This window comes from Semicossyphus pulcher, unplaced genomic scaffold, assembly GCF_022749685.1.
Source record: "Semicossyphus pulcher isolate SPU_LCO1_2020_fin unplaced genomic scaffold, fSemPul1.0.p SCAF_1, whole genome shotgun sequence".
NCBI classification, from domain to species: domain Eukaryota; kingdom Metazoa; phylum Chordata; class Actinopteri; order Labriformes; family Labridae; genus Semicossyphus; species Semicossyphus pulcher.
Genome location: NW_027211603.1, coordinates 29,436,769 through 29,497,716, shown reverse-complemented (window position 1 = coordinate 29,497,716; position 60,948 = coordinate 29,436,769). Strand labels below are relative to the sequence as shown.

At 42.4% G+C, this 60,948-nt stretch overlaps 6 protein-coding genes across 6 annotated transcripts; 4 read left to right on the top strand and 2 right to left on the bottom strand.

Annotated features, from left to right (window-relative positions):
* Positions 1 to 1,087: 1,087 nt before the first annotated feature.
* Positions 1,088 to 31,212, bottom strand: LOC138606287 (solute carrier organic anion transporter family member 3A1-like). Its single transcript, XM_069678787.1, has 10 exons — positions 31,051 to 31,212; positions 26,574 to 27,033; positions 8,592 to 8,690; positions 7,991 to 8,260; positions 7,734 to 7,898; positions 7,343 to 7,541; positions 5,931 to 6,066; positions 5,001 to 5,173; positions 2,955 to 3,019; positions 1,088 to 2,632 (listed from the first exon to the last, which is right to left on the bottom strand). The coding sequence occupies exons 1-10, from the start codon at positions 31,210 to 31,212 to the stop codon at positions 2,256 to 2,258; spliced, it is 2,106 nt and encodes a 701-aa protein (XP_069534888.1). The 3' UTR covers positions 1,088 to 2,255.
* Positions 31,213 to 32,927: 1,715 nt separating this feature from the next.
* On the bottom strand, positions 32,928 to 33,719 carry LOC138605780 (high choriolytic enzyme 1-like). Its single transcript, XM_069678256.1, has one exon. It carries the CDS (start codon positions 33,717 to 33,719, stop codon positions 32,928 to 32,930), a length of 792 nt encoding a protein of 263 aa, XP_069534357.1.
* Positions 33,720 to 39,241: 5,522 nt separating this feature from the next.
* On the top strand, positions 39,242 to 40,033 carry LOC138606389 (high choriolytic enzyme 1-like). The gene has a single exon (XM_069678890.1). It carries the CDS (start codon positions 39,242 to 39,244, stop codon positions 40,031 to 40,033), a length of 792 nt encoding a protein of 263 aa, XP_069534991.1.
* Positions 40,034 to 45,337: 5,304 nt separating this feature from the next.
* LOC138605356 (high choriolytic enzyme 1-like) lies at positions 45,338 to 46,129 on the top strand. The gene has a single exon (XM_069677591.1). It carries the CDS (start codon positions 45,338 to 45,340, stop codon positions 46,127 to 46,129), a length of 792 nt encoding a protein of 263 aa, XP_069533692.1.
* Positions 46,130 to 51,983: 5,854 nt separating this feature from the next.
* On the top strand, positions 51,984 to 52,775 carry LOC138605287 (high choriolytic enzyme 1-like). Its single transcript, XM_069677468.1, has one exon. It carries the CDS (start codon positions 51,984 to 51,986, stop codon positions 52,773 to 52,775), a length of 792 nt encoding a protein of 263 aa, XP_069533569.1.
* A 4,287-nt stretch (positions 52,776 to 57,062) lies between these two features.
* Positions 57,063 to 57,854, top strand: LOC138604939 (high choriolytic enzyme 1-like). The gene has a single exon (XM_069677013.1). The coding sequence runs from the start codon at positions 57,063 to 57,065 to the stop codon at positions 57,852 to 57,854; it is 792 nt and encodes a 263-aa protein (XP_069533114.1).
* Positions 57,855 to 60,948: the final 3,094 nt, after the last annotated feature.

Here is a 60,948-nt window from a genome sequence, read left to right as displayed (position 1 = left end):
TGTGTGGTATCAATCTTCTCGTCTCACTCTCAGCGTGAACGTGAATGATTTTTGAACTAGTCATTTAACCCCCACCTCCAAATATCAAAGAGATAACACGTTTTGGACATGAAATCTGTTTCAATGGTGAGTGGCCGGAGGTCCATATTTTTGATGCAAAACATATTAAACACTTACAAAGTAAGCCAGGAAAAACAATATATTCTCTCTATAAACTGGATATGTCAGAAATCTGAATCCCATAGAAAATAAATATTAGAAAAGAAAAATCTGTGTTTTGACAACCACTGCAGTGTGAGTGATTATGAGTCAGCTGAGGATTGCTAAAAAATTGTCAACATCACAATGCAGTATGCATTATAAAGCTTCTCCATGGTCGTAAATAGAATTTGTTGGCCATTCAGGTTAAATGTTTCTTTAACCATTAGCTCGGCCTCCAAACCACAGAGTCTGTGACATACTGAATATTTCTCTGTTATTATCGCATGCATTACCAGCATGCTTTTAAAGGAACTCTTTGTGGCTGGACACAGTGCCTCATGCTATGCTGTGTCTGCTGACAGCTAGCCCACCGCCATCATCGTGTCTCGCTGCCTCGACTTGGCGTTCCACTCACATGCCTTCACACCCTCAGTCTGCTGTAACTGATTCTATTGGTGTAGGCCCCCTCCCCCACTGCCTCCACCTGCTTTGACCCGACTACATACATACATGTACCCTGGAGAGTCTTGTTTGCAATGTTCCCTGCTTTGTTATTTATCATGTTGCTACTTGTTCCATGCATTGCTGCTGCAGGGAGCGTCCCCAAGAGTAGATTAAGATCACCTAGTCAGACTGTATTTCTGTCCCGATTTGCCGCAGACATTAATGTTCCTGGCAGAGTTGGGATGGTGGTTCGGTCGGATCAGTGGTTAGAGTGATAGTCGTATAACTGACAGGTCACAGGTTCAGTCAATCAATCTGTCCATGTGTGTTTGTCCAACTAGTTAAAGGTGGGCTACCTAACTCCTACTTCCTCCCTCATAGTCTGCTCTCTAATAAGTTTGCTAAGAGGAGAAAAGGCTGAATACACACATAAATGGCATAAAAGAAAAGATTTGTGGCTTTGAAACTATAAATCAGTCTCAGAACATCGTCCAGCATTCATAGCAAAACTCCACACTATGACACAGTAAAGGGATCATTAAAACACACTGACTCAACTCTACTCTACCTTCAATGCATGTCCTAAAAAGCTATAGAGGAATTCTTTCTATTCTTCAATATCTGAACTATACGAGCAACATGAACTCAAGCTGAAGAGCTCTGTTCCAAAATGAGACGCCCACCCTCTGAGGCACGGAGACCTCGACTCTATGTAGCGCAAAGGAAAAATAAAATCTGTCTCTGTTACAAAATGTTGTAAATTTCATCTGTGGCTATGTTTCAAAGATACTGAACAATAAACTTACCTATATGATTTATTTTCATCTTCCTGCTTACTGTATCTGGGTCGGGGTCGTTGGGGTTGAGAATAAAGAATAAAGTGTTTCTGGGAGATCGCTCCTATTTCTTGCTGCTGATCTTTTTGGTTGCTCTTTGCTCTGTGTGTGCCTACATTGGCCAATAAAGTCAATGCAAAGCTCTGTTTTTACTATACAAGTTTGGTTAAACTTGAAATTCTGAGTGAGTGAGAGGTTGTCTCTGCAAGTTGTGAATGTCTGGAAAAGTGCTGCTAAAATATGCATCATCTCAGAGTGATCATCTCGTTAACGGTCGTCCTCTCTATCTGACATCTGGACCTGAGCAGTTCTTCCTTCTAAGGGAAAATAAACTGTCAAATAAAGCTCATGAATGAACACAAATTTAAAAAGAGCTAAACCTTGTTTGACTGCAATATCAACAAAACCTGATGATGTTGAACTAAAGCAGATCTTCCCAGGCTGGTCCTGGTGGGTTATTGTTGTGGCTCAGATTTGGCTCGGGATGTTTGTTGCATGTCTTTCCTCATTTCTGCTGTCAAATTAGGAAAATAACTCAAAGAGATGTTTTCAGGTTAGCGTATGATTTTGTCTGACAAAAAGACTAGAGCATGTGTATTCTAGTAAACAAAAAGTGCAGTGTGGATTGAGAAGCATTTTGGCAAACGTCTCTTAATTTGTTTCCTTTATGTGTTTGGGTGAGAAAAAGATAAACCCCCACGGAGAACATTCTTCTAACCTGATACCAAAGAAACACATCAGATCAGTCGCACAGCTCCAGTCTGCAGACCACCACTATAAAACAGACTCCATGTTGTCGCACATCTCGTGGTCCTCCAGGTTGTAAATGAACTTTGTCCTGTTGGCTGGGTTCTGGGTGATCTCTTTGCCCAAATTGTCCAGAGTCACGTTGGAGGCGAAGAGTTCGGTGGGCGTGAGGTAACCCTCGCTGTTCTTGATGTACTTCCTGTAGTTCTTCCTCAGACACTGCCACGTGGTGGCGTACAGGAGGAAGGCGGACGACTTGAGGACGATGGCGATGCTGACGTACAGGTGCCTGTAGGCCACATTGTCGTACAGCATGCAGGCGCCCTTCTCTCCGCACACCGTGCTCCAGAACAGACAGGTGGAGTCGATGCCCATGCCGAAGATCAGGGGGGGAGGGATGAAGCCTGGGGCAGGAGGGGAGGGTGGACAGACAGCAGGTCAAAGGTCAAAAAGCACACCAGTTTGTTTTCAGGAATCCTTTTTATCTGCACAGACGGACCGATGAAGTTCATTTCACCCAGGGGAAAACGTGCTCTGACATTTACATCACAGAGCGACAAACTACAGAGCGGCAGTGGACATGCCATGAACAAGATGGAGCAGACAAACACGGCAGAGTGAGGCATACTAAAGACAGTGAAATACAAGGCAAGAACAAAGAGCTGGTTTTCTCTGGATGTAAATGTGTGAAATAAATAGTTCAAAGTAATTATGTCAAAGTCTTACCTATCAGTCTCAGGAGCAGGAACAGGACTCCCAGGGCGTAAGATTTCAGCTCTGGACTCACAGTTCTGAAAACAAAGATTGTGCATTAATTGAGTGTACTGGTCATCTGAACAGTTGGATGGGCAGAGCATGCAAGGCCCTAAACAGAGCACAAGATACAATATTTATATAACATAGGATATTTTTCCCAGCGAGTTGCAAATCCAAAGGTTAAAGGTCAATTCTGGATCAGATCTCTGTAACTTGTCTTCCAGTTATAAAAACAATACTCACTCCAAAGTGGTGCTGTGATCAGAAATACTGTAAACAAGCTAACAGTCTGTTGTATTTTTGTAGATTATATTTGACATTTCTGCCTTTATTTGATTGGGACAGCTGAAGTGAGAGAGGAAATGCAGGCAAGAGAGAGGGGGGATGACATGACAGTGTTGGAATTGAACCTGGGCACCTCTCTACCAGGTGAGCTACAAAGCTCATAGTTTAGTCAGAATATCTGGCACTTTGTTTGGAGGTAGAACAGAAGGAAGCACATCCAAAATGTTGATAACTTTTCCTCATGGCTCAGAGACACTGTGCACAGAACTGTGGAAACTACAGCAGGTGTGGAAATACATCCATACAATGTGATGGAGTCAGACTGTACAGTGGGCATGTGTGTGTATAGAATAATTTTTGGTTAATATGCTTTTTTGCTTTTCTTTTAAGACATAATATTGATACCACTTTCAAATCTGAACTGTGAATTTGAAGCTATAGTCAGCACCCTGTTAGCTTAGCATAGCATAAAAACTAAAACAATGAAGAAAGCTAGCCTCAGTGCTGATGATGACAGCGCTGCATGGCTACGGGAAATCTACTCTGACTGGGCAAAGCTGGGAAAGGTTGCCAGCACAATTCCCCTTTCGAGTGTGGCTGCAGAGCGTGGATATTTGCTCCAGAACCGGATGGAAACAGCCCTGAGGAGCCGCCTGTCTCAGGAAAAAGGGTAATAACTTTCAAGTGGTCCCAATGGGTTGGATAGCTTCAACTTTACAAAAGCAGCAGAGCCGTTCTGTTCAATGAAGCCCCGCCGCAAACTGACAGCTATATGACAAACGCAAATTTTGACCAACGGGGCTTTTTTCCCCTTTTTTTTTAGACCTATACTGGCTTCTTGTAGCTTATTGTGAAGTTATTTTAATCAACATAAATGAAGTGCAAAGGGTGATGTCCAATCGAATTAATTATCTAATTATCATTTTTCTATATGGCTGGAATACTGGAATATTAACGGCCAAATTGGCTAGTGTAAACTTTGATCAAGAACAAAACACAACATATTAAAATATAAGCTTCATAGATGCTAGTAAACAGATTATCTTTAGCCAGGTTAACTATTTCCCCGTTTCCAGGCTAGCCTTAGCTAAGCCTAAGTCTTCATATTTACCGTACACTTACTGGTTTCAAACCTTTAACCAAATAACCGTATTTCAAAAAAATGATAAACTATTCTTAAAAATCTTCTTGTCAGGGCGTTGGTTTAGCTCAGCACTTAAATCTTGCGCCCCATGTACAGAGGCTACAGTCCTCGATGTGGCGGCCCTGGGTTCGACTCCCACCCTCAGCCCCCTGCTGCGTGTCATCCCCACTCTCTCCCCGTTTCCTACACTACCCACTGTCCTCTCTCTCCCTCTCTAAATAAAGGCATAAAAGGCAAAAAAAAATTCTGATTTTATACTATACTTAAAATATTTCAACCTTTACTGTTTAAACTTTTAAGCAATGTGTCAGGACACAAAAGTGAGGTTAGATAGTACAATTTACTTAGACCAATAAAAATGTTATTGAAACATATAGAAAAAAGTATGAAAATAAGCCCAAAGTTGAACAAAATATTCTTCAATATAGACAGACATGAATCTGTTAACATCTGCCTGTTCTGTATCCCATCTCTGTAAATATCATGATGTTGCCGTGTGTGTCGGTGTTTCTGCATTTCTGTATCAGATCTAAATGCCAACAGCGCTCTCTTGTGGTCAGTCTGTGAATAGCAGCAGCTCTCTCTACCTGATGAGGATGATGACAGAGGGAGTCTGGGCCATAGCTCCGATCATGCTGCACACACAGATCACACAGAGGAAGGTGAGGAAGGCCTGCTGACAGCCTGGACTCGGACACTTCCCTGGTAGAGCCACAGCGTCTTCACTGGAGCTGGATATACACGTACAGCTGGTCAGGTTCTGAGACAGAGACAGGACACAAGATTGAGATGTTGTTACCCCATCATTAATACAGAGACACACTTCTGCACTGTATGCATATATTTATATCTGTTTCCTCAATCTCGGCTCTCATCGGCTATAGTCTGGCGCCAATATAGCCTCTTGGTACAAAGGTGAACATGTCGGGAGTGAGGCCAGCGGTTAGCATAAACGACTTCCAGTCAAGATGTCCTTTTCCACGTGCTGCATTGTTTACAGAAAAAGAAACAGATCTTCTTGTGATTTACTAACGGGTCTAACCTTTGCAGAATTTTTTCCCCAGTTGAATTTCAGATCTAGAACAGATTGTTAGCTGTTAGCATGCAGATGTCTGTTTATAGAGATCAATAAGAAGCTAAATCATCGTCAGGTAACCGCTAATTTCATTACGGCGCATTACGTGATTATTATTCATTTTTGTATTATTATACGTATCATTATACGTATCATTATACGTGATTGGTCAATATTAGTCAGACTACAAGCACACTACAAAAGGAAACCAGAACATGTGGCATCAACTCAAGTGTGGAAAAAGTACATGCATTCTTTACTAAAGTAAAAGTACAGATACTTGTGTAAAAAAGAGTAAAAAGTGTTGGGGTGAAAAGCAAAAATTGCCAGAAAAATGAACACTGAAGTTAAATTGATACCTAAAAACTCTACTTTTGTACAGTAACAGCGTCTTTGTACTTTGCAAGTCTACCTGTGTGTCAGTGTTTGGTTCTTGACTCACTGGTTTGGTGCAGCCAGCGAAGCAGGCTGAGAGGTAGGTGACTCCGTTGGAACCACAGACGGGGCTCACTGACGCTGTGTAGCAGTTACAGTTATTGATGCACGCTGACTCAGGCCGCTGCCAGGACCGCAACGTCCTGTAGAGGAGGTCAAAGGTCATGTTAGGGAATATATGTGTAACATTATTTAAATTTATTTAACCAGAAAAAGCCTCATTGAGATTAAAAATCTCTTGTCCTGGCCAAGAAAGCAGCAGCACAATCATGTTCACATCAAATTGATACAACTACAGAAACAATTTGACAGTCAAAGTTAACTGGTAGACTTGTTTTTCCTCACTACATGTCATTTTGACGGTCAATTAATTTTGAGAGAGTAAATCAGCACCTGCAATAAATCATGTCTGACAGCTGTCAAAAACATCACACTAGGACTGTTTCAACCCGCAGAGTGCAGAGCACACACAGTTTGCCCTGTGTGATCAGTGTGATTAACACAACAAGGGGGAGAATATCATTTTAAAGATGATATTTCACAGAAGACGCAAGCATGAAGTCTCTTCCACGGGACCTGAATGCTGGATTATACACAAGTTAAAATGTGTTATCACAAATGGCAGAAATGCTAATAGATATCAGGTTAAAAGTTGTTTGTGACTTTTCTTATTGGACCACATTAAAGTATCAGCATAAGTTAGCCTTTAGCATGTTTGAAGTACAAGTCAAGCAAAGCTGGAATAAGTTTATTTAAAAAAAGTCTCCTCATTAAAGACCCCCTCCAGTGAGAATCCAGTGTTTAACCTTGTAAACATCTCCATGTGGTGTTCTTCATGTGCTACAAGACATATCAGGGACAACATCAGCAGTCACCTCCATGGCTGGGCCTGTCTGCTTTTAAACTGCAGTGTACCAAGGACAGGCTGAACAGCACGTTTTCAGATTGGCAGGTTTGAGACGTCACAAACCTAAGGAGCCAATCCCGTTAATGGACGGGGTGACGCTATGCATATCATTATGTGTAACCTATGGCAACCACTTCGGCGATGAGCGAGCCAGCTGTTACCGTCATCATAATTTTAGCAAACTCACTAACATTAACGTTACTACTACTAATTACTACATTTCAAGCTAGCTAAGTTTCAACAAGTTGCCACTAAACAATGGCAGAGTCGTTTTTTGTTTTTGGCTGTAATTTTACGAAAAGGACAAAATGTAGTACAGAGTGGGCGGGGCCTACTATCCCCCAGATTGGGGAATTTTTATTGAGGGACAAGGAGGAGATGCCTTGGGAGGATTTTTACAAGTTAATTAACCGTATTTTGCAGAAAAAACACAATTTATTATTACAAGCAGAGCATTTTATATGTCTTAAAACATGACGAGCAGATCTTTAACATCAGGTTTCACTGCTTACTCATTGCTGTAGGCGACAGTAACCCCGGCGACAGGCCCAGTGTCACAGCCCAGAAAGAGGAAGGAGACGTAGCAGGCGGTGGACACCAGGTTGACCAGCATGGCCATGCGGACAGCTCCCAGAGCCGACAGGTTCAGCTTCTTCACCAGTAGACCCCCGAGGAAGATCCCCAGACAGGCACAGGGGATGGCCGTCATGCCTGCAGAGGGAAAGAAGAGGACATATCAAATATGTTTACTGTTTTCTTTCATTAGTAGAGGTTTCTGTTTTCATCTGTTGTCATTATGAGTCCTTTTTTGCTTGTTTTTAACAACCTTAACATGCCTCTCCTTCCCTGATGGTTTATGGTTAAATGGTATATTATATTAGATCCAAGATTGTGCCCGCCTACCTAGCAGCTGATTGGCTGAGGAGGTGGTGAGGTTGAACTGCTGCTCCAGGTATTTTCCCAGGAAGGCAGCAAAGCCGGCGACCACAGCGATCTCCATGCAGGCTGCCAGCGTGATGCAGCTGAACACCGGGTTGGAGAGAAGGTGCCGGGTTACCCGCGGGATCACTGGGAAGAAAATGGACACGAAGATACGATAAGTGGTAGAACAGGCGGAAAATAAAAGAACAATGAAATCTAAGTTATATTTTTCTGCGTACCTCTCAGATGCTCACAGACTGAGAGCCCGCTGTTTATGTCAAAGCCGTGAATGGCCCCATTGGGTTTCGAGCCCTGGTACTCCATGGATAGGGAGGGAGGCAGCATGGCCTGCTCACTCTCCCCTCCCCCGTCCATGTCCTGCTCGTCCAGCGCCTGGGGGAAGCCGAACATGAAGAGGGCCGACAGGAAGAGTAAGGCACCGCAGAGGAGGAAGCCGCCCCACCACGCCCCGATCCACCGAGGGTCATCCGGGGTGATGTCCAGCTTACCTGGACAAGAGGAGAGGGATGAACCACAATGGATTACTTTTTTTCCCAGTACTAAATTCTGATTGTAAATTTGTTTTAATGTTTCTATTGTAGATATACATTGTGTTATTCTGAAAGTAATAATCTCGAAGATTTTCATTTAATTAAATGTCTGTTAGGTCAAGAGTTACAATGCCATACGATGCCGCCAAATACAACAGAACTGAGAACTTCGAGATTAGAACTTGAATTTCAATGTAGGGTCAGTACATAATATTTCTATTGCCACAAAAATAGACAATCACTAGGTTGTTTCTTAAGAAATGCAAAGATAGAAACACTGCCAACTCACTGGTGTCGATGAAGACGGCATCAACATAGACTTTGGTACAGACAGAACCTAAGATGAAGCCACAGGCTGGGCCGAACACTAGTGTTGAAAACAAAATACCTGCAAGACAGAGAGAGGGGGAAAAAAGTCAGACAGTTAGATGGAGGCAGCGACAGTAAAAACCCTGCAATGTTTTAATAATGGTGTCATAAAATTAACACATTTCTCGTCTCCATTTTCATTTAGTTTGCTTTAGCTTTGTTTAGTTTAACAGCCAGGAAAATACTACATGATTAAATTGATTTGTGGTTGAATTGAATTCCTTTTGAAGTCTTTTCATCAGTGTAAAACTGAGCAAAGCTAAAGCAAACAAACAATACAAGAAGAACCTAATGCAGGAGGTGCATTTCACCTCATCTTCCAGCAGAGGGCAGCATTGTAAAAGACTGTAAAGAGTCTATTTGTAAAGCCATCTTATTAAATATTTTGTAACGAGGGTCTTCCTGCCACAGAGACTGTTTGTGTTGTTAAATCCTCTGCAGGCCTGAGAACAAAATGTGTTCTTTTCATGGACAGATTAAGTATTGAATTCATGCCGAGAGACTTTAAATTTCATCAGATGTCCCCCCGCTGACAGATTTATCCACTGTCACTGTAATATGCGGCTCACAGGTTGCACCGCGTCATTGATCTAAGACTAGATTATCCTGCAGGATCATAAATAATCAGGCAGGAAATGGGCTCTTATTGTAAGAGCTGCGAGGAACCACTGAGGCAGCAGCTTCGCTTGATTTTCTCTCGCTGCCCTGCTTCAGTCCAGAGGCTAAGTGCAGTAATGTGTGTGTGTGTGCGTGTGTGTGTGTGGCAGCGAAGCTCCATGCTGGTGGTAAGTGGAACAATGGGAGTGACCTCCAGTAGCCTGACCGCTAATAACAGAGCTCAGAGCAGGGGGGCTGTATGAAGAGGGCCGGTCAATGTTTCTGTCAATGATCAGAGCTGAGGTTTCACCAGCAATAAATCTGACTGTAGAACACTGGCCTCATTTTTTAGAGTGTTTATAGTGTTTTTCGTCTATTCATTGATAAATTGTGTGGTCTATAAATGATACAAAATATTTCACAATTAATCGGTTAATTAATTTATCATTGCAGCTCTCGTTGAACTTTTTCAGCACCATTACACGTTTTATCTTTGATCCTTTTTAAAGCATTTTCAGGTATTTCTATTCCCCTATAACAGACACACAGCAGAGTGATGACAAGACACGAGAAGAGAGATGAGGAATGCCAGAAAGCAGCCAGGGACACCGCAATTCATGATCAGCTCCTTGAATACCCAGGAGACACATCCATAATGCTTCTGACAGAGTGTGGGCCCGTCAGGGTCACAGACACCAACATTATTTATGACTATAGTAACTCTTATTATTGAAGTCAGAGGCCCCAAATCTGACCACAAAACAAAGAATTCGTATGCATATGGTGGTTATAAAGAGAGGAATATTACAAACCCAAACAGCTCTATGTGCACTGTCCATGTTGATGATTTTCAGTAACACAAATCCCTGCTAGCATCTGCTGTGAGCTAAAGGCTAATGTTATCATGCCACTATGTATAAGGCTGTTGCCTCACAGCTAGAAGGTCACCAGTTCAAACCCCGGTTTGGGCAAGGTGGGCCTTTCTGTGCAGAGTTTACAGGTTCTCCTCTTGCATGCGTGGGTTCTCTCTGGGGTCTCCGGCTTCCTCCCACAGACCAAAGACATGTTTGTAAGGTTAATTGGTGACTCTAAATTGCCCATAGGTGTGGGTGTGAGTGCGAAAGGTTGTCTGTCTCTATGTGTCAGCCCTGTGATTGACTGGCGATCAATCAAGGGTGTACCCTGCCCTTCGCCCAATGACAGCTGGGATAGGCTCCAGCCCCCGCGACCCTGAACAGAATAAATGGTATAGATAATGGATGGATGGATAATAATGTTAATCAGATGTAAAGTTGCCTGTGTTTATCATCTTAGTTCAGCATGTTAGCATGCTAACATAGGCTAAGTAATGCTAAACAGAAGGTACAGCTGGATAGATGCTGACACAAACACTATGGAGCAGAGTGAAAAGACAATTCTTACAATGAGCAAACTGATTCAGACACAAATAAGTGATCGACCTTCATGTCCTTCCCTTGATACAGAAGACCTAAACTGACATGCATTTTATTTACTGTTTTCCTGTGATAACGAGCAATTTATGGTTGTTTTCTTGAGATCTCGTTATCTCGAGATAACAAAGCTTGTTTTATCGTGAAAACGATGACTTTCTGGCGATCAAGAAAACAACCGGCTGGTCACTGTGATATTACAGACCAGGACATGCCATGCTGCCTTTGCCCACACTAATGAAGCAAGTTAAGCCTGTTTCTGTTTGTTTGGTGCTTTTACAACTCTGGGAGTCATGATCATCTGACGTTACGGTGGTGCAGTTATTTTCTCGAGATAACAAGATAAACAAGTCAACCAGAAATGACTCATGGGAAAACAGAGTAAATAAAATGTATGGATGCATGTCCGCTCAGGGCTTCCGTACATTGAAGCTAGATTGAACTAAACTTTAATTGTGACGTCAGACTCGGACACTCTAACAGACCCTCTCTCTCTCTGTCTGTCTAATTCTGTCAGCTGGATGTTTTTTGTTCATTTCAGCAGAGTCACTGATGCCGGCGGGCTGAATTCAGGTGACAGAGCAGATCTGGGGTTACAGTCGGGCCACACCAACAGCAAACCAATGAACAACTTCACATCTCCCACTCTGCCTTCCACAAGGATCAAATCACAGACAAACACAGGACAACACAACTAATCCATAATGTATGTGGTGCAGGGAGGCTGGCACACACACACGCACACACACACACAGAGGAAAGCAGGAGCAGGAAATGTTAGGTCCAAACCAGTCTTGTCTACAACACAAAACTCCATATTGTCCTGTGTCAGCTCTGCACTGGAACAAGGTGAGAGCTCAGATTGGCCTTCAAAGTGACACCCATGATGACAACAGCAGCAGTGAGCGCGATGACGGAGAATTACCGGTCAGCTTTGTTATGTCGTGAGAAAAGACGGAGAGCTCATAATCCTTCAGCAGCAGCTGCTGTTCAACCATCAGGAGAAACATTCAGCACTGATGCCAGCCTGTGTGTACGTCTGAGGCCATTTCCTCTGATACAACGCTGAGGGCCCACAGCAGAAGAAGAATGTATGTATCATAACGTACAGGAGCTTTAAGCCTGCATGGTACAAGTTTTATTATACAGTTAACTCCGACCAAGCAATCTGATTGGACAAGAGGCATTCCATGAGTGCTGATATAGAGAACAAAATCACTGGGACTTTTCACTCTGTGTATCACTCCGCCTCAGCCAGGTGTTCTGAACACTGTTAATTAACATTACAGCAGACCTTGTGTGTCTACATTGATCAAGCTGGTACCTCTGAATCACACAGCAGACTCTTATTTCACTGGTTGATGATAAATTAAAAGTTATTGGGTTGCTTGGCAACAAAAGTCCAGTTGTGGAACTAGTTGAGTTGAAGGAGCAAAAAATAATCTGTTATTGATTATTAGTGTTTACTATAAAAGCAATATCATACTCGAGGTTGTGATGATGTACTGAATATCATCACGGCTGTGATTATCTTCAATCTACTACGACCGAATCACAGCCATGGTGATATTCAGCACAACATCACTCCCTCTTGTGTGATAGGCCTATTGCTTAACTAGTGCATAGTCAAGTTAGTTTTATTTCTATAGCGTGGACGTTATATTAGGGAGCTTTTCACATAGGGCAGGACTACAAGAGATTTCCAAGTGCTGAAAAAAAAAAAAACACTGATCAGAAAACACACTACATTTATTAAAAGGGCAATTGAAATCAATAAATACAGGTCATAAATATCACCTTGAGCTGTTTAAAAGGGTAATGGTGGTCGGGACAAAGGAGATTTTCAGTCTGTTTGTCCTGCATGCCGGTAGCTCGTATCTGCGGCCAGACGGGAGCAACTAGAAGTCGGATGGTTTGGATCATCGACTGGGCCTACACTGGGATAATTTATGTTGTAGCTGTGACTGAAATTCTACTGACTAATCCTTTAAAATGATACAAACATTTTTCGAACTCCTTGATGTATTAATAAATAAAAATTGCTAAATCATAATTTGTCATATGTGACTCTAACAATGTTGGACTTATGATGTGCACACAATTTAAAAAACATTAATTGTAAAAATGAATAGCTGTGAGGTAAATTTTCAAAGGACTGGTTTACGTTTTTATTGCTCATTAGAGACTGACTGTAAATCTCTCTGGATTCATTGACTTTGCAGTGACCGTGGTTCAGCCTCAGTGGATCAAAGCTGCACAAGCTTCAGTGTCTGCAGCTGAGCTACAGTGAAGCAGCACTTATATATGGATCAGTGGCTTTGGAGCATGTGAGCAGCATAATAACACACAGAGAAATGGTCACAACTAAACTAGCCTTTGCAAAATTATCCTGAGAGGGTTGATAGTAGTGATGGACATTAGCACATTAAGTGTATCATTTTAAAAACTCCCTCTATAAGTGAAATATTTTGCTTATTTGTGACTGCGGTCAGGATGAACTAAACCCCTCAGATGTCTGAGCTGCTGCAAAATTAAATACATTTGAAGTTTCATGAAACTGAAACTCTTTGTCCAGAATGATTGCTAGCTCAGGGAAGATCTATCACAAAAGTTAAGTGCAAACTTTTAAAGGGCAGAGGAGACAGTTGGCTGATGTGGAGGAATTCAATCTGACACCCGTCTCACACACGCACAGCGGACTGTTTGAGCACTTCATGCTTCGTCCTGGAGACGCTGTGCACCAAAAAAGAACCCTAATGGAGTTTCATTGTTTCTATGCAAAAAACATACCGCTCTTTTTTATACCTGCTGTGTCTGAGAGCTTTGACGCTGAATGCAGGCTCAAGACCTCCAAAAGATAAAGGTTAAGAAGCAGCACGGTGGTACACTCCTGCTGGACAGAGAACACATGAAGATGACTTTAATTTATCTGATACACTTTGGCACAAAGTAACTTGGTGTCACCTGGACCTGACTGAAGCTAACTGTAAGAGGGATGTATAATTCATGTTCTGACACTGTGCTGAGGCTCCGAGCTTTACAGAGATCCATGTTAGACCCTGGCAGCCTGTCTGACCCAGCCAGATGGAAATGGCAGGTAGAGACAGTCCATTTAAGCTGAGAGCCTGTCGAGGATGTGACGGCTCCTCCTCGCTGTGAGAGAAGAGCTAAGTCACTTTAATTCTATAGGTCTGATCCCAACATGTTTTTACCCTTAATATAAGGTAACTGTTTAAAATTAAGTGCACCTGTTGAAGGTTCATAGCATGGACGGTGTTAATAATGTCGACTTTTAACATTTGATGAGTTTAATAGAATATATTGTATTTTTTCCTGTTACTTTACATCAATGGGGGAACAGAAATATTTCAGAAATCTACAGTATAATATATTCACAGCACACAGCCTCAAAGACATCAGTTAAAAGCAGAATGAGCAGGTTGATATAGATCCCTCTATCATCATTTAGAGCTCTGCTCTGCGTCTGTATCTGCATACACCCTGCCCTCTGCCTGTTTATTTAAATTTAGCTTTATTCTGTATTTTTCCGGGTATAAATCTTTTGGCAGTGCGTGTTCAGCCCCCGGCCTGGTGGCCAGCCCCGGTGCAATGACAGGCCCTTGTAAAAACAAAAGGACCAGGTGCGACATCCTAAGCATCCACGATGGAGCATCCTGAGCCGGGTGGAGAGGCAAACTCCTGATGTTGTGTTTACAAACCGCAGCCCACAAATCCTCCTCACTGTGCCTTTAAATCAACACCTCTGTGACACAGTGCCAAAACATTTAAAGGTTTCACAGCTGTACTGTGTATCAGAGGACTGTTGTGTTGGATTGAAAAACATCTTGCCTATGGACAGCATTTTAGTGAGTCTCCTGAGCACATTTAATCAAACATGTGTTTATTATTCATTATTTTTAATTTTATTTGTCAAGTTTTGTCATCATGTACAGTATATTTCATTTAAATTGTCCACCCCATCGAGATGGTCTAACTGCTGTAATACTGTTTTAAAGCCTTTTTCTTGATGCTTTAAAATAATTTTCTGTTTAATTCTTTATTAACTTGAATTATTAATAAGAATTTGCTGAATTTTCCTCCTGTGGCTCAATAACATTTCATCTTATTTAACCTCATTTATTTATTGAACTATAAGAGGCTACATTCTCTTAAAATACTAAGTTATCTTATATCTAATACTAGTCAAATAATCAGCCTATTGATGACAGCCATGAGTGTGTTTCTGGGGGGATCATATGCAGCACAGGGCCAAGGACAGGAGTCGAATCTGGGGCCGCTGAGTGAGGACTGTAGCCTCTGTACTTGGGGCGCCTGCTCGACCAACTGAGCTAAACCAGTGCCCCAAGTTTTCTAGAAGTGATACTGAGGTCATGACCTCCTGCAGCTTTGATAACAATGAATATCAGGTCAGATTCACTAAAGACTTCACGTCTATAAAACCAGCTTTGTTGATGAATGGATGGTAGCTCAGTTTACCCACACACTTCCTCTTTTAGAAGCTGTATCAAACAGATCTGTAAAGTTCTTTTGGGACAATGATATAAGTTAACAGTAGTCAGCAGGTCATTGCATTAAAATTATTGTTATATTAGGTCTAATAAATCCAGAGGTTATGAAAATCAGGACACACATGGCGGTGATGCCGGTTCACAGCTGTAATAAATGCAGCAGAGGCAAGGTCAGCCTGTAAGAGGCCGGCTGCTCTACCTGCTCTCTCTGCCAGCGCATGAATAATTTCTCACTCAGACTCACATTATGGCACGGTTCAATCACTGGCACTTTGTATCTTGGCAAAGGTGCTCCTGAAAGGTGCACATATAAAACAACCTGGGCCGGTCCGAACAGACAGTATGTGCTGAGTCAGCGTCCGCTCCTTCCTCTGCTGTCCTACAGAGGAAGAGTAATAACTCCAGTGGAGAACAAACATTTTGCTGCAGTGACTCTCACAGCGCTTCATTACACGCATTACAGCCGTGAATAGAGGCTGAGATACGAGGCAGGGAGAGAGGAGCTGACCCAGCGGCTGCAGAGCTCGACCCCGCAGGCTCACACTGCTCTTTTACTTTACAGGACTGTTATCTTGGCTGCTGGACCTTACAGTCATACACTGTAATATGCTGTATTTGTGCAGCCATTAAGAGGTCTGCTGCAGACCCTCAACATCCCCGTTATTACCTCGTCTGAATTACCTTTGTGCTTTCACATGATAATGGGAAAGTCAGACATGGATGTGTTGAACAGTACGTTACATTCTAGTTTGTCAAAGATTTCAGCACACTTCTTTTAGACCACATTTAGTCTGAAAAAAATACACATAACAAGAATGAGTGTTCACCGCTGCACAGCTGGCTCTGTGCGGCTGTAGCGTCCTCTGGAACTACAATCTTCTGAGCAAAATGTTAAAGGCAGCATGCTAACATGCTCACAATGAAGATGCTAGCATGCTGACAGTTGCCAGATATGCTAGTTCACAAACCACATTAAACCACCAACAGGGAGTTGGTATCTGTTACAAAAGCAAAGCAGACCCTCAGCAAGAATATTAACTTCCATACAGTTATTATTATTATTATTATTATTATTATTATTATTATTTTTAATTGCCGTAATCCAGAGATTATTAGACCAGCAAAGTTCAGCATTGAGCACTATGTTAGCCATTTAAAAAAAAAACGAGACTACATTTTTCTTTAAAGAAAACTTTGAAAATCAGAATCAGAAAAACATATAAAACAAGGAAATTTACTGAAGAACAAAAAAGGTAAATGGGGCAGGAACAGAGAACAAGCTGAACATGAGTCAAGCTTGGCCGGTCATTCAACAGAGGGAGAGAGTCGCAAGAATTAAAAGAATTCAAAATAGATCCTGCCTTTGTCAAATTTAATCAATGCAGTTAGACATAACTGTGCAGTTCACGAGGGTCACTGTGGACATTACTGATCTCCAAATGACTTATTGTGAAACATTTTAAGTTGCTATCGAGCTATATCTTGCTCCTGGCTTTTTATTAAGAAGACACAACATTACAAGGGAATGCTAATAACATTAATATCATCCTTCAAACAGCTGTGTTTAAAAAAGAAGAATAAAAAGAAGCTGCGTCCGTCTATTACAAACAAACACTCTCAAGATCAACATCTTAACTAACGACGCTTTTGGTCGACAGGGACACAAAAATCTACAGAAAACGTTCCTCATTACTGCTTCAAATGTGTTGCACTACAGGCAAAGTAGGCTACAAGTAGTACTGATGGGAAGGTCCTTGATTTTGGAACTACTGGTGCTAAAAGATAGCATTGTACTAAATTGAATCTTGATCTGAGAGGAATATTAAGGGTTCACTAACGATTGATGCCAAGGTAAACAAATGTCAAGGCTATCAAAGAGCTGCAACATTCGACTCAAAACCACAAATCCTCCTCCTAGAGGAACTGAAACATGAAGGGATCTGCGTGCTGCTGGTGCGGCTAAAATTTATGTATTCTAGTATTTTTCTAATGCTTTATTTTGTCTTTAAAGATCAGGTTGAAGGAGAAAAATTAGCTTTTCTGACACATCAGTAAAATGTGAATACAAGGAAAAACAGGGTAAACTGGAGGCATTTGAGGAGCCTACTGAGCCTGATCACTGTAGTGTTGCTGTCATGCTCCTATAGAGCTAACTGCGTACAGTATGGCAAATCAAGATTTACATCCTCCATTAGACACAAACATTTACACAGCAGCACACTGAGCCCCATTAGGATGTTAGGCTGGAAGTATTTGGGTTACATTCCTGCAGAAAAGGCACAGAGCATGTTGTCTCTAATTGAATAGCTGCTTTCTGTTAGCGGCTCTGTGAGCGACACAATAGATAGGAGGGGTAGCTGCCTCTGCCAGGGGTATCAGTCAAGTGGTAGACAGCAATCAATAATCCAATTACAGTTTGGCTCGGACATTATACTGTAGGCAACAGAGCTCAGGAGCAGGTGGGTCTTCTGCAGGACGCCATTTTCTCCTCTGATCAGGAATGTATCAGCTGATCATGTTTACCAGGGGTCGAGGCTTAACCATTAAATAGACACTGACAAGCTGTTACTTTAATGTGGATGGAGACTGCATGCACATATGCACATTTTAACATTATGTGCATGTATTGGTGCTGTGGTTCTTAAGACAAAAGAGCAGCGTTGCTCTCAGGATGTAAATGTTTGTCAGTCAATCCACCGCTTTATTCCTAACTAAAATATCTCACAGCCATCGGTTGGATGCCATAAAAACAGGTACATTAACATATAGAGCAGAAGATTGATCCTAATTACTTTGATGGTCGTGGAATGGTGATGACGTTGACATTTGTTTTGTTTTTTATGCCTTTATTTAGAGAGAGAGGACAGTGGATAGAGTCAGAAACAGGGAAAGAGAGTGTGGGAATGACACAAGGCAAAGGGCCGAGGGAGGGAGTTGAATCCGGGGCGGCCCCGGTTCTTATTTCGATAAGCCCAATAGTTGAATCCTGAAACCTCAGCTTAACTTTGTGTAAAGTGCTGCTGATAAGCAGATGTTAGCATGCTACCATAACAAACTAAAAGAGTAAACAGTGTTAAAATTGAGCTGCTAAGCATCAGCAAGTTAACTTTTACTTTGTCATCATGTAAGCATGCTGACTTTAACATTTAGCTCAAAACACAGCTGTGCCTGAATAAAGCCCAAAGACTGTATAATAACTGGATGCAGCGACCATGACGTCACCCATTGCTTTGCAGACATCTGTTCTTAAGTCCAGAATTCATCATTTTGGATGTCCCCATCTTGTTTTATTGGCTGCCGGTGTCAGCCCTACACATGGGTCGGTATGTGACTGACTGACTGACTGACGGTACTTTCACAGCCTTAGAGAGAGAGTTGCAGCATCACAGTGGCATATCATGGAGCATATTGTTTTTTTGTCACTACAGTCATTGAAGTTTACATAAGTTAAGTGTGTGTTTTGGTTAGAGGAAGTGGCTATGGAGGCTCCACCTGCCGATCTCTACGATGCAGACTCTGGCTCCAAATGACGTCACCATTGTAATATGGCAGCGCTTGTCACAGGGGCTATTTTGGCATCAATTCCATACAATGAGAGCAGATGGAGACACGTCGTCCATCTATACAGTCATTGAATGCAACCAGTGGAGTCGCCCCCTGCTGGCCATTACAAAGAATGCAGGTTTAATGCACTTTAGCATTGGCTTTGCCTTTAAACAGAGGATATTTCCACTTTTTATATACAGTCCGTGTTAAAGCCTCACAGAGATGTTTACTTGCACAGATTTAACATACTCTAATGCTTGTGCTTTAGTGCATCACTGCTGCATTACTGCAATGTTTTTTTGTTTTCCTCTCAACTGTCAGGAGGCGAAATGATCTGATGACCAGCTTCGTGAAAAAAAAAAATTCTCTGTTGTGTTTCTGATGTGCTGCTCACATCGATGAGCACAGACACACACAGAGCGAAACACACACAGTAAAGTGCTGAACACTTAGGGAACGAACAGGCTGCAGCAGACACAGAACAGATACAGGACAGGTGCATGCTGGGATACGTGTGCCATGACAACTGAGTAGTGTTTCCTGGTTTGCTCTTGAGTATGTCCTCAGCCTCTCATTCAGGCAGTATTGATCCGAGTGGGGTGAAGATGTGGCCACGACAGAGCAGCCTCTCCTTCTATCCTGCGGCCTGTGAGGAGCTGCTGCTTTAATATTTCATCACTCGTTAGCTGTTTGCTAAACATCCAAACTGCCTCTCTGTCACGCTGCATTATTCAGGAGGTTTTCTTACAATTTCACTGTGTCTTCACACGTCAAACAATGCCACCTCTTAGAGGCTGTGAAAGAGAAGATGCAGCACATGACACACGCAGGCTACTGTAGAAAGACTGGGCTCTGTGCAATTACTGAGACACAACAGACGACCCGGCAGTCACATTGTAGGAGGTTACCATGGCAATCAATATGCCTGGATTGTCAAAAAATGGAGAGCAGAGAGGGGGTGGAGAGAGAGGAGAATAATAGACGATCTGTAAGTGTCAGAGGAAGAAGCTCGGGGGATGTTATGAAAGAAACAGTCCCTAATGGACGGGCAGGCCGAGGTGAGCTGAGCCAGGACACAAAACAGAGGCCACAACACCCAATCACAGACATTTCATTCAAATGTACGCACATTTACTACTGAATTTCAATAAATCATTGGGCGAGAATGGAGCAAGATACAGCGGTACTTTTTAAAGGACTGCATTGTCAGACGAGGTCCATCACAAGCTAACGTAAACGAATACAATCAGATTCATGCTTTCAGGCAGTTCAAACCCATGAATGAAAATTAAATTACATCAGAATTAGTCTTTTCTTTTAACTGTCATAAATCATGGCATAACACTTTTTAAATGTCTTATATATTGGTGACGTTGGTCTGTCACTGTATTATGGATTGTTATGACATTTTGTAAACATTCATGTTCCTGAGAGGATGACAGGCTTTTATGATTTCTTGTCTTCTCTGTGCCGCCATAAGATTAGCATCTGTGGTTCAGAGTGAAGTGCCTCAACAAACTGCTGGATGTGTTTGCATTAAACTCTCGTTGAGACTTTCATTTTCCCCTCATGATTATTTTTTTAGTTTAGATTTTCTCACTTTACAACAAGAATCATCAGAAAGTCCAGATTTTAAGTTGCCCAGAGCTGTGGTTTATGTTTAAATTAAAATAAAAATCACATTCCCTTCAGCCTCAGTCGGCTGCTTTATGTTAGTGCTAATTAGCAAACGTTAGCATGCTGAACACTTACTTATATTGGAACGTAGTAGCCATTACAGTTTAAAAATCAGGGTTCTCTGTCGCTCTTCAGTAGAAACAGGACCTCAGGAGGGGCTGTGAGCCAAGCTGCTGCTAACGTTAGCTTAGCTTGGGTTAGTATTCCTTCAGTGTACTGAGCCATGCTATACAACTTAGCAATCATTTCACATCCACACAGGGTTATTGGCATAGCCTACAGGTGTTACATAGGAACAATAACATGTTCAACGCAATTTAGGTATTTAAATTAGTAGCCATTATACTTAGCTACTCAACATCAGCACATTAGCATTATTATTGTGAGTAAGTTAGCTTGCTAATGTTAGCATTTAGTACAGTTTAACAGAGCTACTAGCATGGTTGTAGCCTTTCTTCCTGCTTTGGTTTAATTTATAATCTAAAAGAGAGCACAATCTGTAATTTGTAATGAGATAAACTGATCAAATGCTGCAAAAAAGAAAAGCAATTTATTTTTCAAAAAGATTTCAAATGACTTGAAGTGTAAGTTTTGGGATATTTGTGAACATGTAAATGCCATAAAGAAAGCATGAAGGAGATGTAAAACAATGAATTCCTGATAATGGACAACCATTCACACACTCTGCTGAACAAATCATGGATGTTATGTTTGCTAAAATGTTTTTATTACACCACTTATTTTACACCAGGAACAAAAAGGGAATTTTAGAGGAATATTGTGCCAATGAAATATGAGATGATGTAGGAGAAGTGCATCATATTCCAATTTCTCTTGCTACAGAAGCAAACAAATATGAAGTGTAACATCAGGCATCTGGTATGAGTTGGCCTGCAGCCAGGCGGGGGGTCTGGTGGGTTATTGGGTGCTGTGCTAGCCTTGTTTGCCCTCCTCTCCTCCATCCTCTGTCCAGCCCTCCCTCCCCCCTCCTTGTCTCCTCCTCTCTGAGTGCTGCTGGCAGAGACTGTACAGATCAAAGCATGTACAGAACAAACTGCAGGCCCCCTCACCCTGCAAGAGGTCTGCACTGAAACACGGGCAGGGACAATGCAACTAGCTAAAGACTAGCACAGAGCAACTAGCCACACGGTTAGCCAACAGTAATGCATTTCTATTTATTTATTTTCCCACAAGGACAAACTGAAGAATCCACAAGAACTTTCACAGAATAAAATAAACACAGCTGTTCTTTGACTTATCGCTGCATAGGCTCTTAAGCTTCAGTTTATTGTGGATTTTATTAGTATAGATTATAATAGAATAAGTGAACGTCATGTCCAGCTAAAGACAATGCAGTACAACATTTGTCAACCCAATGCAGTTGAAGTTTTCATGGTCTGACATGCTGACAGGAGTCTGTCACATGGTATTACCTGTGTATCCATTTAAAGTCACAGAAGAGCCAGTGTTTGTGAGAAAAGACTCCGCTTTATCCGGTTGCATCCTACTATTAAAACAATTTTAAAACAATTTTCCCTACTTGAGTAATGATAGGAGTCTTTTTTCTCTTGTCCTTTGTCTCATCATTTGCGTCTCCCCTGACGGAGCCGTGCTGCTCGCAGGTCGCTGAGCGGAGAGAGGAACAGGATCGGCACAGACTGTAGCCTCAGTGTCTGTCTCTGTACTGTTGCCTTGGCAACTTTGGCAGACAGGCTGTAATGTGTGTTATGTCGACCTCTTAGTTTCTGCTGTAAGTATAACTGCAGTCATCTGCTGCTGGACACTGAACACTGGCTGAAGCCGGGAACAAAGTGCTCTGCTCAAGGGCACGTATGTGAGAGACGGTGGGATCAGTTTCTGTCAACCACGACGAGACTGTTTCTCTGACCTTAAACACACACGAAGAAATGCAGTATTGATATTTTCATTTGTTGTAGCGTAAATGATCCACTAAATAGCAACATGTTAGTGTGACACCACTCAGCAGAGAGGAGCATTAAACAGCACATGTATTGATGGACTCGCTCGGGCATCCCCTCACACATAGCTAACATGTTTAATAGCAGGGATATTTCCATCCACAGGCCACGTGCTCATTATCTGGTCAGGACAAAAGTATGTCAATTATGTAGTACTGTTTCACAGAAACATACTGCTGGATGTGTCCCACCTCCTAAAACTACGACAGTAATAGTATAGTATCTAACTTATTTTTAAGCGAGAAATTGCAATAGATGCACTTTTAATTAGACAGAGTGCTTTTTTTCTTTATAACACCAGCAATATTATTATTACATAGTTCTTACTGTCAGATTTTCATGTGTATTGCAGTGATCCTAAGACACAGTCATGTCTATATGTTCTAGCTATTATAGATATTGCACAGTGCAAACACTGTACGACCTCTCGTTGTTAGCTAGCAGAGGGGAAAGCTAGGCTAATAAGTGCACCAACACTTCTGAAGAGCATTATTTGTCACTGTGGCTGAAAATGTGTTCCTAAATAATGTACAAATCAAAAGCATTAACCACAGTTTCAGACAAAGACATCACGTAACAATACACTTTGATTAGAGCTGATCTGATACCAATACCCACTGGACGCCTCAGATACAGCCTGAAATGTGGTATCGTATTGGTCAGGACACAGGTCAATGCACAGATCTGTTACTGTAATTGATCAGCCCCCTAACAATCGACTCGCTTCTTATTATCGAAAACAGTGGCCTACACAGCACTGATATTTCTTACAGCTGTCACTAGCAACTTCTGTTTTAAAGCACTGTAAATCAATAGTCCACCTCCGGGAGAGAGTAACTTAAGCTAAATCTAGTGCAATGTCAGCATTCAGTATTTTCCTATCGTACATTAAGGGCTGTATTTTTTCACAATTAGTATATTTAAAACTCAAAACTTAAAAAACAGAAGTTTCACTGCGATGATCAGTTTTTGTCCAAAACTCTTTGTAGGAAACAGGATGTGAGAAGAGGCTGTGAGCTAAGCTGCAGCTAACGTTAGCCTAGCTCGATTCTAGATGCTAAACTTGTTTTTAGGTCTCTTTTGGTATGCAGAGCCAGGCCATACAACAAGGACAGCAATCATATCCATTTTATAAAAGAGAGTTTAATCCTGTTTTATTTTGAGACGCTGGTAAGTACTCTTGTCTTTAAGTAATATAGATGGTATTGTTGTAAGTCAGGCTGATCAGCAGCAGCAACTGTAGTGTCTGCACGTGAGAGCCTCTCATAGGGTTCTGAAGTATCTTGTTAACTCAGAAAAACAATTCAATTTTTATTAATGAAATCTTTTCTGATAATTTTCAGATAATTATGTCGTTAATTTGGAAAAACAAAGCAGAATTTTGTGAATACAATTCTCTTCCGTGGATAAGTAAGTCAGTGTTTTTGGCTGACCGCTGGGGTCAGCCCTACACATGGGTCTGTATGTGACCGACTGACTGACTGACTGACTGACTGAATGAATGAAGGTACTTTCAGAGCCCTAAAGAGAGAGAGTTGCATCATCGCAATGGCTGATCATGCAACATATTGGACCTCCACTGACACGTCTCTCTGTCTATACGGCTCTGGATACTTTGTTCAGGGAGAAGGCGGGGTTGCTCGTCTGCTGCTTGTCCGCTGTCCTCACCTACGTCCACAGCGCACACCTGCTTTCGAACATGTTGTCATCATCAGCCTCATAAGGACAGTTCTTGTAACACATTACCCACAAAAGCGCACATTGACCTGATGCGGTCAGCCACATTGACCTAGTCTTGTTTTGTTTTTAATGTACCTGTATTGTAAGGGTACTCGGTGTCGGCCAATTACTCAAGTCTGGGTACTAGATTCAGTATTGGGAAGAATAAAAATGGTTTCAGAACATTTCTTACTTTGACTAAAATTGGTAACACCATAGCAATAAATTAGTTTAGATAAAACCCATTTATTAATTACTTTGGATGATCCTGATCCTGAAATCTTTTATTTCTACACTTGTCCTGCACTTGAAACACCTTGGGGCTGGTAAAGATCCCGTATGAGAGGCAGAGATGCTTGCCTGCATGAAGGCTTAGTCACGGTCAGTATTATCAAAATTGTATATAGTTTTATGATTAATTTTCAAACATGGCAAATGTTTTTTTCAAATACAATTCTTACTTTGAATTTCTTAGTCCTGATCATCTTCTGAGAATTGCTGCTCACTCAGTGACCCTTTCAATAACCGATAAAAAATAGAAAATAAAGTTGTCACTAGTTGTTACATTATGTTATTTTCTTTCAAATATCTGATGCAAAATGTCTTGAATGCACAAAAAGCAATATCTATCTGAGGGAAATCTAATGATCTGTGTAGTACTTGGACACATTAACTTAAGCCTAAAACCTGCCCTAACACGACCACTACTTTCTCTTTACCAGCTCATGTGCACCTGTCATTGTCGAACTAATCTGACTAATTATGATTCATAAATTATTTTATCAGTGATAACATTTGGTTTCATATAACATTGTAGACTTATAATATTAAAACGAGACCCTGTGTTCATTCATTTATTGCACATGTGGATAATTAATGTCACAGTTATGTTTCAATTATTCCAACAAACCGTTTACTTTGATAGATATCGTGATTGTACACATTTTATTACACTATTAGCCTTTGTTTCTCATCACTTCCAGTAAAGTGGTTAAAGTCAGCCAAACGCATGAAGAATCAAGCTGTGGCGAGTTGTTGTTTCCGTGCGACTGGCTGTAAATCCTCGTCTTCATTGATTATCAGCTGTAAATTTGAGCTTTCAGAGGCAGAGAATATCATTTTCTGCATCATTTCTTTCACTGCACCAGCACCTCTCATCATCTCATGTGGGCGGCAGGTGACATTGAGTTTACTGGGTTTATTGAGTTTGCATCCAGAGCCATATTCAGCAGCCTTTCAGAAGCCACATTTCCTTTATGCAACAGTAAAGAGGAGCCTTCTGGGCGGCTCAGGTCTGAGGCTAGAGAAACCAGGATGCAAAAATATCAACAGTCACAAGACCCCAGGACACAGGGGGCCTAAAACCAATGATAGACCTACAGAGAGCAGGGTTTACCACTGACAGATTCAGGTTTCTTTCATGCGGTATCAAATGTAACCACTGTTACTACTTAATAATTTAATATGAGGAAATTAGGAATCTCTTTCCTTATTTGAGCCATTTTTGAGGCAAGTTTAACAATTTCTTTTCCCTGACTGCCTCGCACATATATTAGTAATTATTGAAAATGCATGTCATGAAAGAAATGGATGAGAGCTTGATACCAATCTTGTGTCCGTGGACTAAATATGGAGCTAGAACCACCAGAGGATTATCTTTCAGTTCCCATAAAATCAGAAAAGATGTTTACGTTTTTTTATTACATTATTACATCACCTAAAAGTCAGTACCTGGTTCAAATGTAAGTTGGTACTCTTAATGATATTTTAGAGTTTGTCATTGTCCAGAAGAAAATTGAAAAATATTGATTAAGCGTCCTGTGACGAATTACTCTCTCAAACGCTCTGTCGCTCACCCATGAGGCAAACAACCTATGAGCTAGCAGACAATAAAGCTAGCCACTTTTGACGCCTGTAAACTTCAATCAACAGCTGCAACATGTCACTATTTCATTTTCTGCTTTTAAAGCACCTTCAAATAACCTTAAAAAAGCAGAAATGTTAGCAGGCTAGCTGTTAGCCCCCTACCTGTTAGCTGTAGGCTAATGTTTAGTGTGCATAAAAGGGGTGTCGATCTGTGCATATTTTCTCAAATGTGGAAGTCTTCCTTCAAGCACAGCAGAACAATTAGCAATAATGTGAAAAGGTATGACTTTGTGAAATTAGGACACTGTTTGGTTCTTGTTACAGTCTCCAAGAATAAAATAGTTGAATTCTTTTATGTTTCCTTCCATTAAATTGTTAAAAAAGGTAAAAGTGACCACCATTTGGATCATATAACATCAGTTGTTTCTGTGGCTTTCTTTGTGTTTGGCTAAGCTTTACACGAAGAAGGAAGGAACTGAAAATCAGACTTGACATCTTCTCATAAGCTTCAGACGTGCAGTAGATCTGTGTTACTCACCTATATACAGTGAGGAGTCCTTCCTGTGGACGTGGTCATCGATGTAGGACACTCCCAGAGGCTGCACCGGTGTGGCTCCGATGCCCAGCAGAACCTGGGCTCCGATCAGCAGAAGGTACATCATGTTGGTGTTGGCTCTGTTGCCACATTTAAACCCAGAGTCTCGGTTTTCTGACCGCGAGATGTTGGAGCAGACGTCCCTGCCGTCCTCAGCGTGCCACGAGTCACCGGCCTCGTACTCGTACTGATGAGTCAGGAACTCCGGCAGGGCTGACAGCAGAGCCCCCAACGCCATGACAATCCCGCCACAGCCAATCAGGCGCGGCCTGTGGGCCTTGGCGCCAAAGTAGCTGACAAACAGGATGAGGGCCAGGTTGCCGATTTCAAAGCTGCTGGCGATGACGCCCACATCGGCACTCTGGAGGTTGAAGCGTCTCTCCAGAGTGGTCAGGACACTTACCTGGCAGAGAAGGAGAGCAGGAGTTTAAACAACCAGACTGACAATGACATCACAGACAACCCACTAGTTTAATGATGCAAAGTTTTTACATTTACACATAAATGTAGCATATTTCCACTCAAATGTTGCTGTGAAATATTAATCGGGGGCATTGAGCTTCAGGTGTTATTCATTAAAGCAGGTACGAGCAGCCATCTGCTACTCGAACCAACAACAGCAACCTGTTGATGACACATAGTAGCCGAGCTGTGCTGCAGGATGAGCTGCGTGCAACATCTTCCTCCCCTACACTCCCCCTCCTCCGAAACAAGCCTGAGGCTAGCCTGATGTCAACCTGGGGAAAAGGGACGTGTGCATGTGTGTGGCTCCAGGCGAGATCCCTCACGCAGCTGTTCTAATTATGAATCGGACACAAACACGTCGTAGCAGCTGTGTTCTGGCTGTGCGTGACTGATGAACTGGCTGCCTGCGTCAAACCTGCGCTCGATCATCTCCAGGAGTGAAGATAAAAGGGTGGCCAGGAGTTATTTTAAACTTTTATTAATCATTCATCAAAAGCAAAAGGTGCAGTGTGAGCCCCGGGACGTTTAGGGGAAATTTCCAGGTGAAATGAGAATCTAAGCATGACAATGCAAGTGGGATCGTATAATATGAAGTAATCTTTTTCTATATTATCTGTTTATCCTCTAACACAAAACTCTGTTACAAAATCAGACAATTTACACCAAAAATACATTTTATTGTCTTATTTATCACTGTAGTCTCTATAATCTGAATGTAAATGCAGAATCTGTAAGCGAGGGACAAGATTTTTGGTGTTGGAAGCCTGCGGGTTTACATTTGTTGTCAGTGTAGAACTGTTCAGTCATGTTTGATCAGGATTTGATTGCATGCAGGATTACAATCAGTTTCTGAAGCTAAAGAGCAGACTGCATTTGCCAAAATGCTATTTCAAAAACCAACGGCTATCATGGGAGGAAAGTTAAAGTGTCAGTTTCTCTTTGGCGGCACCTATGGTGATTAACGGTAATTGCGGGAGCACACTTCCCAGATATCCAGACAGTGTTGCATGTGTGACGTCCACGGTTGGCTCTGTTTGTAACTCTTGATTTTCCTGGCTGACGGTCGCTTTCCTCTTTAGACTGTTTGCTTCATCTGAGCGTCGAGTTTGTTTCTTTTTCGTTGGATTTTCACTTATTTTTGAAGTTGTATCTGTAGTCATCCATCTTTTCTTTGTTTGTTCAGCCATAGTAGATTACTGTTTACTCGCAACACTTGCAGAGAGCGGAAAAGCAGCCGCTTAGCTCCGCCTACCCTCTCTGGCAGACCAACCACTGCTGGCTGATGGAAAACGTGTCACTAACTGGGCGCCGCTTGTGATTTTTTCCACGAAAGTCGCACCAGACACCCAGTCTGTAATACTGCAGATGCAAAGGTTTTTATCAGTGGGCCATAGGCTCAATCACCATTCAGTTACCTCATTCGATTGATAGTGACTAAACAGACATTTATTTAAATGAAAACCTTTTAAATTATTAGAGAAGGTTTTTATTAATCTCTACAAACAGCCATGTGGATGTGAGTGCAATCCTATCGGAGACGTTTTATCTCAATTCCAGCTTAATTCTGGAGTCTTAAGGTGCTAAACAGACTGTAAAAATATGAACAGCAGACAGACGAGGAAAACGAAGAAAATCAGCGTTTTGGATATCAGCTTGCTACACTAAACCCCCCTAAATTGGCCGTGGCTCCTAGATAACAATGGGTTTCTAGATTGAAAACCAAGTAAGACTGCAAACAGCTTTTATTTTAATTATAAATTTAACCTCAAATTAATCAATTAATTGTTTATTCCAGAAAATGTCCACAAATGTGCCTCTCACAACAAATATCATCTTTTATCCCCACCAACAGCACAGAAACAACCCAAAGCATGTTCAGCTTGCCGTCATATAAAACAAGGAAAAGCTTTCAACAGTTGAGGTTTGAAATAAGCAGTGTTTGATATTTGTGGTTTAACGATTGCTTAAACAATCAACAATAGATCAGTCAACTGCTCATTTCAGTGCCAGAAGCATGCTTACGTCAGTTTGTAGAACAATGCTGAGGGCCATTTCCAGTAAGGTTTAACACTTTTTCCGAACCATACCTTCCGAAGAGAGTTCTGCTCGACTCTGACCTTTACAATGTTTATCAAAAAGACATTATAATATCTAAAGGGAGATTAACTGTACCATGCCCAGAGTCTATCCATGCTGTCGTCAATGAAACGCCATCAGCAGTCCAAACATCCAGACAACTGCTGCCCCCCTCCTCCCCTCTTTCCAAAAAAGGATGAACAATGTGTAATTCTCTTCTAAAATAGGAAGATGGCTGTCACGGGTCTATTATTTCAACTGTGAAACACTAACCTAGTTCTGTCACCGGTACAAGAACAGCACACATGGTGGGACTGACAGATAAAAGACAGTACAGCCTGACAATTAAATACTTTCAAACGCTTTTACATCTCAGTTCAGTCTGAGTATAGACTGAGACAGCTGATGATCAGTCATTATAGCATGTCAAGTTTTACTGCAATAATAAGAAGAAAGAGTGAAATGAATGCACACTTTGCAGGGGATAAAAGATGATGAAATGCACAATATCTCATCCAGCAGAGGACAGGCAGAGCTTCCACACTGTTTTTGTCTGCAGCAGGATTTGCTAAAGGTGCACTTTTGGTTAGTGAGGCTGTTTTAAAGGAGGAAGTTTCTACTGCAGTCTTCAAGGTAAACACTAATGCACTTTAAATTTGTGACTGGCGTAAAACACATTAAAACCCAACTCAGTCTGGTTTCTGCCAAGCTGCAGTCCTCAACGAACGACTGACAAGTTCTAACAAGGACCCTACATCACTACGGTTACGTGTCTCTGTGTACAGTGTGATGGAGCTCTTTCTCTCCCTACATTTAGACCTTTTCTTTTTTTCTTCATCCAAACCAGCAAGCAATGTCTGCATCTAATGAGCAAAGCCAACGACCTTTGACCTTGCCTGTTTATAAAATGCCCTTCTGAACTGTCTTGTTATGTGAATGAAGATGGGTTCTTTGTCAACTAACTGTCCCTCTTGAAGCATCACACTAACCCTGCATGTGCGATTATTTATAGCATTACTGTGCTGACACCTATCAGGGGAGCTGGCTATGATCAGGCTAATCATAACTCTGATTTAAGTGGCATCTTTCATCTTCACACGGATTTACAGTTAGCTAAGGGGCCGACTCTGATTAGCAGACATCTCCTCAGAAACACATCAGCAGCTCCCATTGCAGCTTTTAAAATTGATTCATCACATAGCTTACATTTGTGAGGTGTTTAAATTTGCTTTGTGTTAGCAAATATGCTTCAGTTTCACCTCTGCATCTCTGATTGTGCAAGGAATGTCATCCCTTTAAACATTTCACCATTCATCCACTGCTGTGCTTCTCTAAAGTTGCCATCAATCTAACGATCATCACCTGAAATGCAGGTAATGAGAAAATGAAGCTAACATATGCAGCGGTCGCTTGTGTTGTGGTGATCACGTCATCTATAGGCCTGTATCCTCCAGTGTCAAAGGCCTCCTGCATTATGTAGCAGAGCCGGCGTGCTGGATGGAGCTCCAGACCAGCGTTTCGTAACCTGCTCTCCAGCAGACCCTCCGTATACGCATCTCAAATTCTCCAACAACAACGTGGAGCCGACGGCCGCCGTGACGCGCTTTGTGTCATGCAGATGGTGCATAGGCCTGATGGATAATACGCAGCAAGTCATCAATCAGTGAAAGCACCGCGTCCCATGGCTGCTGGAGGATGTGATTATTCTAATGTGAGCAGAATAATATCATTATTAACCGCATCAGCTGAGGCAGCGCGTCGTTACTCACTGTCTGCCTGTGCCGGTTTGAAGGGCGCTGCGTTAACCCGATGTTACCTGAGATAAACTGAGATACGACGATCCCTCAGACCAACGCTGTGTCCGTCTCTACAAACTCACCAGATACGCTCCCACGGTGCCCTGTGCCAACATGAGCGCACATTCCGACACCAGGAAAATCTTGATGTTGGAGAAACATGAGGTTTTCTTCTGGTTGTCATCCTGCTCCGGGTCGTCGGTGGTGCTGCTCCGCTCGGTGCAGATCTGGTTTTTAACCTGCATCCTTCGGCTCAGGCTCCGGTCGGGTTGGACGGCATGAAACTGAACGGGTCCGGTCCGGCGGAGAGCATCTGGTTGTAATGACGAGCTGCACTGCAGAAGGAGTGCGAATCTCTGGTCAATAGCCCGTCTAGGCTGGAAAATACAGCGAGAAATACTGCTGTCCACTCAGCATTACGCACAGTCCGTCAGCGACCTCTCTTCACCGCCTGTCCAGCCAGTGCGTATCGGCTACATCATATTTAAATACGTAGCTGCGCGTGTATATCGAGCTGTGACGGCTTCTAATACCCGACGTAGAACTACAGGACGCTGTTTCTTCACATCCGGGATGTTAGATCTCCACCCTGGACCGGTACCGACTGGATTTGGTTTCTCAGCCCGGTTCCGAGCCGCAGCTCTGCGTCCTTCAGGCGGCGTTATGATGCTCCTCCTACTCCTCCCATCCGTAGACCCAAGCACAGAGAGGGAGGTGTGATCTCTCTCCTCTCTCCCTCTGTTCCTCCTCCCCCTCTCCGTCAGCGTGTGTTTCCAAACATCATCATTTTACCTGTGCAGACTTTCAGCTTCATCATCGCCACAGAAAACGTAACATTTCATCGGAACAGCCCCTAAAGGACCCCAAAGTCACACAATGACACATCAATATAATATAAAATGAAACTGCACATCTTTACTCTTCAATAATGTTGTGTTCCTCCAGAGCCTTGCGTAGTAATTCTGTTATTTTCAAACCATGCCTCTATTATTTATTTATTTATTTTCATATTTTCAGGTCTAAATAACAAATAGGAAGAAATAGTTTTGGAATTGTTTCAATACATTTCTTCAGCCTGCAGCTGAGAATCAGGCTACAACATAATCAGTAGGGCCAAATGAGATCGTAAGAACAAGTCCACAAAAAGTGCTTGTTTTTGCTGCTGAATGCCTCAAATTGTTTTTTGAGGTGCCTGGAAACATTACAGAGAACATCCACATAGAGATAGAGCTTTTTGTTAAAGAGAAAGATGTTTTTTCTTTACAAGAAAAAAACATGCATCAGTCTCTTCAAAGCCAGGAGACAAGAACAGTCATTTTTACCTTGCAGGAGATGCTGAACTACTGTTGCCGAGGTTGTTTGTGGCATACAAATATTGTGTCGGATCCAAAATAACACTAAGTCAAGCAATAATCAAGATATATGTCTGCAGGGATCCTCTCATTAATGTTGTCAGACGCTTGAAATTACAAGCTGAGCCTGTCAGTGACTAAAACAAGCGCTTTGGTGGTTATAGATGACAGGCACATTCAACAAGGTTTATTCTGAATGACTTTTATGGTTGTTCAGAGCAGGATAAAGCTTGACTGATGTTACTTTATTATTTTTACATCATGATCTCATCATTTGGCCCTAACCTAGGATGATTTGTCAGCAGATGAGAGAATAACAAACCGAGGTTAGGGACCGCCTAAAAAGTGCAGGCTCTTCAGATGTCAGAGAGAATGTCAGAATACCATTAGATCCTTGGTTTCTATCAGTACCACACTAAGTTTGCATGAATGTACTAATATGTGCATAATGAGCATTAATGAAAATAATAAAAAATATATCATAATATGGAAAGAATAAAGTTTGAAAGGCAGAAATCAAAACAAGCCAAAGCCAGAATTAAAAAGAAGCTGGTTGTTGCGTCGAGATAATTTATTTTCATTAATGACCTCTTTGAAACATTAGCTTGTTAGCAGCCGTAGAGCAAGTTGATCCTCCTGATGTCCCAGTAGGACATGCCCTGCCTCTGGCCGATCTGGACGTTGGGGTCGGGGATGGGGGAGATGGAGTCCTTCCCGTACTGGATGGAGAAGGCTGTTCTTCCATAGTGCATGATGGAGGAGTAGTCGTAGGGAGTGTTCAGGTTGTTGGTGGACTGCTTGTAGAAGTTGTAGGCCATCTGCGGGTTGATGTTCTCCCAGTTGATCCTGACGTAGTAGTCGCGGTCGCTCCTGGTCTGTTCGTGCTGGAAGCCCAGAGCGTGGTTGATCTCGTGCATGATGATGCCGTGGTAGAGGCAGCCCTGCTTGTTGAGAGAGAGCACCTGTCTGCCTCCCTGTCTGCCCAGAGCGGAGAAACATCCGGCCTTGTTCTCGATGCTGATGTAGTCGTACTCGTTCTGCCGGGGGACGAAGCGGATGCAGGTCCTGCTGTGGTACACCTTCATGGCGCGGTCCATCTTCTGCCTCTCCCAGCTGGTGAACTGGCCGCTCACGGTGAAGGGGATCGTCACCAGGCCGTTGGAGGCTTTCCTCCACAGGCAGTTCTGGGACCAGCACATTATGGCGTTTCTGGTTCTGGGAGCCAGCAGGTCTCCTTCCAGCAGCATCTCGTCGGTGGCGTTGTTGGAGGTCAGAATCCTGGTGGTGATGTCCACGGTGTCTGGGACTTCTTCTTCTTCTCCGCTTCCTTCCTCCTGGAGAGGAAGAGCCTGAGAGAGGCCGAGCAGGAGCAGCAGCAGCAGGCTGGCAGAGGGAGTCATCTTCAGGGTGGGTCTGGAGGCTGTGGAGCTTCTGTGGAGAGCTGCTGTGGAGAGACTCCTTGAAGGTTGATGTTTGACTCAGGTCCGTCCACACTCTTTATACTCTCCTCTACAGGTGTGTCTGCAGGAGGATTATGGGTTGGGGTCCACACTGATAGGCCTAAATAAACCTCTGGAGGGAGGACTCCACACACCTACTCTTTAAACAGGTTTGTTTTCTCTGGTCATTAGAAGGGACATTTTTGCACAAAAATTCAGATCTGGTCTTCAACCATTAAGAATTGACATTATGTATATTGGACCAACCTAAAGTTTAGATGTATTTGTTATCTATATTCAAACCATCAAACATACAATAATTAAATAATTGCACTAAGAGTCCAAAGGTATGATAGCATTTTGTGAAGCTCTACTTAAGAAGAGCTGAACAGGTAAAAAGTCTGCATGTTCAACAGCTGAGTGTGTGTCTGAGCATGGTAGTCATGCTGACACACACACATAGGAAGTTTGACCTAAAGAATAATAATTGAGGGGAACACAAACCCCTGTATCAAATTTGATATTAAATCTTGCAACAGTTGTCAAAACCTTTAACTACAAGCAAAAATGCCAGCATTTTAATGGCACCAGAGGAGACGTCAGAGGATCACCAAAACCATGGGCAATGACATTCTGATCAAAATTTACACGTCAAACGTTCCAATAGTTGTTGAGTTGTTCAGTCTGGTCCAAAGCAGCAGACCATCAAACTGATCGTGCCATCCCTCAAGTCATATCGATCACTTAACGAACATTTAAAGCTGGAATCATGGTTTCAGATGTTTAAGAGCTTGCCAATCATTAGTTTACCTTTAGATCACTGACTGTGCTTTTGTAACTCAGGATGATATTACCCTGTTTGTGTTATTTTTTTTGTCATTTTGTTCTAACGTGTTGCACCTTAAGTGTTGCAACAGTACTGCTTTATGGCCATTTTACAACAGTCAGTTTGTATACAATACATGCTGGTGGAGAGGCCAGTGGCTTGTGGCTGCAGCTGAAGCTGTGTGAGCCAGTTACCTACTCACTCACTTCAAATCACCTGATAATGTAAATGGACTGTACTTGTATAGCGCTTTTCTAGTCACACTAGTCACCACTCAAAGTTGCTTTTACACTGCATATCACATTCACCCATTAACACACACATCTATACACTGATGGCAGAGGCTGCTACGTGAAGTCAATCAGATATCACATTCATACCTGTTGGCTATGCCACTGGGAGCAATTAGAGGTTCAGTGTCTTGCCCAAGGACACTTCGACATGTAGCCTGAGGAACTGGGGACGGAACCTCCGACCTCCGATTGAAAGTTGACCGACTCTACCACTGAGCCACAGCCGCCCCTATGTGATATTTTCCTGCTTGCTTTGAGGTAGACTTCTGATGAGGAGGGACCGCTGCTTCTGCTTGGTGGCTGCTGGAGAGGAGCATTTCCAAGTAGAGACTACAGTATAATTCCTCCACGCATATTCAAACACAGTTTTGTTGTGTTTTACCCCTTTGGATTCCTTCTCAGAAGACACTTTTCGATTTACATTTGTTTTGGTTCTGCTAATTTCATGGACTGAGAAAGGACTCATTAAAAGAAAACCTTTACACAGGTTTAACCTGCAAGTGGGCTGATTAAGTCATCATTTTCATCAGGTTGCATTTTTCTTTTCAGTGTTTCTTCTTGCATACAAGCAAGGGTTGTAATCAAACTGAGGTTCAAATTATTTTGCATATATTCTTTAATAAACTCCATCCTTTCTAATGGAAGTGTGAGTTTCCTTTATTTTTATGTACACAGGATATATAAAGATATAGGATTAGGAAACTCTGATGATCTGCAGCGTAATGATAGAAGTCCAGCAAGTAGAGAGTAAGGGCCCACTCAGACAGAGCATGTTTTGCAGGATGTGACACGAGGTCTTTTTTGTTGAAGCCTACAGTTAAAAAAAAGGGCAGCTTGCTGCGCCTTTTTTTTCTACTGTTTTTAAGGCAACCACCAAATCATTAGCTTTCATTAACCTAATCGTTATATTGTAAACTGACAGAAGGCCCGCCTCTCCTTTCATCCGATTGGACAATGAGAAAAACCAGCAATGAGGTCGGGCACTTTTCTGCTTTGAGTTGAAGTTCTTTCAACTCGAGGCGCTCTGAGCGTTTCCTCAAAAACGGGAGGCGCACGGAGCGGAAAAACGCAAGGTGCTCTGCAACGCAAAAACAGCGTGCAAAAAGCATCCCTCTCATTGGAAATAATGACATAAAAGGCGCCCCCAGCTGCTAAAATGTCTGAACAGGCCTTAACTGGACATAGGTGGTAAACTGCTATCAGAGCCTGAATGAACTCTACTGGGTTGTTACAGTGTTACAGTGTACAGTCAATTATTTTATAATACGCTTAGCATTGGTTACACTTTCTTTAATATTTTTAATTAAGTCAATTATTGATTTTGGACCTGACTAATAAAAAACTACTTACAATATATTTCCATAATAATTTATGGAAAAATGTTAACATTAAAAAAAACAATTCAACGAACTCATCTTTGACTTTAAGAAATTGTGATTTTTCACTATTTTCTGACAATCATTAGAGTAAGTGGTGAGGGAAGTAATCATTATTTGGATTATTTAGTTCTTTTAACCTGACACATCAATACTGGCCCCTCTTCCTGCATGTACATTAGGTTCAGACCTAAGGCTAGTGTGTCGTTTTCATTCAGTACAGATTCATAACTTGTGTTGCACTCTGGTTAAAAACAAACCTTTAGCCAACACATCTCCTGGGAGTTGTTTTACAGCCCGCTGCTCTCGTAGAAAATCATTTAGCTGTTTAAAACAGAAGCTGGTTCAGCAAACAGACTCGTCATAAATCTCAAATCCACCTAATTGAATATTAACTCATGCAAGTCATTTTAATGATGCTTTTAATTATTGAAAGGTCCAGTCAGGTCAAGAGTAGAATGACCTCAAGTTGCTTTATCACCAACAGGAGCAGCCGACAGTAAAGAAGGTCACAGTCAGAGAAACATGTGTTCTACAGCTCTCACAGGGCTCGTATATACAGCTCAACTACTACTGAGGATGTGTGCTGCTTTTCTTTGTCAAGCTCCTCTTAAATAATGTTACCTGAATGTGTGATTACCCTTCCTGATGATTTTCAGGAAGTACTATCTTTAGTATTCTGTATATATCATGTGACAAAAAAAATGTTCTGACAATGAGGCCAAACCACACGAAGGGCACCAAAGGTTTAAGCTTTAAATATAAACTGTGACATAAATTGCATCAGTGTCCTGGTAATTTATTTGTTTGTTGCAGGATTAATGCATGAATGCATTCTTCTTGCTGTGGACCTCGTGATTAAGAGGCATCCTAAAATAATGTCTTCAGTTTGCTTGCACTGCATCAGCAGCCACTGTGGTTGATCTTAAATCACCCCGGGTACTCTGAGTGACTCCATGACAAATGGACGCTCTTCCTGCTGAGTCCACAGTTTGCCTGATAGATTGTGCTGCTTCAGATGCTATTGAATTGGTCCTGATAGAGCATCTGAACGGTCCGAGGAATATTGTAAGCCAAAAGCTGCGGGGTGAGCGGTAAGTGACCCTGGCACTCAGTGCTCTCTTATTTCACGGTTATGATGGAGGATTGCTGTCCTGTGGTTTTTTTTTTTACCCCTGTCTCTGTAGCTCTCTGTCCCGCCACTCTGCTGTCATTTTCATTCCTTCTGCATGACAAATTTCAGAGTGGATGAACTACATCACTGTGATCCCTGATACAAACAGACCAAGCATTTTATCTGAGGTTAAACATGATTTAATAGATTAAAAAACATCATAATCATCACAACAAGTACAGCTGATGACTGTTACAGGCAGGAGCTCTATGGAGGTGCAAATTCAACCGTTTGCAGATGAATTTGTTTGAATACCACAATGGAGGATAACATTACACACACATCTTTTCAGGATCAACGCAATTACTCAACATTAGCATCATGACAGTTGTCACCTGTAGGCAAACATGTTGGCTTAAGGGTTACAAAGGTCCAAATTTCAGTTCTCATGACAGCTATTAAGTGAATTTTACCAATATGTTCTTTAACAAGCTGCACTCGACCTTCTCATCCTGTAGTCCCTCTAAGGAGGAGAATTAAACCAACTGAAGTGTCAAAACATAGCAGCTTAAAGCTTTAAGTACACATTGAAATCATAAAATAAAGATGGTGTAGATTGTAGTGGTCCCTGAGCATTTGTCCTCACTGATACCGCAGCACTTCATCTCGAATGTGTTCATGTAGAACAGCTACAGCAGAACAAACGCTGGGCTGCTGATGTGCGCAGTAGAGTTCTTGTGTGGTAAGTGTTGAATTTTTAACCACCTTAAAGCCAGCTGAGCACACCTCAGTCAGGCATGAAGATAGATTACCTAAGCTTAAGCTACTATCACAAGAGCATAACTGTGATGTAGCAGTGCCGTGCACAGGGGAGGGGCTGGGGAGGTGACTGCCCATGCCTTATTTTGAGACCCTTATTTAATCAGTGTCCATTCATTTGGATAATTCAGGTGCAACAGTAAGAATTTAGTCTAAAACATATGGTTATCTAAATGCCGATCTATATTTACAGATTCTAATGTAGAGTCTGGAGGCAGGGATGTGGATTTTAGGGATGGGAAGATCCAAAGTTCAGCTTGAGATAAATTTCCTTGACATTGTGTCACGAAAGCTGCAAGCATTGACTTGATTGCTGGCTACACGCCCGGCATGTTCACCGTTGTCCCCAGAGGCTATATCGTCGTCAGACTATAGCCGATGGGATCTGAGATTGCCTAAACGCTAACGCTGAACAGTAGAAGGTCCTTCTTTAACCCAGTGTCAGTCAAGGCAAGTAATTTGAATGTAAATTACATTAATAGGTGCGAAGAAATAAAACGAATAATGATTCATTACTGCACTTACTTATTTTGCAGATTTTACTTATTCTGACAAGTTTTTACTTTCACAACCTACTTTTAAATACTCTACTTTCTTTACACTACACTTCTCATTACACTTTCAAAACAGGCTTGTTACTTCAGCTTGAACACATTTAAGGGAATTTGTGGGTTCATTGATCACCACCTTCCAAGTCATAAACATGACTGCATGAATTAGGTTGGTTTGATAAAATTGTTCTTATGTAATGTTGGTTGAAGACTATATAAAGTGTAAACCTTGACATAGAAAACCACCTAGTAATGCTGCGTTCATCCCTCTGATGTTCAGAGAAAACAAACCTGTTTAAAGAGTAGGTTTGTCTGTGGAGTCCTCCCTCCAGAGGTTTATTTAGGCCTATCAGTGTGGACCCCAACCCATAATCCTCCTGCAGACACACCTGTAGAGGAGAGTATAAAGAGTGTGGACTGGCCTGAGTCAAACATCAAGCTTCAAGGAGTCTCTCCACAGCAGCTCTCCACAGAAGCTCCACAGCCTCCAGACCCACCCTGAAGATGACTCCCTCTGCCAGCCTGCTGCTGCTGCTCCTGCTCGGCCTCTCTCAGGCTCTTCCTCTCCAGGAGGAAGGAAGCGGAGAAGAAGAAGAAGTCCCAGACACCGTGGACATCACCACCAGGATTCTGACCTCCAACAACGCCACCGACGAGATGCTGCTGGAAGGAGACCTGCTGGCTCCCAGAACCAGAAACGCCATGATGTGCTGGTCCCAGAACTGCCTGTGGAGGAAAGCCTCCAACGGCCTGGTGACGATCCCCTTCACCGTGAGCAGCCAGTTCACCAGCTGGGAGAGGCAGAAGATGGACCGCGCCATGAAGGTGTATCACAGCAGGACCTGCATCCGCTTCGTCCCCCGGCAGAACGAGTACGACTACATCAGCATCGAGAACAAGGCCGGATGTTTCTCCGCTCTGGGCAGACAGGGAGGCAGACAGGTGCTCTCTCTCAACAAGCAGGGCTGCCTCTACCACGGCATCATCATGCACGAGATCAACCACGCTCTGGGCTTCCAGCACGAACAGACCAGGAGCGACCGCGACTACTACGTCAGGATCAACTGGGAGAACATCAACCCGCAGATGGCCTACAACTTCTACAAGCAGTCCACCAACAACCTGAACACTCCCTACGACTACTCCTCCATCATGCACTATGGAAGAACAGCCTTCTCCATCCAGTACGGGAAGGACTCCATCTCCCCCATCCCCGACCCCAACGTCCAGATCGGCCAGAGGCAGGGCATGTCCTACTGGGACATCAGGAGGATCAACCTGCTCTACGGCTGCTAACAACAATGCTAATGCTAAATGCAACCATTTTACCCCGTCTCTTTTCTCTGTGTTTTATCAAAAGTTACTGCATTTCTTTTACTGTATTATTTGAAATATACAGATAACAAAACATATGACCCTCACATGCCTCAATCATCTGTAATAAAGGTAATGCATAGAAACTTATCGCTGTCCAGTTTTGTTTCTTTACTGTGCCTACAAACATTTCACACACGATGATAAAGAACTGATCTCAGGAGGACAATAGAGTCTAACAATGTAAAACCTTTGTCTTCTGACCTGGACTTGAAGCCAGAGCTTCATTTGCACAGACTACATTGAAAGGTATTGCTATTACATAGCTTTGGATTTGAGCACAGTGATGAATATAACTAACAATAAGTAAAAAATAGAAACTGTGTAACTCAATTCAAGCTTCATTTTACTCTGAACAAATAATCTGGTTAAAAATGATGAATAACTAATTCAGAATAAACCACATTGAATGTTAGCGCTAATTTGGGCCTCTTATCTCTTAACAGTTCAATGGCAGTGACAGAACTCAGCTTCAAAATAAAGCAATTTTGTCTTCTTGCAAAAAAAGGCACTTTTCTCATCCAGATGGTTGGATGACTTTTAGAGGTTTCTGGAAATACCTGAGCTACTGCAATAAGTCATGTTATTCGACCCTCTAGGTGGCAGTGTTTCTGTAGGGACAGTGTTGTCAGTGGGTCCGCCACCTTGGTCGAGAATCAAAGATAAGAAAAGAAAGACTTTTAGTGTCCCAGTGAGACATTTGCCTTGGACCTCAAAAATGTGGTACAATCATTCATGTTCCTAAGAGGATGAATCCTATTGATTTTGGTGATCATCGGACTACTCCAGTAGCTCCATCAGCAAGTCGAGGCTTTCCTTCGCTGTTTCAAATACAACATGTTCATGATGCATTGGCCCAGGATTTAAAGGCCACATTCATGGTCCCCAGAAGATGACTGTTACTTACGGTACTAATTCTTTAACTATTCCTCTCGAGCCACCGTTAGAGGATCACATGGTTTTGAATGAAGAGACTCAACAACTCTTTTGTGTATCGTCATGAAATTTGGTTCACCTTTAATAGTAACTTTGGTGGACCTCCTATGTTCATGTCGCCCCAGCATCAAGTCAAAATTTTAAAAATACAACTTTGGTTTATGACCAAAGATCTACAAAACTATTAACATTCCCATCAGCATCAGCTGTTTCTGTGTTGATTGCTAGTAGGCTAATGTTAGCATGCATTCTAATCTATTTCTGTAAACAGTCCAGACATGAGCCAGTAGCTGAAATTATGTATCAACATTTATGCTCGACTGACATCAAATTGCGGCACTACTATGAAAGTATAGTTCTCTCGGTTGTAGCAGTGTCTGGATGTAGGTTGTGTATTTGTTATGACTGAGTTATGACCTTGAGAAGACGTGGTGTAAAGCTTGTGTGGTCTGTGAAGGTTCTAGGTCATCCAGGTCATGGTAACTCTAAGATTAATCCAAAAGGCAACTGGACTTGGTTGAAGTTCTTGAAGACGTTTCACATCTCATCCAGTAGCAGACAACATCACCTTTGTATAGATTCTGGGATGTGATACTAAAAATATACCTAGTTTACTGTACTGAACCATGTCTGAGATATTCTGAACCCTACATGATTCACAATAAGAGTAGTGGGCTGTAACACAACTCCCAGGAGAACTACAACCAAGAGCCATGTTACAATAATATCTCTGAAGAATGAAAACACACTTCTTATTTGTATGTCAAAGTGTGGGATCAATGTTGGAACAGACCTCTGTAATGATTGAACATTTCTAGGGTACATTAACTTGGCCCTAAGAAAAACTCTGCCCCGTGTTGATGTAGAGGATGTGTGTCAGCTCTTTCAGAGACAGAAGATCAGGAAGGCACCAGGACCTGACGGTGTGTCTCCCTCCTGCCTGAGAGGCTGTGCTGACCAGCTGGCCCCCATCTTCACCCAGATCGTCAACAGATCTCTGGAGCTGTGTCAAGGCCCCTTCCTGCTTCAAACGCTCTCCCACCATCCCGGTCCCCAAGAAACCCTCCATCACAGGACTCAACGACTACAGGCCTGTTACCCTGATGTCTGTGGTCATGAAATCCTTTAAAAGGCTGTTGAGCCACCTGAAGGACATCACCTTGACTCCCCAGGGACCTACGCGAGGATCCTGTTTGTGGACTTCAGCTCGGTGTTCAACACCATCATCCCTCAAATCCTCCACCACAAACTCACCCAGCTCTCTGTGCCAGCCCCCACCTGTCACTGGATCACCAACTTCTTGACCAACAGGACACAGCAGGTGAGGCTGTGGAGAATCACATCCAGTACCTGGACAATCAGCACTGGTGCCCCCCAGGGGTGTGTGTGCTCTCCCCACTGCTCTTGTCCCTCTACACCAGGGGTCTCAAACTCAAGGCCTGCGGGCCACATCCGACCTGCGATACAATTGTATCTGGCCCGTGAGATACACGTGAGATATACATGTGTATCATAACTGGCCCGCCGGTATACAGCACGCACACCGCTGATACTACAAATCCCAAAATGCACTGCAAGAGCGGCCGCACCAATCAGGACTTACGAGCACCAGCTTTGTGAACCTTGAGCTTCAGGGTAGGGACCGTGTGATCAGACGCAGTGAGAGCTTTCCAAGACAAGCTGCACCTGTGGGAGACTCAGGTGCAGCAAGGAAACTTGGGTCACTTCTCCTGTTGCCAGACAATGACAAACCAGGTCTCCACCACTGTGTTCCCAACTGAACAACTGTTGACCTGGCAGAGTTCACACGGCTATTTGCCAACTTTGGAGCTCAGAAACGTAAATCTGAACTGCCCAGTAATCCGTTTGTATTTGGCGTGGAAAGAGCACCTGTAAACATCCAAATGGAGCTGACAGAACTCAGAAACGATGCCCCAAGCTCCGCCTACAAGCAGCTCGAATGCTCTGCATGTGTGGAAGCACGTATCTGTGTAAGCACACCTTCACTCCACCCTGAATGACCACAGCTCAGAACCTAAGCACAAACATCAATGAACCTGCACCCAAGAAAAGATGCCAAGCACCTGGCTCTGGCAAACAGTCATAAGAGCAGAGTGCACTTAGATATATTTACTTTTTGCACCTTTTCCTGTAATCACAGGTAGACTGCTTATGGTTGAAATATTTGCACATTTTAACCAGACTGATCACATTTGAAATATTCTTATTTTCTTGATGGTGTTGTGAATGAAAAAAAAAAAAAAAAGTTAGTTTTAAATAGTTTTCTGACTGTTTTTGATGCCTGTGGTACAACTCTTTTTTGGAAATGACTCAGTGAAAAGCTGCTGATAGAGAGGGAGACAAAAACAAATTAAAGATGCTGATTTATTTTAGCTTTAATTTGGTCTCATTTTTTTTGATACCCTTGGTTTGTTCTGAATTCTATAAGATGTCTTTGCAGCAGTAAAGTTCATATTTTTGTGTGACTAATTTGTCATAATGCCTCTGATAAACATGTGGTTTATTTATGTCTGTTGTCCAAATAATGTTGACCCCGTTCGGCCCTCGTCTTAGACCCAGTTTTTGATTTCGGCCCCCTCTCTGATTGAGTTTGAGACCCCTGCTCTGCACCAATGACTGCACTTCACAGGACCCTTCTGTGAAACTCGACACAATGGTCATCGGTCTCATCCTGGAAGGAGAAAAACCGGAGTCAAATTTCTTGTGTGTGCCCACATACTTGGCCAATAAAACTGATTCTGATGTCTAATTCTAGATGTAATTAAATGCTGGTTATACTGTAATTTAAGAGTTAATAGGGTTAAGGCAAAGCTATTATCTCTTTTTCTGCAACTCTGTACGTAGATGAGGTAAAAGGGAGATTGTGTAACATCCGTCAAAATTGTCCTGCACTTAACTTATCTGTCAAAAACTACTGAATATCAGCCCCAGTATCTGTCTCTTATCTATAACCATGCTATGTAAAAAAACGGAGCTTAGCTTCCAAATTTTCAAAGCAAAAAAAACACTGATCTTTCTTCTTCCAAAAGAAATGATATACTTTTTAATTCCAGGTGGTTAGAAGGCTCTTTGGGTTTCTGTCAGAACTGCAGTCGTTGATGTTATACCACCCTCTATGCTAGCAGTGTGACTGTTTGGATCAGTCCGAAAAGGATGAATCCTATTGACCTTTGTGACCTTCTGACCTTCCTTGAGGCTCCTACATAAAGTCAAGGCTTTCCCTAAGTGCCTAGAAGATTAATCTTTCTGTCTTTGCTGATCCTGTAGCACCACAATGAAAAACCTTTATGGTTTTAAATGAAATGTATCAGCAACTATTGAAAGGATGTATGAAATTTGTTCCACACATTCATGTACTTTCATCATTAACTTTGGCAATCCTTTACATTTTCAGTGCAACCATCAGGTCAAAATGTAAACATCGTTTTGGTACGTTAGTTTATAACCAAATTTAGCCTCAGCCATATTTTTTGTTTATTGCTAAGAAGCAAATGTTAGCTTGCTAGCATACTTAACTCCGACTGTAAACAGAGTAAACATCAGTCAAAAGCTAAAGTAATTAAAAGCTACTTCCCTAAATTATTCTGAAGAGAGGTAAGGACATTTCTGCTCAACTGACCCTAGAGATTGTGCGACTACAGTAAAATGTGAGTTCTCCTGGTTGTAGCACTGTGTGTGTCTAGGATGTGTGTATGTTTTTGATGATCTTAGAATATGTGGTGTAAAGTTTGCGATAAGTTGTGTCCATTCTTAGCAGACTACTTAGTAAATACAAAAATATTACTGCAAATATTTAACTGCTTTTCATAAATGCAGAGTAAATAATCTGCTCTTATCTCAATGTTTTGTGGTAATGTTCTTCCCTACTTTTTAATAACACAAACAAATTAATCATATGAAGCAAATAACAACACAAAGTTTTGAATCCACAAATACATTACCTTTCTTAAATACCAGTCTGAAAAAGATATTCATTTGTGAAGTCTTTGTGGTTTAACTGAAACTAGTAAACAAGTAAGGTTGAGTTCATCCCTCTGCTGACCAGAGAAAACAAACCTGTTTAAAGAGTAGGTTTGTCTGTGGAGTCCTCCCTCCAGAGGTTTATTTAGGCCTATCAGTGTGGACCCCAACCCATAATCCTCCTGCAGACACACCTGTAGAGGAGAGTATAAAGAGTGTGGACTGACCTGAGTCAAACATCAAGCTTCAAGGAGTCTCTCCACAGCAGCTCTCCACAGAAGCTCCACAGCCTCCAGACCCACCCTGAAGATGACTCCCTCTGCCAGCCTGTTACTGCTGCTCCTGCTCGGCCTCTCTCAGGCTCTTCCTCTCCAGGAGGAAGGAAGCGGAGAAGAAGAAGAAGTCCCAGACACCGTGGACATCACCACCAGGATTCTTACCTCCAACAACGCCACCGATGAGATGCTGCTGGAAGGAGACCTGCTGGCTCCCAGAACCAGAAACGCCATGATGTGCTGGTCCCAGAACTGCCTGTGGAGGAAAGCCTCCAACGGCCTGGTGATGATCCCCTTCACTGTGAGCGGCCAGTTCACCAGCTGGGAGAGGCAGAAGATGGACCGCGCCATGAAGGTGTACCACAGCAGGACCTGCATCCGCTTCGTCCCCCGGCAGAACGAGTACGACTACATCAGCATCGAGAACAAGGCCGGATGTTTCTCCGCTCTGGGCAGACAGGGAGGCAGACAGGTGCTCTCTCTCAACAAGCAGGGCTGCCTCTACCACGGCATCATCATGCACGAGATCAACCACGCTCTGGGCTTCCAGCACGAACAGACCAGGAGTGACCGCGACTACTACGTCAGGATCAACTGGGAGAACATCAACCCGCAGATGGCCTACAACTTCTACAAGCAGTCCACCAACAACCTGAACACTCCCTACGACTACTCCTCCATCATGCACTATGGAAGAACAGCCTTCTCCATCCAGTACGGGAAGGACTCCATCTCCCCCATCCCCGACCCCAACGTCCAGATCGGCCAGAGGCAGGGCATGTCCTACTGGGACATCAGGAGGATCAACCTGCTCTACGGCTGCTAACAACAATGCTAATGCTAAATGCAACCATTTTACCCCGTCTCTTTTCTCTGTGTTTTATCTAAAGTTACTGCATTTATTTTACATTGTTATTTGAAATACACTGATAACAAAACATATGACCCTCACATGCCTCAATCATCTGTAATAAAGGTAATGCATAGAAACTTATCGCTGTCCAGTTTTGTTTCTTTACTGTGCCTACAAACTTTTCACACACGATGACAAAGAACTGATCTCAGGAGGACAATAGAGTCTAACGATGTAAAACCTTTCTCTTCCGACCTGGATTTGAAGCCAGAGCTTCATTTGCACAGACTACATTGAAAGGTATTGCTATTACATAGCTTTGGATTTGAGCACAGTGATGAATATAACTAATAATAAGTAAAAAATAGAAACTGTGTAACTCAATTCAAGCTTCATTTTACTCTGAACAAATAATCTGGTTAAAAATGATGAATAACTAATTCAGAATAAACCACATTGAATGTTAGCGCTAATTTGGGCCTCTTATCTCTTAACAGTTCAATGGCAGTGACAGAGCTGAGCTTCAAAATAAAGCAATTTTGTCTTCTTGCAAAAAAAGGCACTTTTCTCATCTAGATGGTTGGATGACTTTTAGAGGTTTCTGGAAATACCTGAGCTACTGCAATAAGTCATGTTATTCGACCCTCTAGGTGGCAGTGTTTCTGTAGGGACAGTGTTGTCAGTGGGTCCGCCACCTTGGTTGAGAATCAAAGATAAGAAAAGAAAGACTTTTAGTGTCCCAGTGAGACATTTGCTTTGGACCTCAAAAATGTGGTACAATCATTCATGTTCCTAAGAGGATGAATCCTATTGATTTTGGTGATCATCGGACTACTCCAGTAGCTCCATCAGCAAGTCGAGGCTTTCCTTCGCTGTTTCAAATACAACATGTTCATGATGCATTGGCCCAGGATTTAAAGGCCACATTCATGGTCCCCAGAAGATGACTGTTACTTACGGTACTAATTCTTTAACTATTCCTCTCGAGCCACCGTTAGAGGATCACATGGTTTTGAATGAAGAGACTCAACAACTCTTTTGCGTATCGTCATGAAATTTGGTTCACCTTTAATAGTAACTTTGGTGGACCTCCTTAGACTTAGACTCAACTTTATTGATCCCTTTGGGATGACTCCCTCTGGGAAATTCAGTCTCCAGCAGCTTATACAGTACAATACAATAGGAAAGAATCAGCACACAGAGGGTAAAAAATAAAGATCAAAATATATATATCTATCGATATATATATATATATAAAAAAGTACAAAATTAGATAACAAAATATATAAAATATACACTCTTAGAAAATGTACAAGTAAACAGTGGGTAATAGTTCAATTAAACTAAATTAGGTTATTGCACTGTGGTATTAGGTTATTGCACTGTGGTGAGAGATTATTGCACATTGACAGATTTTTATTGCACATATGACCCTTTGAGAAATAAATAAATATTACTATTGAATAAAAGAAGTTAACTACTATTAACTTTGTGAGGTGAATTAGTGGCTACCGCTTGTGAGAGAGTCTGTCCCTGTTACCTCCTCCCCCTAAGTGAGGAGTTGTACAGCCTGATGGCATGAGGGACAAAGGAGTTCTTCAGTCGGTTAGTCCTGCACTTTGGAAGGAGCAGTCTCTCACTGAACAGGCTCCTCTGGTTGCTGATGACGGTGTGCAGAGGGTGGCTGGCATTGCCCATAATGTCCAACAGTTTGTTTAGTGTCCTTGTCTCTGCCACCGTCACCAGAGGGTCCAGCTTCATGCCGATCACAGAGCCGGCTCGCCTGATCAGTTTATCACACAGAGCCGGCTCGCCTGATCAGTTTATCCTATGTTCATGTCGCCCCAGCATCAAGTCAAAACTTAAAAAAACAACTTAAGTTTATGACCAAAGATCTACAAAACTATCAACATTCCCATCAGCATCAGCTGTTTCTGTGTTGATTGCTAGTAGGCTAATGTTAGCATGCATTCTAATCTATTTTTGTAAACGGTCCAGACATGAGCCAATAGCTGAAATTATGTATCAACATTTATGCTCGACTGACATCAAATTGCGGCACTACTATGAAAGTATAGTTCTCTCGGTTGTAGCAGTGTCTGGATGTAGGGTGTGTATTTGTTATGACTGAGTTATGACCTTGAGAAGACGTGGTGTAAAGCTTGTGTGGTCTGTGAAGGTTCTCGGTCACCCAGGTCATGTTAACTCTAAGATTAATCCAAAAGGCAACTGGACTTGGTTGAAGTTCTTGAAGACGTTTCTGGGATGTGATACTAAAAATATACGTAGTTTACTGTACTGAACCATGTCTGAGATATTCTGAACCCTACATGATTCACAATAAGAGTAGTGGGCTGTAACACAACTCCCAGGAGAACTACAACCAAGAGCCATGTTACAATAATATCTCTGAAGAATGAAAACACACTTCTTATTTGTATGTCAAAGTGTGGGATCAATGTTGGAACAGACCTCTGTGATAATTGAACATTTCTAGGGTACATTAACTTGGCCCTAAGAAAAACTCTGCTCCGAGTTGATGTAGAGGATGTGTGTCAGCTCTTTCGGAGACAGAAGATCAGGAAGGCACCAGGACCTGACGGTGTGTCTCCCTCCTGCCTGAGAGGCTGTGCTGACCAGCTGGCCCCCATCTTCATCCAGATCTTCTACAGATCTCTGGAGCTGTGTCAAGGCCCCTTCCTGCTTCAAACGCTCTCCCACCATCCCGGTCCCCAAGAAACCCTCCATCACAGGACTCAACGACTACAGCCCCGTTACCCTGATGTCTGTGGTCATGAAATCCTTTAAAAGGCTGTTGAGCCACCTGAAGGACGTCACAGGCCCCCTGCTGGACCCCCTGCTGTTTACGTAGTGGGCAAACAGGTCGGTGGATGATGCGGTCAACATGGGACTGCACAACATCCTGCATCACCTTGACTCCCCAGGGACCTACGCGAGGATCCTATTTGTGGACTTCAGCTCGGCGTTCAACACCATCATCCCTCAAATCCTCCACCACAAACTCACCCAGCTCTCTGTGCCAGCCCCCACCTGTCAGTGGATCACCAACTTCTTAACCAACAGGACACAGCAGGTGAGGCTGTGGAGAATCACATCCGGCACCTGGACAATCAGCACTGGTGCCCCCCAGGGGTGTGTGTGCTCTCCCCACTGCTCTTGTCCCTCTACACCAGGGGTCTCAAACTCAAGGCCTGCGGGCCACATCCGGCCTGCAATACAATTGTATCTGGCCAGCGAGATTATATCATATGTGTAACATAACTGGCCCGCCGGTATACAGCACGCACACCGCTGATACTACAAATCCCAAAATGCACTGCAACAGCGGCCGCACCAATCAGGACTTGCGAGCACCGGCTGTGTGAACCTCGAGCTTCAGGGTAGGGACCGTGTGATCAGATGCAGTGAGAGCTTTCCAAGACAAGCTGCACCTGTGGGAGACTCAGGTGCAGCAAGGAAACTTGGGTCACTTCTCCTGTTGCCAGACAATGACAAACCAGGTCTCCACCGCTGTGTTCCCAACTGAACAACTGTTGACCTGGCAGAGTTCACACGGCTATTTGCCAACTTTGGAGCTCAGAAATGTAAATCTGAACTGCTCAGTAATCTGTTTGTAGTTGGCGTGGAAAGAGCACCTGCAAACATCCAAATGGAGCTGACAGAACTCAGAAACTATGCCCCAAGCTCCGCCTACAAGCAGCTCGAATGCTCTGCATATTTGGAAGCATGTATCTGTGTAAGCACACCTTCACTCCACCCTGACTGACCACAGCTCAGATCCTAACACCGTACAACTCTTTTTTGGAAATGACTCAGTGAAAAACTGCTGATAGAGAGGGAGACAAAAACTAATTAAAGATGCTGATTTATTTTAGCTTTAATTTGGTCTCATTTTTTTGATACCCTTGGTTTGTTCTGAATTCTATAAGATGTCTTTGGAGCAGCAAAGTTCATATTTTTGTGTGACTAATTTGTCATAATGCCTCTGATAAACATGTGGTTTATTTATGTCTGTTGTCCAAATAATGTTGACCCTGTTCGGCCCTCGTCCTAGACCCAGTTTTTGATTTTGGCCACCTCTCTGATTGAGTTTGAGACCCCTGCTCTGCACCAATGACTGCACTTCACGGGACCCCTCTGTGAAACTCGACAGAATGGTCATCGGTCTCATCCGGGAGGGAGAAAAACCGGAGTCAAATTTCTTGTGTGTGCCCACATACTTGGCCAATAAAACTGATTCTGATGTCTAATTCTAGATGTAATTAAATGCTGGTTATACTGTAATTTAAGAGTTAATAGGGTTAAGGCAAAGCTATTATCTCTTTTTCTGCAACTCTGTACGTAGATGAGGAAAAAGGGAGATTGTGTAACATCCGTCAAAATTGTCCTGCACTCAACTTATCTGTCAAAAACTGTCCAATAGTTATACAGGAGAAACTCTACTGAATATCAGCCCCAGTGTCTGTCTCTTATCTATAACCATGCTATGTAAAAAACAGAGCTTAGCTTCCAAATTTTCAAAGCAAAAAAAACACTGATCTTTCTTCTTCCAAAAGAAATGATATACTTTTTAATTCCAGGTGGTTAGAAGGCTCTTTGGGTTTCTGTCAGAACTACAGTCGTTGATGTTATACCACCCTCTATGCTAGCAGTGTGACTGTTTGGATAAGTCTGTCATGGTCCGAAGAGGATGAATCCTATTGACCTTTATGACCTTCTGACCTTCCTTGAGGCTCCTACATAAAGTCAAGGCTTTCCCTAAGTGCCTAGAAGATGAATCTTTCTGTCTTTGCTGATCCTGTAGCGCCCCAATGAAAGACATTTATGGTTTTAAATGAAATGTATCAGCAAATATTGAAAGGATGTATGAAATTTGTTCCACACATTCATGTACTCTCATTATTAACTTTGGCGATCCTTTACATTTTCAGTGCAACCATCAGGTCAAAATGTAAACATCGTTTTGGTACGTTAGTTTATAACCAAATTTAGCCTCAGCTGTATTTTTGTTTATTGCTAAGAAGCAAATGTTAGCTTGCTAGCATACTTAACTCCGACTGTAAACAGAGTAAACATCAGTCAAAAGCTAAAGTAATTAAAAGCTACTTCCCTAAATTATTCTGAAGAGAGGTGAGGACATTTCTGCTCAACTGACCCTAGAGATTGTGCGACTACAGTAAAATGTGAGTTCTCCTGGTTGTAGCACTGTGTGTGTCTAGGATGTGTGTATGTTTTTGATGATCTTAGAATATGTGGTGTAAAGTTTGTGATAAGTTGTGTCCATTCTTAGCAGACTACTTAGTAAATATAAAAATATTATTGCAAATATTTAACTGCTTTTCATAAATGCAGAGTAAATAATCTGCTCTTATCTGAATGTTTTTGTGGGAATGTTCTTCCCTACTTTTTAATAACACAAACAAATTAATCATATGAAGCAAATAACAACACAAAGTTTTGAATCCACAAATACATTATCTTTCTTAAATACCAGTCTGAAAAAGATATTCATTTGTGAAGTCTTTGTGGTTTAACTGAAACTAGTAAACAAGTAAAGTTGAGTTCGTCCCTCTGCTGACCAGAGAAAACAAACCTGTTTAAATAGTAGGTTTGTCTGTGGAGTCCTCCCTCCAGAGGTTTATTTAGGCCTATCAGTGTGGACCCCAACCCATAATCCTCCTGCAGACACACCTGTAGAGGAGAGTATAAAGAGTGTGGACTGACCTGAGTCAAACATCAAGCTTCAAGGAGTCTCTCCACAGCAGCTCTCCACAGAAGCTCCACAGCCTCCAGACCCACCCTGAAGATGACTCCCTCTGCCAGCCTGCTGCTGCTGCTCCTGCTCGGCCTCTCTCAGGCTCTTCCTCTCCAGGAGGAAGGAAGCGGAGAAGAAGAAGAAGTCCCAGACACCGTGGACATCACCACCAGGATTCTGACCTCCAACAACGCCACCGACGAGATGCTGCTGGAAGGAGACCTGCTGGCTCCCAGAACCAGAAACGCCATGATGTGCTGGTCCCAGAACTGCCTGTGGAGGAAAGCCTCCAACGGCCTGGTGACGATCCCCTTCACCGTGAGCGGCCAGTTCACCAGCTGGGAGAGGCAGAAGATGGACCGCGCCATGAAGGTGTACCACAGCAGGACCTGCATCCGCTTCGTCCCCCGGCAGAACGAGTACGACTACATCAGCATCGAGAACAAGGCCGGATGTTTCTCCGCTCTGGGCAGACAGGGAGGCAGACAGGTGCTCTCTCTCAACAAGCAGGGCTGCCTCTACCATGGAATCATCATGCACGAGATCAACCACGCTCTGGGCTTCCAGCACGAACAGACCAGGAGCGACCGCGACTACTACGTCAGGATCAACTGGGAGAACATCAACCCGCAGATGGCCTACAACTTCTACAAGCAGTCCACCAACAACCTGAACACTCCCTACGACTACTCCTCCATCATGCACTATGGAAGAACAGCCTTCTCCATCCAGTACGGGAAGGACTCCATCTCCCCCATCCCCGACCCCAACGTCCAGATCGGCCAGAGGCAGGGCATGTCCTACTGGGACATCAGGAGGATCAACTTGCTCTACGGCTGCTAACAACAATGATAATGTTTAAGACTTGAGATTAATGAAAATAAAATATCTCAGTGCAACAACCAGCAAGTTCATTCTTTCCATATTGGGATGTCTATTTTGTTTTTTGTATTCTTGTGTACACATGCACTAATTAGTACACACATGCAAACCTATCATTAGGATCTCAAGGTGAGATTTTGTCACTCTCTCATCTGAAGAGCCTGCACTTTTATGACGGTCCCTAACCTCAGTTTGTTCTTCTCTCATCTGCTGGCAAATCATCCTAGGTTAGGGCCAAGTTATCGGATCATGAGGTCAAAATAATAACTAAGTAACATCAGTTAAGTTTCATCCTGCTCTGAACAACCATAAAAGTCATTAAGCTTAAACCTCGTTGAATGTGCCTCTCATCTATAACCACTACTCAAAGCATTTTAGCCACTGACAGGCTCAGATTGTAATTTCAAGTGTCTGAAAACATTAAGAAGTGGATCCCTGCAGAGATAGACCTTTATTGAACATTATTTGCCCTTTTATTTTTTAAAGCGTTATTTTGGATCCAACACAATATTTGTGTGCCACAAACAAAATAACCAATCGAGGCAACAGTAGACCAGCATCTCCTGTTCTGTGAGGTAAAAAATTACTGTCTGTCTCCTGGTTTTGAATGAGCGAAGCAAGGTTTTTTTTTTTGCAGAAATATTCACACAAACCAGTTGATAACTCAAGATTTACAAACATAGTGGCTTACTTTAGCTCCTTTCCCACTGGTCAAAAAAACAACACTCGGCTTTTTTGCTTACTGGGAAAGGTTACAATCGTCATTCAGACCCGGGTCAAATGACTCTGCAGTAGACCCGGGTAATTATCGCCTCGGCTCCGATCAGCATTGATGGGAACACAAAACCCGTGCCGACACGCAAACCTCCACCCCCTTTCCAGCGCGATGCTATGCTCCGTCGGTAACTTCTGCGACACCTTGTCATCTCAGCTACAAACTCTGCCCGTCTCGTCCAAGCAGCGCTCTAACATCCTTCCAGATTTGTGATTTGAGTTTGATAAACAGACTGAATGAGGAACAGATACAATAAACACCTAACCACCGTAACATCTTCACTGTTTACTAACCCTGTTTCAGGCGCGTTTGTGACGTCAGACAGTGACGCAGCAGAAAAGAGGACAGGAGTATACTTCACTGGCAGTGGGAACAGAGACAATCAGCATTTATTAGCGGGTCTTCCCGGGTCTGAAAAACCTGCATCAACGCGCTAATTTTGGTGGGAAAGAGGTATTTGTTCGTTAGCATAGTGATTGTGAAGTGACTGTTGTGTTGTAATGTTTTGATGTTGAGCCCACCATTCACTTCAGCCACAAACACTGGGGTTACAATTTGGTCAATTTTATTGGTTGTTTTGTGAGTGCGTTTGGATCCACTCCAGAATGCATCTACCAGTCAGGGTCCGGGAGGCAGACACCCTCTCTACTTTAAGAGTAGACTTCAAAGTGTTCTTTTTGATAAAGCTTTTAGTTAGAGCTGGCTCTGACTTAAACCAGCCCCTGGTGATGCTGCTATAGGCTTAGACTGCCAGGGGATCTGACACACCAAGCTCTACACATTCATGTTATCTGTATGCATCTATTATATACATTAATGCATGTTGGGCTGCATTGTGGTGCAGTGGTTATTGCTGTCGCCTCACAGCTAGAAGGTTCCTAATTCGAATCCCGGTTTCAGAGGTAGGGGGCCTTTCTGTGTGGAGTTTGCTTGCTCTCCCGTGGCGTCCTTCCACGGTACAAAGACATGCTCATTAGGTCAACTGGTGACTCTAAAAAAATGTGCCCGTAGGTGTGAGTGTGAAAGCTTTTCTGTCTCTGTGTGTTCTGCTGCAACAGAAATGCTGATGCTAAATGCAGCAGTGTGTTTCTTTACTCTGTTAATAGTTAAAAGCTACTATAGTGTTTGAAATCAAAGCTAAAGATTGCAGATTTTTTCACCGTATTATTTCAAATAGTCACACAACAGAATAAACAGTGTGACCCCCATGCCTCACTTGTCTGAAAAAAGGTAATGCAAAAACAATCATTGTTGTGTAGTTATAATTCTTTGTTCTATGTGCAGGCAAACATTTTAGACACAACATCGCTACATTTCATTGTAAAAAGCAAAATACTCCAGACAAAGAAATACAATGCTTCGACTAAAATAACATGAATGTGGCCGCTTATTATCAATAACTTGCTATAAGAAAACTGTATGTTCAGAAAGGAAATGTTGACACTTGGGAATAAAATGATTACAGTGTGGTTAAGCTACTCCATATGTGCACAAAGTGAAACACTTGTGTTTGTTTGTAGAGTGATGTTTGAAGTGGCTGCAATGTATTGATGTTTATTCAGTGCACAATTCATTTTTCAATAAACAATGCTTCTATAATGTGGTCAATATTTATTGGTTGTTTTGTGAGTGTGATCTGGATCCGCTCCAAAATTGAAAAGGTCTTTCCTCGGCCCGTGTTTTGTCCTCCTATCAAGTTTCATGGGAATTAGGCCTGTAGTTTTTCTTCAATCCTGCATTCAAACAGCAACAAACACATAACCTCCTTTGAGGAGGTCACGACTAAATGATTCTGAAACAGAGAAGTGAGGCTGGAAAAATACTTCCAGGACAACTATAGCTAAGAGCTGTGTTTGACACTGCAAAGCAAACACGTTATTGCAATATCTATAACAAATGATCACAGACAAGCTGGTAATGTAATATTTCTAGGATACATTAACCATGACTTCTTTTTTGGTGGGGGCCTTTTCTGTCTTTAGTGGATTGTGTTGGAAACAGGGGAGCAGAGAGTGAGAAAAGTGCTCTAGAAGTGCAGTTCATTTACCATTTACCTAACTTGTTCTTGTTCTTACAGCTGCTGTTAGGTCGTCCTGTGCGCAGGCTTTAGTATCACAAGTTACCCAGTGAAAACTGGTAAAAAAGATATAGGGGATAAACCTCACTAAATGTTAGCCTCAATTAGTTTCCCTTTTAGCTCTAACCACAGGCAGTCAAGTGTGTGGAACCCCCCGCCCAAAACTGAGGACACATCATAATCATGCAACTGCACTTTATAATCTATTTATCTGTCTTTATCCATTTATTTGTATCTGAATGTTTTACTTGCTTTTAGCTGCTAAACTGTTTTTTGTTGTTTTTACTACAATCACAATAAAGTTTCTAATCTAATCTAATTTAATCTAACCATTGTATGTCTGTCAACACTCACTTTTTCATTCACATGAACATGTTGAGTAATTCTCATTTAATCTGGTTCAGTCACTTGTGGTCGCACGATGATAACTCCTGTTGACTCTGTTTATCACCTGACCTTTTCAGCCTCTTTCAACATGGAGATGACATATTGGCTCAAACTTTGGTGCAGACATTCATGGCCCACAGAAGATTAATATAACTGACTTAGTGATCACCTGATTTTCCACTGGAGCCAGCATGAGGGGACATTCATGGTTTTAAGGTTGAATAAATGGTCTTAACAAATATTGGATAGATGGCCGGAAATGTAGTCACTACATTCTTGTTTAAAATTTGGAAACCCCTCGTCTTTTCAAGCAGCGCCACCATCAGGTCAAAACTTTTTACCATTTTTAATGTTTGACCAGATATCTCCAGAAGCAATGACATTCCCAACAGCCTCTGCTGCATATTGTGTGTATTGCTGTTTTGAATATGTAAGCATGTTAACAGATTAAACTGTGAAGATGCAGTGTGTAAGAATGTATGTATCAGTATGTTTATGATCACTAGGGAAACACAATATTCATATTATTGCAAATATCATTATAGCATCATCTTTTATTGGAATAATATATTTGAATATGTTTACAATCCTACTTTTTAAATATAAAAGATATAAATCATAGTAAACATAACAACAGGCAGATTAAGAGAGACATATGCATAGCCCCGCTATGTCTTGACAAATATATTCTAATTGGATTTTCTCATTGGTTGAGGACCATATGAAGCGTTTAGCTATAAACCACCGTTTAGCTATAAAGCCGTGTTAATTCTTCTAATGACCAGAGAAAACAAACCTGTTTAAAGAGTAGGTTTGTCTGTGGAGTCCTCCCTCCAGAGGTTTATTTAGGCCTATCAGTGTGGACCCCAACCCATAATCCTCCTGCAGACACACCTGTAGAGGAGAGTATAAAGAGTGTGGACTGACCTGAGTCAAACATCAAGCTTCAAGGAGTCTCTCCACAGCAGCTCTCCACAGAAGCTCCACAGCCTCCAGACCCACCCTGAAGATGACTCCCTCTGCCAGCCTGCTGCTGCTGCTCCTGCTCGGCCTCTCTCAGGCTCTTCCTCTCCAGGAGGAAGGAAGCGGAGAAGAAGAAGAAGTCCCAGACACCGTGGACATCACCACCAGGATTCTGACCTCCAACAACGCCACCGATGAGATGCTGCTGGAAGGAGACCTGCTGGCTCCCAGAACCAGAAACGCCATGATGTGCTGGTCCCAGAACTGCCTGTGGAGGAAAGCCTCCAACGGCCGGGTGACGATCCCCTTCACCGTGAGCGGCCAGTTCACCAGCTGGGAGAGGCAGAAGATGGACCGCGCCATGAAGGTGTACCACAGCAGGACCTGCATCCGCTTCGTCCCCCGGCGGAACGAGTACGACTACATCAGCATCGAGAACAAGGCCGGATGTTTCTCCGCTCTGGGCAGACAGGGAGGCAGACAGGTGCTCTCTCTCAACAAGCAGGGCTGCCTCTACCACGGCATCATCATGCACGAGATCAACCACGCTCTGGGCTTCCAGCACGAACAGACCAGGAGCGACCGCGACTACTACGTCAGGATCAACTGGGAGAACATCAACCCGCAGATGGCCTACAACTTCTACAAGCAGTCCACCAACAACCTGAACACTCCCTACGACTACTCCTCCATCATGCACTATGGAAGAACAGCCTTCTCCATCCAGTACGGGAAGGACTCCATCTCCCCCATCCCCGACCCCAACGTCCAGATCGGCCAGAGGCAGGGCATGTCCTACTGGGACATCAGGAGGATCAACCTGCTCTACGGCTGCTAACAACAATGCTAATGTTAAGCAAGTGAAGATTTAGAAAACAAATGTGCTCAATGAAAAAAAGGCAAAATTCCTGTTGGCTGAAATGTTGGAAAGTCTACAATAGTCTTTCTTTTCACTCCGCTAACTGTACTCTTTCAATATTGTGCAATAAAAACAGGAAAAAATTACTCTTTATTGTGTGTTCTTTTTACATATTTTCGTCACCTTATACACTCATTAGTACAAAAAGGCAAATGGCTGCTCGGACTCACAGACTCTAAGAACACAGCTCTGGCAGCTGGCCTTGTATGTAACAGTGTAAATGACTGTAAAGTAACAGGAACACTAGCAGTCTCTCAGAGTGACATCTGAAGGGCTGTCCCTTTTTTTAGCTCCACAATGAAACAGGTGTTCAGATCCTATAGCCCAGTGGGGGTGTGATATGTGTGGGTGGGTGAGGGCGGGGGGCTTCATCTGCTGTTTTTATGCGAGTGACGATAGAGATCAGCCTTAAAAAATAATGCTTAGAGATTGTGGTCTGTTGTTTCACACAGTGGTGCAGCTAAAGCTTACTTTAGGGTTTTCTTTGGTTCATGAACCTCAGATGAACTGTGGGATTGTAACACATTTCTCTCCCTTTACCCCAGTGAGAGGCAGCCGTCGCGTGTTCATCCCTTCTGTTTTCATCTTCCCATGGTATCTCTCACCTCGGGTGTCTGCCTGCCAGCTATCTCTGCCATGAAGTGGACATTTTCTACAGGCATGCATGTGTAGGACCCTGTCTACAGACGCAGCAGACAGACAGGAAGCTGCCACTTAAATGCTGCTCTTTTTGCAAATAAGTGCCCCTCACAGAAAAGATTAAACTGTTGTATTAATCACAACGATTAACCATGTGCAACACACACAGTACATAAAATGTTCTTAAGCCACACGATACCAAGTCTTTAATAAAACACAAGGGATATCTGATCAGGAGGTGAAACATTATGCACTCTTTGGGCTTAAATTCGTGCTTATTGTGATTTAAAAAAAAAAAAAACATGCTATATTTAAAAAATAAGATTTTTTTTAATGTACTGAAGCACCAAAAAAGCAGAAGACAAATCCCATTGGATAGCCCTTCCATTGTTTGTTTTCAGCATCACTGGATCTGAACAGCTGAGAGCCTTCAATGTAAATCAGCCCCTATAGAGGCATCGACATTTAATAAAGTGTTTAACGGCACCCTCTGGAGGTTCTCGAAGTTATTGCCAGTCAGGATTCCATCACTCCATCAGTCCTTTAGCTAACAGACGGGGTGCATGTTGGACTGTAATCAGCAGTCAGTCACAGGAGGGAGAGGAGAGACAACCATCACACTCACGCACACACGTACAAGCAATGGTCACCAATGAAACCTTTCTGTATGTCTTTAGAGTGTGAGAGGAGCAGTGTGTTCTTCTGGAGAAGGCACAGTGATGGATGTCTATGCACGTCCCTCCTTCAGATACTTTAGTTATTTTAGTTTTAGTTCATCAGTTCACTTTGTTATTCAGTATTTAGTCTTTTTTAATCATGTCGTCCATTTTTCTGTAAATAACAATGTATTAATATGTAGATATGTAGATATGGGTGTATGTATATACATTTATAAGAATATTATATATATTCATATATAAAAAGATAACTGTCTAATATACTGTAAGTGTGACGAATATATAATTAAGGAATGTATCTTTTGTAAGAGCTGAAGAAAATTAATTAATGTATAGGTTTTTGTAAATAAGGAAGGTGACTGGATTATTATCACTCAATGACTAATGGAGGGGGTGGGATTGAATAAGTCTGTACATCTTCACACACTGTGTAAATTAAATTAGTGTTTGAGACCTTCTTTTTTTTTTTTTGATTTTGTATTGTTTTGTTTGTAAATGTTCCTTATCTCTGTCTGTTTTTATGTTCCTTTCTCTTTTCGACATGTTCGAAATAAAATGCAAATCAAAAAACAAATCATATTAAAGTATAAACTCCAAATATCACATACCCAAAAAAACAGGGGATTGCCAGTAAAAGCCCTTCATTTGAAATCTGATTTTGAAAAGTTACATGCTCAAATGCATTAAAAAAAAATGCTCTTTTGCATATAATCGTAATTATATTGGATTATTATGTTTAATTGCTTGTTAAGAATTTCAGTGCTGTTGTAGCTTAATGTGGAGATCATTTTAACTACTTTACCTGTAACATTGCATCATATTTAAAAGTGCGTCTTATACACCGAATCTTACGGTAAGTATGGTTTACGATTGCGTGCCCATAAGTAGACTAAATGTGTTCGTCTTCCGAGCCTTCTCTATTGTCGCCCCCCTCCCTCCTGAACTCTCTCCCCCAACACCTCAGACATTCTCCCTCACTCCTATCTTTCAAAACTGGACTCAAAACCCACCTATTTAAATGTGCCTTTAATCTGTGACCCCTCTTTATGTTAATGTTATAACTGTCTTTTAAATACATATTTAACTGTAATTTCCAGTGGTGGACAAAGTACACAACTTGAGTCAAACTATAGATACTCCTGGTCATATATTACTCCAATACAAGTGAAAGTTGCTCAGTCAAATTATTACTTGAGTCAAAGAGCTGGAGTGCGTGCTTTTAAAATACTTCAGTATTCAAGGTACTTAAAAAAAAAAGATCAATTCTAAATGTTGTATTTTTACAATGCATGAGTGCAGTCAAGAATACATGGGAGAATCGTCATCCTTCTCTGCTGTAGCCATCATTACCGCCACGAAATGAACGGCCTGATCTGAGTGAAATTTGCTCTGCGTTTGCTCTCCGTTCAACCATGGAGACATGCGAGGTACAGGTACGGCAACACCACTTTGACAAACCACACGTAGAACTACACAAACAGTGTATTGTCTTTGGGATTTTAGAAAAGAAAAGAAAGTTCATCAGCTGACTTCAGAGCAAAAGTAGCGAGTAACGAGAACATTCATAGAAATGTAGTGGAGTCAAAATGACGATATTTGTCTTTCAATGTAGAGGAGTAAAAGTAAGTTTCCCCAAAAAAGTATACTCAAGTAAAGTACAGATACTCAAAACATGTACAGTAGAGTACTCACGAACA

Excerpts from the sequence above, each read along its gene's own strand:
- LOC138606287 (XM_069678787.1), bottom strand. The coding sequence starts at position 31,212 with ATGCAGGTTAAAAACCAGATCTGCACCGAGCGGAGCAGCACCACCGAC. Across the intron at positions 8,691-26,573 it reads GGACTCCTCACTGTATATAG|GTATTTTGTTTTCAACACTA; the intron begins GTGAGTAACACA and ends TCTGTCTTGCAG. Across the intron at positions 3,020-5,000 it reads TCTGTCATCATCCTCATCAG|AACTGTGAGTCCAGAGCTGA; the intron begins GTAGAGAGAGCT and ends CTTTGTTTTCAG.
- LOC138605780 (XM_069678256.1), bottom strand. The coding sequence starts at position 33,719 with ATGACTCCCTCTGCCAGCCTGCTGCTGCTGCTCCTGCTCGGCCTCTCT.
- LOC138606389 (XM_069678890.1), top strand. The coding sequence starts at position 39,242 with ATGACTCCCTCTGCCAGCCTGCTGCTGCTGCTCCTGCTCGGCCTCTCT.
- LOC138605356 (XM_069677591.1), top strand. The coding sequence starts at position 45,338 with ATGACTCCCTCTGCCAGCCTGTTACTGCTGCTCCTGCTCGGCCTCTCT.
- LOC138605287 (XM_069677468.1), top strand. The coding sequence starts at position 51,984 with ATGACTCCCTCTGCCAGCCTGCTGCTGCTGCTCCTGCTCGGCCTCTCT.
- LOC138604939 (XM_069677013.1), top strand. The coding sequence starts at position 57,063 with ATGACTCCCTCTGCCAGCCTGCTGCTGCTGCTCCTGCTCGGCCTCTCT.